Raw genomic sequence first — 72,089 nt, 5'->3', positions numbered from 1 at the left:
TTTTTTTTTTTTTGCCTTGAAAGTGATGGAAATTATTTCCAGGTAAGCTGGTGGCCCGAGACAGGATAGACGTTTTATTGGACCCCAGCACTCCGTTCCTCGAGCTCTCCCAGCTTGCTGGCTATGACATGTACGGCAGCGAGGAGGTGCCAGCAGGCGGCATCATCACTGGCATTGGCAGGGTCAGAGGGTGAGGTGGCAGCGAGGCAAATCAATTAAATTAATGTTTGTGATTCAGGGCATGGCTTCAATTTTTGTTGCTAGTCTATAGCAAAATTCAAGTGCTTCCAGAAATTGTTCAGGATGCTATATTTTCATTTTTGTAAAAGAAAAGCAAATTAATATATAATTATGCAAATCAATTAAATCAATGTTTGTGATTCAGGGCATGGCTTAAGTTTTTGTTGCTTATGCTAGTCTATAGAAAAATTCAAGTGCTCCCAGAAATTATTCAGGTTGGCATATTTTCATTTTTGTAAATCAAAAGCAAATTAATATCAAATTCTACAAATAAAAATTGAAATGAATGTGATTGTGTGTGATTGGCTGCTTTATTTGCCTTCTTTGATTTCTCATATACAAGCAATAAAATGTAGATAATATTAGAATCATATCTGTCAATGTATGAACTAATGGTTTCATACACGGGTTGGTATTTTGAAATTTTCTAGGATTCATAAATCTAAAGCATCGAGCTAAAGCTAGCATTTAAAAACTTCCTTTTGATAGCATTAAGTAGCGCTGTCTGGCTTGAAGGTGCATAGCTGAATGAGATGGAGTGCACGGCACTAGTACGTTTACTACAAGTACAATAACTTATTCCAGAACCGCTATCAAAGTATGATAAAGTGCAATAAATGATTTTCTTCTGCTGATATTCTCATAAAATTGAAATTCTGTGCTGTTTTTGCTGCATGGAATTCTCCTAGTTTCAATCTTACCCAATTTGGGTACCAGACAATTTATGTAAAGTACTTAGAAATGTTTATATAAAGCCCCGTAAAACCAAGGATGTAAATTACGTGCCGTTGGTCTGAATCGCATCATTTTAACATCTCTTGTGAAATGTTCCTTTATCAACTCTTAGTTTTAATTTGCAGGAAAATCTGCAAGGGATTTTTACTTACTTAGTAAATTATTTCAGAGCTTCTATGGGGATTGTTAGCTGGTCGATTATTCTTGGATGTGCCAAAGATAACTTTGGCACAAAGTTATCAAGATAACAACATCAAGATAACAAAGATCCTTTTGTTGATCTTAGGCTTGACTATCAAAATTTATAATATTAGGCTATAAATCGTACTGTGGAACTGGTAGTTAACTTTAATTGTAATTTGTTGATTGCAGAATACGCAATAATTATGATGTTTGCTCCCTGACTTCTAAAAAAAACTTTTATGGGTTTTAGGACTAACTGCTTCAGCTTCTGTTCATTTTGATTAAATATGATCCAAACAGCAATTTAGCTTTTGAATTTGCTTCACTTTCCTTTCATGAATCAAGAATTATTACATAAATGTGTTTGTCTGCGCTCGCGATTCCTCAAATTTATATATTTTTTATAGAAGCAATATTCTGAAGTTTCTACGCTAGTAATTTGAGGTTGATAGTTTAAAATTTTTTTCTTGCACTCAATCATACTTTGACTTCACTTCTGAAATTATTTCCAAAAGATTACAAATCTTTCTCATGAAGAAGTAGAGAAGTTTATGGTATTTGAAACCTGTTTGAATGCCCACCTCATTAATCTTGTATGCCTTCATAACAAGCAGGACGCCATGATGGTGTCTGGAAAAGGTTTTGTTCATTTTAAGCTACAACCCCTGGTTACTGAAGATTTGAAATCCTGGCTCGTTATCAATCAGAAAATTAGCTTGAAAAATCCTAATTTAGCTCTCATCTGCTTTGGATTGCTGATAGATTGCTTATGTTATTTTTGCTGCTGTTATGTTATGTTGTAATGTCTACCGTGCAAGTCTTGGTATGCCAATCAACTTTATTTGAATTTTCGAGGTGTTAATAGAGGTTATATTTTTATTGTGCTTATGTTATGTATCATTGCTATTTTTTACTGTTTAATTGTAGGTTATTGATTCTTGGTTCTTAATAGTTGCTAAATATTTAACTTGCCTCTTTTGATATCTTTTAAAGGGTGTAAATGCAGATAAACATCTAACTAGAATCGTGCTTTGTGCACTTAATGTATGTTCTATTCTAATAGAAAGTGAGAAGCTTAAACCCCATTTCCATCAATTTGATCCACCGTTTGGGGGCAAATAATGTGCGTGTGTGAGGCTGAAGAAGGCGTGAGTGCTTCAGTGCTCTAATGCTCATGTCTCCGTGTGTGCTGCCCGCTATTGATATTGAAAAATGTCTTGTGAATTTGAGAGAAAGCTGCCTTGCAATATGAATTTACCTGATAGCATATGGAAAAAATCATGTTTTAAATAGTAAGTTTTTATGTTCAGGACTGAGTGCGTGATCGTAGCCAACGACGCGACAGTGAAGGGCGGCAGCTACTACCCCATCACCGTCAAGAAGCACCTCAGGGCCCAGGAAATAGCATTAGAGAATAACCTGCCCTGCATTTACCTGGTGGACTCTGGCGGGGCTAATCTCCCCAGACAGGCCGAGGTGTTCCCTGACAGGGACCATTTCGGCAGGATATTCTTCAACCAAGCCACCATGTCGGCTAAGGGAATTGCTCAGGTCAATTGCCTTTATTTGAGTAATGTTTACCAATTAGCTTAGCTCATTTTTAGCGCATTTTCTCATTTATGGAAAAAATGCACTATTGTGCTCGCCATGTCCGTCTGTCTGTCTGTCTGTCTGTCCGTCCGTCCGTCTGTCTGTCTGTCTGTCTGTCTGTCTGTCTGTCCGTCCGTCCGTCTGTCTGTCTGTCTGTCTGTCTGTCCGTCCGTCCGTCTNGGTAGTGTCACAAGTGTCGTGATGGCTGTGATGACTAACGTGTCACAAGTGCCGTGATGGCTGTGGTGTTCAGATCGCTGTGGTGCTGGGGTCGTGCACGGCGGGAGGCGCGTATGTGCCCGCCATGTCGGACGAGTCCATCATCGTGCGGCGGCAGGGCACCATCTTCCTGGCGGGGCCGCCGCTCGTGGCCGCCGCCACCGGCGAGCAGATCTCGGCCGAGGACCTCGGCGGGGCAGACCTCCACTGCAGGTCTGGGCCGCCGAGTGTACAGATGTCGAGATGGTTAAATGCTTATAATGTCACTCGTTTGCTTGAATCGCAAATTCACTAAGAACTTAAAAGCAAAGAAAACTCCACAGAAATTCATAGTATCTTCAAAGAAAACGTTTCGGAGTCCAGCTCCATCGTCAGTTTGAAAATTCTAGAACACAGATAAATCAGTAATTAGTTGAGTCAACATTAAAACAAAAAACCTAAGCTGTAAAAACCTACATTTTTACAATTTCAAGCCGGTAAGAGCTAAAAGCTAAATTCAAATTAGGCCTCTTTTTAAAAATATGCAATGATTCTAAAATGCGCAAATCAGAAATACTGGAACTAGAAGCTAAAACTTTGAAGTCACTGTCAGAAACTGGAACATCGCACTGCTCGGCGTGAGCCCGCACAGCCAAATGAAGGGGGCGGCCCCCTCATGGATCTGGACTCTGAACCATTTTTTTACAGATACTATGAATTTTTGTGGAGTTTTCTTTATTTTTAAGTCGTTAGTAAGTTAAATGCTACCGTATTTTATTACATTCTACATGTTGAGGAGGTTAAATGCTATTTTATTCTATACTACATGTTGAGAAAGTTGAATGTTTTTTTTATTCTGTTCTACATCTTGAGAAAGTTAGATATTATTTTATTCTCTTCTACATGTTGCGAAAGTTAGTTATTATTTTATTCTGTACTATATGTTGAGACAGTTAAATGCTACTTTATTCTATTCCACATGTTGAGAAGGTTAAATGCTATTTTATTTTCTTCTACATCTTGAGAAATTTAGATATTATTTTATTCTCTTCTACATGTTGCGAAAGTTAGTTATTATTTTATTCTGTTCTATTTGATAAGAAAATCAAATGTCTTGCTGCAAGATATATGGTGCAATAAATGTTAGTGGAGCTTCGGCTAGCACGGCGGATTGATTGATAATTAGTTTTGTTCAGGACGTCAGGCGTGACTGACCACTACGCCGTGGACGACACGCACGCCCTGCACCTGGCGAGGCGGGTCGTGGGCACCCTCAACAGGAACACCGCCCTGCAGGTAACGCTACAGCTCCTTAGTCTTGCTAACCAGAGGCCATACTTTCAAAACTCGCTAAGTGAACGTAAGTACTTACGCCCTATTTTCTTGTCTATGATTGGTGGATTTTGCTTGAAAGGCCGTCAATGATTGGCTGATGAACTTACGATCTCTTTACTTTTTTGACGGTATAGGCCCAGGGCTCATACTTTCAAAAAAAGTTAACAGATCGTAAGTTCATCAGCTAATCATTGACGGCCTTTCAAGCAAAATCCACCAATTATAGACAAGAAAATAGAGCGTAAGTACTTACGTTCACTTTGAGTTTTGAAGGTATGGCTCCAGGCCGTAGTTTGTTGTTCTTACTGCAACTGTAGGATAACTTAGCCTTGCTTACCAGGCCGTAGTTTGCTGTTCTTACCGCAACTGTAGGATAACTTAGCCTTGCTATCCAGGCCGTAGTTTGTTGTTCTTACCGCAACTGAAGGATAACTTAGCCTTGCTTACCAGGCCGTAGTTTGCTGTATTTTCTCCAATTGTTGAACATTTTTGCTGTCACGAGCTCCTAATCTCGGAAGACAAGAAATTCCTACGCTCAGTTTTGTATAGAGCAAGTCCCGAGTACAGAAAAGAAATGACGAAATACCTCTGTTTGAAAACTGGTGCTGTGGTTCAGAATCCTAATTGCGGTATTGTCTCCTTCAATTTAAAACAAAACGGGATCTTCCATCATTAGTATGCTTTAAAAGCTAGCACAAGAAAATTTTAACAGTAAACACGCTGCATATTGATTTGCATAGCGTAAAATATCTTCATGAAAACGTTTCGTTGACGAGCTCCACCATCAGGTTAAGATATTTTCTTTAATTCAAGTACAATCAACAGTGATAATCTGAATAAACACGAAACAACGGCGTCCTCTTCTCGAAGTATGCGCTCAATAGCACGCACTTTACACAGCTCTACTGCCAACCCAACATCTCACTCATATTTCTACCAAATATTTTTCGTGGATATTCTTATTTTCGCTGCTGAGTTTTTGGACTGATTCTGGAAACGTTTACACGATATGGTGAATTTTCGTAGCATTTTCTTTGTTTTTTAAATTCTTGGAGAACGGTGGCTTTTGTATTGAATACTTGCATTCTTGAACAGTGATGAAACTCAGTTTGGATTCTAGAGTAGTGTGATTGACATCAAGTAGTTGAGCAGATCAATTAACCTTTAATCAGATTTCATTGGTTTAATGTTTAATATTTTATTGGTGTCCTGTGTGAATTAAAATGTAAAAACGACGTCGTCCACGGTGAAGCACATCAATGTATGCTGAAATTAACTTAATTATAAAATAAGTAATGATAATGGCCTGTCCTTGCTACCATCATTGAATGTCTTTTATAATTCCAGCCGCCGGTGGCTGTAGAGGAGCCGGTGCACGCAGCAGAGGAGCTCTACGGCATCATCGGGGACAACCTCAAGAAAGTCTTCGACGTGAGGGAGGTCATCGCAAGGGTCTTGGATGGCTCGCAGTTTGACGAGTTTAAAGTGAGCGAGTTATTGTTCTCTTTTTCATAATAGGATTCGAGGAGATATCAGACGAGTAAATAGTGAGCGAGTTATTGTTCTCTTTTTTATAATAGGATTCGAGGAGATATCAGACAAGTAAATCCAATCAGTGGTAGGCTTTTCAGTTTATTGTTCACCATATCAATTACATAGAAAGACATAAATTATTACTATTCAGTCCGAGTAATGTAAGTCGTTTCTCTGAGCCACTGTTGCAGAAGCGCTGGGTAAAGATCTTGTATGTTAAGATGGCATAAAACCTTGTTTATTACTTCACTAATCTACTTGTTACCTTGACCGTTGGTACTGTGCTCACACGCTGCTTGTCGTGCCAACGCGTCGTGCTAATGCTTCTTATATGCGCTTAGCAAATGTAGGGGGACTGGAATCTAATATAATACACTGATAAATACACTAATGAAATATACGGATAAAATATACTAATGAAATACACTAATGAAATACCCTAGTAAAATACACTAATAAAATATAAAAAAAAACACTCAGGAAATGTATTGGGAGAGCAATCTAATATAATACCTACACTAATAAAATACATTGATAAAATGCACTAATGAAGTTTACTGATAAAATCCCCTAGGAAAATACTCTAATAAGATATAAAATGCACGCAGCAAATGTACGGGGAGACGCTGGTGTGCGGGTTCGGGCGGCTGTTCGGTCACCGCGTGGGGGTGGTCGGCAACAACGGCGTCCTCTTCTCAGAGTCTGCACTCAAAGGCACACACTTCATCCAGCTCTGCTGCCAGCGCAACATCCCTCTCATATTCCTACAAAATATCACAGGTTCATATACTATTTTCAAACGTGTTATTATTTCATTTAGCCTTTTGATTTTTTTTTAACATTTATTATTGATGTGTCAGTCGACATTACTCGTCAAATGTTTCCCAATGTGAGATTTTTTGAGGTAATTTCTCAGTATTTAAGAGTGCAGGATTTCCAACATTAATAATGATTATGTTTTCTCATTATATTTTTGTAGCTAGATACGTAGTAGCATAAAGACCCTGCTGTGCTGTGCACCAATAGCCGTCATGGTGCTGTGCACCAATAACCGTCATGGTATTGTGCACCAATAACCGTTATGTTACTATGCACCAATAACCGTTATGTTACTATGCACCAATAACCGTTATGTTACTAAGCACCAATAACCGCGCAGGGTTCATGGTGGGGCGGGACGCGGAGGCGGGCGGCATCGCTAAGAACGGAGCCAAGATGGTGACGGCCGTGTCCTGCGCCAAGGTGCCTAAGCTGACCGTCATCATCGGAGGGTCATACGGCGCCGGCAACTACGGCATGTGTGGCCGTGCTTACGGGTCAGCCTAACTTAACCTAGCCTAACCTAACATAACCTAACCTAACCTAACATAACCTAGCTTAAACTAACCTAATCTAGCCTAATATAACCTAACCTAACCTTAAGGTTCAACATTTGATGGCGGCCGCTGCCTTTACTTGAGTCAACCGTGATGTTCGGCTCGTTACAGAATTTTTCGCTACTTTAGTTCAATCCCCGGTCACAATCCATCATTTTAGTAGCTGATGTGGAGCTATTTGGAAGTCTGGAGATGGTTAACTGGTTCAATGTTTCAAATTTTAAAAAATGTTATGAGAGAATTAAAATATGGAATTTTATTCGAGACATTTAGTGCATGATTACCATCAAAGCTACATTATTATATCGACGGCTATCTCTGACGCAACTCTGTCTCTTTCCTCGCCTGTAGATATTTCCCTCACCACGTTCATGTTCTCTCAACACCTGATATAGGACTTGCATCCACTGTATGTTAACATGTCATAAAACCTTGTTTATTATTTCATTAATCAACTTGTTACCGTAGCATTGCGTAGTAAGCGATCTCAAAGCTATAACCGAGCAAACAGTTTCCAAATCTTCTCTTCCTCCACATTTGTTGATTTTTCTAATATAAGTTATTATCTGGTTTGCACATGTTGACTGCGCCTGGTATTCATATGCCTTCCCTGCAATTGAATTTGTTCCTCGATTCAAATTTATATGTTTCGACATTATTTGTTGAATATAATTGTGCCAAGATGTAATATATTATTTCCAGTAAGTAAGCCTTATGTGAGCAGGCCGCGCTTCCTGTTCATGTGGCCGAACGCGCGCATCAGCGTGATGGGGGGCGAGCAGGCGGCGGGGGTCCTGGCGCAGATCACGCGTGACCAGCGCCTCAGGGAGGGCAAGCAGGTCACCACTTCTTACAACTGTCCTTAATGCTTGTTCTTAGTGGGTCTATTAGTAGTGATGGGTCTGCTGGCCCTGGCAGGTCTGTTGGCCCTGACAGGTCTGTTGGCTCTGGCAGGTCTGTTGGCCCTGGCAGGTCTGTTGGCCCTGGCAGGTCTGTTGGCCCTGGCAGGTCTGTTGGCCCTGGCAGGTCTGTTGGCCCTGGCAGGTCTGTTGGACCTGGCAGGTCTGTTGGACCTGGCAGGTCTATTGGCCCTGGCAGGTCTATTGGCCCTGGCAGGTCTATTGGCCCCTGGCAGGCCTATTGGTCCTGGCAGGACTGTTAGCCAAAGCACGTTTTTCGGTCTTGTTAAGGCTTCTGGCTCTGACAGGTCTCCCGACCAAGATGTACCTATTTTGTTCGGTTATCCCAATACAAGAACAATGAATGGCTTTATTAAATTTATGTTTATGCATCGCTACTCTGAGAACTAACTCCGTTATTATTTAGTATAAAGATGAGATTAATTTGGCACACTTATAAATTTGATGTGTATCTCTGTCATCCAAAGTGGTGCTGTCAATAAACGCTTGATCCTCAAATTATTAAAAAATTAATAAATATAAATTATTCATGACCTAGTTCAGACTCAGCTGATTTTGAATGAGTCAGAACCTTTTAATTTCTAATTTCTTGCTCTGTGCTCTAAGTCGATATATTTTTGGTCCAGTATCTTAGGTGTTCTGACTGAGAATTTTCAAACTCAATTTGCAGTTCAGCGCCGAAGAAGAAGCGGCGCTGAAGGCTCCCATCATCGAGCGGTTTGAGCACGAGGGCTCGCCGTACTACTCGAGCGCCCGCCTGTGGGACGACGGCGTCATCGATCCCGCGGACACGCGTCCCGTGCTGGGCATGGCGCTCTGTGCCGCCCTCAACGCCCCCCTGCCGCCCACGCGCTACGGCGTCTTCAGGATGTAATGGCGCCCTCAACGCCCCCCTGCCGCCGACGCGCTACGGCGTCTTCAGGATGTAACGGCGCCCGCAACGCCCCCCTGCCGCCCACGCGCTACGGCGTCTTCAGGATGTAACGTCGCCCTCAACGCCCCCCTGCCGCCCACGCGCTACGGCGTCTTCAGGATGTAACGGCGCCCTCAACGCCCCCCTGCCGCCCACGCGCTTCTACATCTTCAGGATGTAGAAGCCCTAATTGTAGCTCCGGAAATTTGCCGACTGGACTCGCACTTCACTGCCGCAAGCAAATAAATTTTAGTAATTTACATGCGTTGAATGTCGGAAAAAAGTTTGGCAATGCCATATGGTTATAAATTATTTTTATTTTATATTTTAAGGAATATTTATGTTCATGTTTACGTTTCTGATCATACTAAATTTTATGCTGTTCCATAGGCTAGTCAAGTGTGTTGTCTTCTATGGGGAACCTCTCTCTGCCCAAGTCGTTTTCCGTGGTTTGAATCCATCCTACTGATAGAATATCGTTCCCTTTATGTTCGTGCAAGTTGACTCTATGGATTCAATTGTTATTTTATGCATTTAATAATTAAATGGACCTGTGAAATTTTCAAATAACCACAAGGATGGCACGCCTCGCGCAGCTCTGAGACCACAGCTTGTTTGCAAGTATGGCGAGGAAGACATGACATACTTCTTAACTTGTACAATAATTGTGAATAGCTCGTGCTTCGATTTTAGTAAAGCTTCTGTGATAGAATTTAGTAGGCATGTTTGTATAATGTTGAAACTAATAAAAATGTAATTAATCATTAAAATTGAATTTTTCTGTGTAAAGTGTCTTTTATTGGAGAACGAGAAAACTAACCTGGCGTTGCCTGGCATTGTGTGAGAGGTTTACCTGGCGTTGGCCTGGTGTGAATTTACTCGTAGCTTGAATAACGGAACAATTTATGAGTGGCACTCGGAGCTGCTGTGGCCCGAGCGTTATACCCGAACTGGGCAGTCAGAGATGAAGTGATTGTAAAGTGCAGGGGATATAACATATCCCTTCACGTGGACTGATTTAAAGAGATATTAGGTTCTGAGGTAGAGGCAGGACACCAGTCTGCCTCAAAGGCAACAGCTAAACCAGCGTAAAGTTAGGGGTGGAGGTCGAATGCTGTTATGTGCGTGGCAGACGCTGCTGAATGCATTCGAGAGGTCAATGGTGGCTGTCGCCGTACTTTGAAGCCCGTCTTGATTTGAAGTGCTAGCGGGTAACGAGCTGTGGCTGTGAAGTGATGCGTTTTGAAGCCATGCTCTGACGGAGTGGCGGCGATGGATACTACTAGGTACGGAAGTAGCCGCTTTAAGATTTTATTTGCTAAAAAAGAAAAAAATAGTGTAACGTGATGGGTTTCTACGCTTCGCGATGGGAATGATTGATAATTGAATTTTTGTAAGTGACCGGGATAAAGGATGCGGATATCGTTGGAAAGGTGAGGAAGATACTGAAGACCTCGGGGGCTCATGGTGCACTGTTAGGCCTTGGGCGGAGGATGTTCAGGGTACGTCGAAGGCGAGCTTCAACTGATTAACAGAAAAATGGAGGAAGACGCTTTCCATAGGCACCCAGATCGAATGCGGCTCACGCTACGGCGGATAGTGAGCGGGGGGGGGGNGGGGGGGGGGGGGAGAACGAAAACAGAAACTGCTCGAAGAATGTGGTGGCGGTCTTGCAATAGTCAGTCATGAAAATATCCGGTCAAATGAAACGATATTAGATCTTCTGTGAACGAGGCACGAAAAGGAACAGAATCGGCGACAGGCCACATCAGGCCTGCACTTCAGCGCCGAGATCAATATGCTATGAATGTTATGATAGAGAGTGAAATTTAACTATGGCTTGGTTAGGAGTTGGTCAAAAGCGCGTTCCGGCAAGCGAGCCGAGAAAGATCCAATGCTCTGATGGGTGCATGCGTTTGTTTCATGACTTAGGTGGGTCTGCCTGGTCCCTAATGATTTTAGATTTGCCACCCACCACGGATCTTCTTCCATGGATTTTACTCGCTCAGGTTATTCAACTCAACTTCCCGGATCACCAGTCTCAAGAGGTGGATGAAGCGCTGCCGTGGGTCTTCCGTGAAATTTGTGCCAGACGCTTGCCAGGATACTGCCTCATATATACGGATGGCTCAGTAAGACCACCTCAATCTGAGGGTACTGGATTAGCTATCCCATATCTATCCCGCCTCGATTTTAGCCACTCAATCATCCCTGCAGAGTTTTATGGCATACTAAAAGCGATGAAATAAATATTGGGCAACCGCATGCTACCAGCAGTCATTTGTACAGTCTATAATTTCAACAACTCATCCTGCAACCATTCCACAAGAATTACTCACACCTCACTGCAGCTATTCACCATCATCTTCTTCAACTTCCGAGGAGAGAAATGCATTTCCAGTGGATCCCAAGTCCCTCGGGCATACAGAGCAATGAGGAAGCCGACAGAATTGCAAATCCGGCTGCGACGGCTGATGACCTACTGGCAGATATACCATTTGAATTATCTGAGCTTAACTCTATTGTACAAAAGAAATCTGGTAATTTTGGCAAGCCAAGTGGACATCAGTTCGTGGCCTACTCGCCCTGGGAAAAAGCAAATTATCAGTTCGATCATGGTCTATCCGCAAGATACAAACACGCCGATTTGTGACACTCTTTACTCGGCTTAGCCATAGCACTTATCCACTGAACAATGAAGGACCTTTACCAAATCCGTCAAGCCCCCTCACCACAGTGCCTATCGTCACGGGGCTCCTCGTGCGCGATGCCTTTGCACCAGGACCTTGTGCAATGGCCAGGAAACCTGGCATCGCTACCTCATCTCTTACAAGAAATTTGAAGAAGCCCGTGCTCTGCTGCGTCGACGAGTAAACTCGCATGAAGTCCTTGCTCTCAGTGCTGCTTTACTGTTGGGAGGTGACATCTCCAACTTCCCTGCCTGGCCTCACATCTGTAAATACGAATATTACATTGGCTGATTGGCAAAACTATTCGCTTCCCGTCTCAAGACATAATAAAGAATCAGCTTACTTCCAGAATCGTGGAACACGCCGTCAACCCGTCTAAGAACAGAACAAATAATTTTCTACCTCTAATAATTTTTTTCTCTGTCCTCGTGCAATATTGATTGATGCTGTTTAATTTTCATTTAAATTCAGAAAGTGAATTACGGGTAAATTAAAGAAAATTGTTCACGAATGTCACTTGCATGAATGACTTTCGGCCAAATTGTCTCAATCAAATGATCAACTGAATTCTTCTATTTTTTCACAATATATTTTATAAAGAAGCATGAATTTTTTCAACAAAATTAGCTTGTTATTAGAATAGGAACTATTAAATTTTAAAATTTATCTGATCACAAATTTTAGCATCGCAGAGATCTGTGAATTTTATACTTTGGCAGCAGGTGCCATAGTTATTTCCAGTCAGCCGGGGCCAAGTGTTGGAGTACGGTAGTTGTAAATTTTGAATAATATTCACGATGCTTGCCAGTCGACTAGCCGTTGTAAGAAGGAATTTAATGACATCTGCAATTAGAATGGATGATCCTGGTGGCATCCCCGGTGCTGTAAGTAATTTTGCCAATATCTTGTCTCAACACACGAAACTTTATTTAAATTGAGGTTTTATTTACGGTACTTATTATTTATTATTTTACATAGTGAGTAGGTAGTGTGTAGACTGTAGTGACCACTGTTGACTGTTCAGTCACTTCAGAAGTTCAGAGAGTCAAAGGCAGCTAGGTGCCATGCTAGCAGTTATTTTTTCATTAAATATTATGGTCAAATTTGGATCGGCCAATTGTTTTCTTTGCTGCTTGTGCCTTGTGCTACTTTATTCATTTTGTAAGTATCAATTTTGTTTCCTTCAAGCTTCAATCATGAATTCATGATAAAAATTAGTTATTAGGATACTGACATCTGACAATCATAGTGGCAAAGCAGAGAGTTTTTTTTAGACTCTGTCTCAAGTTCATTTTTGAGTCCTATAAGTAGACCAGTAAAGTATCATGGATACCAGCATTATCAATTTATCATACTTGAGAAATTGGTTAAAATCTTGAGTAAATGAGGAAATTAAAAATGAACTGATTCTAAAAAATCTCTGGTTTGTCACTATGCTGACAATCAGGGACTGTTTTGAGCATTTTTCCTTCTAACCATGAAACATTTCATAAACTATTTCGGGCTCATTTCAAAGGTCTTTGCAAGGGCTATTGTATGGCATTCTACAAAAAATTCCATATGCCAATTGTTAGGAACTTAGGTGCCACTGTTCCAGACACAAAATAAAAGCCTAAATTACCCCTGGAAATGGGTCAATAAGCCTAAGGGACACTTGGAATAAAACCTAATTTAAAAATATTTAAAGCATGCAGAGTGAATTCCTCCATTACTAACAGTACTCTGAACTTCTGAAGTCCTCCTCTTCCTTTGTAAAATGTAAATAATGTAGATGTAGAATAAATTACATTTTCTGTACTTTTCACATGTTTTTCCTTTATTGAAAATTATTTTTATTTGAAATATTACCATATAGGTACATACATTACCGTATTATTGATGTGATACCTATTACCAAATTTACCATATCCATGCCATGGTCTAGAATATGTGAATAATGTGCCAGGTGCATGGGCATTTTTGTCATTTTATCAATCTACTCCGTGCACCGTAATATGCCAGTAAAAAAATGCGCCGTGTTCCTAAGTCCTAAAGTTGTTTAAAGATAAATGCACGGCAATGCTATAACACACAAACGAATATCTGCATCAAGTTGACTAGATTTTTAACATGTCAAGTTATTGTCAACTCAGGTTCTATGAGTCGGCACAGTTATGAATATTTATTCATTATTCATAGATCACAATTCAGTTGGAAATGAATTACAAAACTGAATACGGGAGAATAGTAGAAGCTAGAAGGCAACAATCCACATGGCTTGAGATTGGTGCTTTCTAATAAAGGACTGACTTTGGCAAATAGTACAAAACTGTATGTCAATGTCAGGAATACATTACAGCAATCCCTTGATTAACGCGGTTAGTAAATCCTCGAGTTTTACCGTGTTAAGCAAAACCGCGCTAATCAAACTTAAGAATATATGGGAATAATTATAATGAATCCTCAAAAATATCAAAGGAAAGGAAAATTATGTAGTTTTATAAAAGTGAGCAGTAGATATGGCAGCGATCTTGACCAGTTGAAGGCTAACGAGTAACTAGCCCTTTACGCACTGAATTATGTTTCGAAAGTGAAAAAACAATCTGAATTACTTTTCAGATCACGCGCAGTCTTTGTGTTGTACTGGCAGTAGCGGCGCGCCTACTCCATCGAACGTTGTTCGAACGAGTTCACAACATGTGACGCTACCGTCACACTCGCGGCTAGACTCCAAACATGTAATTACTCTCGGTAGAAGCTTTTATTTTCTGTGTGACGAATTCGTCACACCAGGGCTTGAAGGGCTAGAGCACCGGCATGGCGCACTTACCGGCGAACGTTGCCGAACTCGATCATTCGAGTTATGAACGAGACAGGGCGTGGTTAAACCGACTCTGTAGTCAGCACGAGTGCCTATGGAATAGGACCTTATTTAAAGAATTATTGACTGAAATTCATAAAGTAACAACATTTGGCCAATTTTTCCAAAATTCCTAACAAAAGTAACAACATAAGATCTAATAAGCAAAAAGTAACACTTTTGTTACGATCGTAACACCTCTGGCTAGAGGCGGGAAAATGATGCGTTGTGAAAAAAAAGTCGCGCTAATCAAAACTGGCACCGCGTAGATTAAGGGTAGGTCGCAAATTTTTTTTCCGCGTTAATCAAAACCGCGGTATTCAAAACTGTGCTAATCAAGGGATTGCTGTACGTTTCCAACATCCTCCTGGCTGATGGAATGGGCTTGTGCAGTGCAAACCTATTGAATATAAAAATACAGGCACCTGAATTTTTTTAATTATCAGTTACCATTTTTTTGCAACTTTAAACATTAATTATATAAACAAACAACAAACATTAATAAAGTATGAATAGCTTCAAGAGACACATCACATGACACATGATGATGTATCAGCATTACATAAAGGCATTATGTGCAGGAAGATTTCCTGAAAACGTACATCATCCTGAGTGTGGTATCCATGGCCTTGCCATTGAGCATTGACAAAGACCTTGTCCACTGCAAGTCCAATCTCCATATGAGCAGCCGTATAGCATTTCTTCTGTATCTGTACGCTTACAACTTACTACACAGCTTGTAATTTTGCGCCATTTTAATTGGGTCATGTGAAATTGAATTCATTAATAAAAAAAATTATTGTAAAAAATATGTGGAGCATAAAGAAATTTATTAGTGACAAATATCATATTTTTTTGAGAAATAAATAATAGTTTAAATTAATTACTTTTCATTCTATGTTGTCTCATGTGCAATTCTATCTATATTGACATTATAGACATTCTTTTTTTATTTGTCTAACATTGCTGAAGCAATTATCAGTTCATCTTTATTATCAGTTCAAAAATACTTAATATTGTATGACATTCTATGCACAATTTTGTGATGACCGATGATGCATTAATTTTTTGTTAAGTGAAATTTTTTCACTTGGCAAGATAACTATAATCGAAATTCTTTGTTGTTAATTGTTTGTTTCATTAACTAGAGCATTTGCTAACCAAGGTTCTACTGTAGATGCGTTTTTAGGGGTGTTCCATTATTACCCTGGGAGGGGCCCTTTATGGGCCTTTACCAAATCAGTCAAGCCCCCTCACCACTGTGCCTTTCATCATGGGGCTCATTGTGCATGATGCCTTTGCATGGGGGCCTCGTGCAAAGGCCAGAAATTGTGTTGTGCATAAATGGCAGCAATTTTTTGGGGGGGGAATGAGCTATACAAATTCTGTCAAACATGTTTATAAACCTGTGTGCGACTTTTATATTTGTAACATTTTTTATTATGGTGAATATTTTTTTTGCTGCAGATCTTAGCAGAGATACTCTTCCAAAATTTTACTTATCACATTTTTTCAGGGATTTTTTGAGGTACTAGTAAATGTACAATTTCTTAACTTGCTTTATGCTACATAGATAGGAAAAATGTTTAGCTTTATGCCACTATTTCTTGTTCTGTCATATTTTAATTAGTTCAGTTGCTTCAACATTTCTACAAAATGTGGGACAACTCCCAATTTACCCTGCCCATCCCTTATTATCCTGTTTGACAGTACTCATCTTTGACTGGATTAATGGGGACATTTCTTACAAAAATTCAAAGGACATTTAGTCTTCTTGTTGGAGGAACAAGAAATTCCTTCCCTAACCTTCATAATTGTATGTATAGTCAGATGGGGTAAGACAGGACCGAAATCACTAACAAGCCTGTAGCATCAATACCAAGAATAACAAAAAACCCTAAACCTATCACAAGGTGTATATATGCAATGGGCTTCTAAGCTACAACTCAGACGTTTTGCATCTAACATAGTTTTCTGTACAGATTAAAAAAAGTGAGCTGGTCCTATCTTACCCCATTGGGGTAAGATGGGACCAGGCATGGGGTAAGACAGGACCAACTGGCAATTCTTATGTTACAAGGTTTTTAATAAAAGTACAAATCTGATATTCAATATTATCAATCTAGAAACACACTATTTGATTAAACAACCACTTGTTACTGTTTTGTGTTGCGGGAAGTCAACTCTAATATCAGTCACATTGGAGTTTTTGTCACAAGAAAACTTTGTTAAGCATAATAAAAGTGGGTTGGCTTTGGTTCATTGTAGAGCACTGCTAAATGCTACATGTATATTCCATTAGTGTCATTGTCTGAAAATTAATCAAATTGGTAATAAAACCAGTGGATAATAACTTGAGAGTCAGACGTCATGTGTTTTCTTGCTAACTGCATTTGTGGTGCACTTCTTCAAACATAGCCCATGCCCTCTCACAAAGTTATGATAATAATTGTTTTTTATGTATTACACAATGATTTTTCCCCCCAATCACTCTTGCACATAGTTCTGCAGCTCACTAATGGGAAGAGACATCCCTATTTTCTCCATCCCCTTGATACAATTTTCAATAGTAAGCTAAATTTCTCTAATTAAAAAAGCTAACAAGTTAGAATGGTTATTTTAAGCAAAAGATAAAAATTTTCACCAAAATACTCCATGTTTACTTATGCTCAATAATATATTCATTTAAAAGCTATTTTTGATAAACTATGGGGTAAGAGAGGACCATTTGTGAGGTAAGATAGGACCACTTGTGGGTTAAAACAGGATCATGTAGTGGTCCCGTCTTACCCCATGTCCGGTCCTTTTTTACCCCATTTTAGAATAGATGTCAGGCAGTGATGGTAGCAGGTAGGAATGCCNAGGTGTAACTGTCTCTTATACACATCTAGATGTGTATAAGAGACAGGTTAGAATGCACGCCATGGGCCGGTCCTTTCTTACCCCATGAAGGCTGCGATCCTGTCTTACCCCATTTGACTATATTATGCCAAAATGTATCACTTGATCACTTCATATATAGGTGGGGTTATCTATTTGTCATAACATAACTCAAACTAATTTGGATATTTCCGAGTAAAAAAAATTATGAACTGAAATGAATATGAATGTTTTAAAGTAAAGTCATTATTTTCCCAGTGATCTAAATTTCATTGACTAATTTCATAACAAATAATGGTCTGCTGCAGGTTCTCATTGGCTGATCTGTAGATTTATTTAGGTAGATATTCCAGATAATCTCCCAATATTTTTTTGATCATTTCTCTAGTAATAGACTCCAGTTTTCAGGAAATGTCTTGATTAAGTACCATCAAACAGGGTAATAAGAGATGGGCGGGGTAAATCAGGACAGTTGTCCCACATCTCGTAGAAATGTTGTAGCAGCTAAAGTAATCAAAATATTGCAAAACTAAAAATAGTGGTGTAAACTTCAACATTTTTACTATCTATATAGCATGAAGCAAGTTAAGAAATCATACATTTACTACCTCTAAAAAATCCCATGCTCTTATATATTTTTTTGTTATAGTAAATTCACTTGACCCAATTAATATGGCATGAAATTACAAAACATCCTGTAAGCTTACAGATACAGAATAAATGCTACATGGCTGCTGATATGAAGCTTGCAGTGGACAAGGTCATTGTTAATGCACACTGGCATGTCCATGGATACTGTAATATCAGATCAATAATATGGTAACGTATGGATATGGTGATATCATATCAATAAAGGAAAAACAAGTAAAAGAAAATGTCATTTATTCTACATCTACATCATCTACAATTTACAAAGGAACAGGAGGGCTTTTGGAGTACTGTTAGTAATGGATGAGCACACTCTGCATGCTTCAAACATTTTAAAATTTAGATTTATTTCAAGTGTCCTGGATTACCTCGTTCCCAGTGGTAATTTGGGATGCTTTCATTTTGCGTCTGGCGCTTTACAAATAGCATATGGAATTTTTTCAGTGATGCTATTTGATAGCCCTTGCAAAGTGCTTTGAAATGAGCACAAACTTGTTTATGAAATATTTCATTGTGAAAAGTTATTAACAAAAAATGCTAAAACCTAACTTTATTAGTACCCCATTTGACAGTATGTACTGTACATGTACGTAATTCTTTGATGCAACATGGCAGCTAAGTTACTGAAGTTATAAGATTTTTATTCAGTTTAGATTAGCAGCCATTATCCATTGATGAAACATCCTATCCTCTAATGTCCTCAAATGGCATATTAATGCAGGAAAGAATGATATTTGCCCTTATGTCTCACTTGCATCTTGTGTAATTCTTCAAGAATTATATTGAAGCTTCAGATCACTTGTAAGAAATACTGGCACTATTACTGTAACTGCTGCATTCTGATGAGTTTGCAATGTCCTCTTTTCATCACCAATGCATCATTTGGAGCTTGAAAATTTGGCAAAATTTGTATTGTATTTTTATTAGAAAGTTTTTGTTTGTATAGTGTTTATGTTGTCTAAGCATCTCCAAAAATGTTACTTAGATATATGCTACATTTGTGTACAGGCCCTGGGTGGGCATTAAGAACTAAAGGTGAATTACTTTACCTAAATTTGTGCAACACCTTGCTAGAAATATGAATTGAAAATACACACTTGAATTCTGCTAGACTGAATTTCTTCATGTCTTTGGTTTATGTCAAACTGATGGTGCCTATTAAACATTAACTAATGCTGTTGTTCTGTTTGCAGAACCTGCCATTCAGCATCCACAACAAGTACAAGCTGTGCGCTGGCGCCCTCGTTTTCTTTGGCTCTGGCTTCGGCCTTCCCTTCCTCTTGGTCCGTCACCAGCTCAAGAAGAAGGCGTAGTACTATTCCACTTCTCTGTATATAAGATATAATGGTGAGAATGTGTTGTATATAAGATATAATGGTGAGAATGTGTTGTGTATAAGATATAATGGTGAGAAGTTTTTGTGTATAAGATATAATGGTGAGAATGTGTTGTATATAAGATATAATGGTGAGAATATGTTGTGTATAAGATATAATGGTGAGAATATGTTCCTCGTGAAAGGAACCAAAGCTCCCAGGTGATTCTGGCTTGTATCGTACATCATTGTTCTCAATTAAATATTGTAGTCCACTGAAGTTGAAAGCTTCAGTATTTGCAAATGTTGCAATAATTGTAATCACATTGTTATTTTATCTTGACCTCCAAATGTTTACTTTTCTACATCTAGAAGCCTGTAGATAATTACAGATAAGAGTTCTTTATTTGTGCTAAACACTGCTTATGGGCTGCAAAACATGAAGCCTTTTTTTTTTACTGAAACTGTTTGAGAAGAATTGGGTGCTAGAAACTATCTTCATTTGCTTCAAATTCAAAATTGTAATCAATGATTAAGCTAGGTCATTAAATAATGATTAATTTGACATTATAATCTATGATTAATCTAGGTCACTAAATAATGATTATTTTGACACAAGATATTTAAATTTTTAGAAATACAATTGCAATCATAAATAATGCAGAGTAAATTACTCAGGTTTTCAGTGGGTATGTTTGGGGCCATCATCTCCATTATCAGCTCATCTCCATCATCAGTTCATCTCCATTATCAGTTCATCTCCATTATCAGGTCATCTTCATTATCAGCTCATCTCCATTATCAGCTCATCTCCATTATCAGTTCAAAATTCATAACTTAGAGTAAGATCACATACGACAAGAAAATTTATCAGTAAAAATGAAAACGGTAATTGATCATCTAAAGTCCGTACAATGGTAACCTAGCTATGTTTGATTAAAGCCATAAAGAACTTGAGTGATTACTCTAACAAACAAGGTTTTTATTTAGAAATATCCACGTATTACTCACTAGCGGGTTGTAATGTTTGTTGCAAATTCACTCTGATGAATGAGGCAGATGCGCAAGTCGGTTTCCAGAATGCTGCTGTACTCTGCAGTCTCTGCCTCTCTGATGTAGAAGTTGCCTAGCGTCACTATCGTGTTTCATAAACTCTTGAGTATAGCATGTTGGTAGAAACAGTCTTTATGTCTGAAGAAAGAAACTATCTTTTAGTTATCTCTCGTTGAAGAAAGAAACTATCTTTTAGTTATCTCTCGTTGAAGGAAGAAACTATCTTTTAATTATCTCTCGTTAATTCATGCAGGGTAATCTTTGGAAAGTATTCAATAATATAACATTTCAATATTGTTTATAAAAGCTTTCAGAAGCAGGGTTTCAGTATGACAAGCAGCAGTAAACAATGCTGCTATTAGACTTCTCTAACAACCGCAGAATGTCGCTTTGACTTGTATTTGTTCATTAGAGTGAACAACCTGCTTTCATAGAAAGGTTTTCATTGTTTTTTTTTTTTTTGCATAAAAATTCATATTAGGAATGCTTTGCATAGAAGGGAGAGCAATCCGAACCCGTCGGTGTTTTAATTCGCGTTTCCCATTGAATTGGAAGCAAAATTTCCTAGGAAGGAAACACAGCAGCAGAAGTTGAAACCAAGGCTACTTGTGTGTCCTTCAATCAAAGTAGGTAGCTAAAATCGTATAAGGAAATTCAGAGCACAGGTGGAGGAGCCAGCGTGCAGGAAATAAACATGCGCGTATTTCTGTACCGTACGGAAAATTGGTTCGAATAACGCCTATGATATTCATCTGCCTGAAATACTTCAGTGGCAGGTTTTTCTACGTTTTTGATTGTCAAATTTGGTTTCAAGGTCTTCATTGAACACAAGGATTTGAATTTTTAGCTGATTTTTGATTTGATCAAATCATTTGGTCTTGACATTGAACATGAGGAATGTAAACTCAAAGATGAAGCCGTGTTGTTGTAACGGAGCGTAAGATTTGAAAAACTATTATTTTCCACTAAACCTTGAAACTCTATGCAGTTAAGAACCAATTGTCATTCATGATGTAATCCAATAAAGCCAGTAGAATGCAATGAAAGTTTTAATTACTTGATCTTCTGCTCCGATGTTCCAGGCACAACATACGCGCATGCCTTTTTTATATCACGTCATTGGATATGTAAAATGCATGCCGCTTCAAGTTGTTTAGTTGCCATGAATTAAACGGCTTTCTTTTTAACCTGGAATGAATTCTTTGCTGTGAAGGTAATTTTACTTGTCATTTATTTGTTCGGCAGATGAAATTCCAGCAATGTCGGTAGCCCGGACGAGCTGCCGACCTGATGCAGTCACCTCGCGGGGGGTATCGAACTCCACACCACAAAATCTTAGTAAATGAGACCAAATAAATGCTCTGTTATTTCATCCACTCACTAAATGTGCGCTGCTGCTTGCCAGAGCGTGCGACGCGAGTCTTAACATCTGATTCTGTTACTCTTCTGCTCAAAGTTTTCTATAATTTTAGTTTGGTATGAATAAATGACGTCAGGAAGAGTTGAGGATATCAATACATGGGAAATGAATAATTTAATTTATCACTACAATCTCTCTTGAGGTAAGGGGGCTCGAAGTTTAAATTTCAGTAAGCCTTGACCGATCCCCCAACTTGACATTGGACCAGATTATTTAGGCTTCATGGTACGAAGAATATATTGTTGCCTTTAATTGACTTGGTGTGCCTCAAAGGATGAATTTAAATAAAGCTATGCCGTAAACTTGCATTACCCATACCTACTTGCACGCATTTGCAACATCTAATTCCCAAGTTATTGAACAATTGCAGTGAAGACTCGTCCACCTAATTTTCCTTTCATATTTCTAATGATTATAAACTTGAAATAGCTTCGTTTTACCTAAAATGGTGTCGAATTCCGTAGAGCTTAGATGGGCTTATTTTCCGTCGTCATGATTGAAGTGCAGCATGTCACTCTCTATGGCTCACGGTTACTAGGTAAGTGGCCTCTGATTAGATGTATTTCGGGTAAATGTTTGAAATGTATCATCAATTACTTCGGTCAAGAGTAGTGAAAGGTATTCTTGTGAAATGAGTAGTTTGCTCAACGAAGTGACTGCTTCTATATTTCAAGTTTAGCTGATGGATGTATAATTTTTATCTGTTTTTCATGATCGATTTAGTTGAACAACTTGCCAAAATTTACATTTTTGAAAGTTGATTATTTTGTATGGCCTACATTATTGGATATAAAGCGTCATATTTCTCACAAAAAATATTTTATTAGGTTTTAAGTTGGTTCTATGGAACTTTTACCGTAAAAAAATAATCAGGCTTCGGTCAGAAAAATATCATTATTCAAGTTGAATTGGGTGCGTGCTGACCTCCGGTCACGACCTTTAAATCGGTCAAACACGATGCATAAAAGCTCATATGCTAGTGTCAAAACAAATCAAACGTTCACGTCACACCCGTAAGTTAACAAAAATTTCACATAATACGTATTCACAACAATCGTAAAAGACTAAAATATTCCTTTATGCCTGTCAACATCCTGAAAAAAGTGATTTTTGATGAATTTGAAGACCGACCGCGAGTCCGACCGTAGAAGTGTCAGACACGAAATCACACGATTCTTGGTGTTCCTCTTGTATACTACTAGCACGACATTTTTTTTATAAATGATAAGGTCTTGCAGGTTAGAAATTTATTCGAAATCGAGGAATTTATAACATACCATTGCAATTGAGCTAATTTCCATAGCAGTACACCTCGCCATTGTGTGGTTAATTTTAAATGTATTTTTTTTTACAGAATTAGATTAAAAATTTATTCTGGAAGGTGAGAACCCTGCTCCTTTAAAAGATCTTTACCTCATAATAAATGATCAATAAATTCTGTCTGTATTGTTACACCAGCTATACTAAAATCGTAAAAAACAATTTCTTCAATCTGAATGAGGTGTAATGTAATTCATACGCTAGAAATTTTCATATACGTTCAAAATAAATTCCGAATGCAGATTTTATATCTTTTTGAAGACTCTGCTGTACGTTCGTATTGATCCATATATGGCAGCGTCTCTGCCCCTCCGCTCTACGCCATTTTCAAGCGTCCCGCACGTTCCTGTCAGGCTGTGATATGTGAGTTTCTTGCTAATTTGACTTTGCTTGCGTCATTAGACCTTGGGTAATATTTTTCTACCTATGTTTTTGGTTGTTAAGGAATAGCGGATACTTATTTCATAGTTATGTCCGCCATAGACTTCGTGCCTTCGAGTTAAAAGCAAATTTCTATCTCGTCCATCGTGTACTGTCTACCGTTCCAAATTTTTGCTTGTAGCGTCCCTCACGGAGCAGCCGTCATTACTACTTCATGCATTATTCATTTCTGGACTTCTCTCGACTTTCAAATTAAAAAGAATTAATTGAGAATGGCTGTTTGTAACTAAATTCCATGACCTGATACGTTTATTATAGCAGTTTGATTGATATTGTAGCTGATTTAGTAGAAGTCTGGTAGAGACGAGGGCAGGGGTGGGTGGAGGGAAAGGGTGGCGCTGCTTGGGTGCTTGTGGCGGTCTGCGCGGCGAGGTGGCAATGATGGTGTGTAGCCTCAAGGGAGGTTACTCATGACGTCACAAGTTCCAAGATTATTCTTGTCATAATTATTTGCCTTCTGTAAGCTGTTACCCTAATCGTCGAGTCGCTTGGAACAACCGTTTAAATAAATTTCGTTTGTCTAACTTTAACGTGTTCCTGACGGGAGACAACTATCTCCGACTTTGACCTTCATGTTTTATGACAAGCGCTGTAGCGGCGCGTGCCTGCATTTCTTTGTTTGCAACTAACTCTATTTCCTATTTAATAAGATGTACATAGAATGTCAAATGTGAAATTTTGCAAATTTCATTTTATAGTTCTTACTTAGTTTGATTTCTCCTAATTTTGATGAATTAGTATATTTTAAAATTGAAATTATATGGTGATGCATTGACTTATTGATTTTTGATGCCAATGGTTTGTAGTGAAACCTTCCATCTGTTGATACCTATCCAGGTAAATAAGTATTGCAATTCCATGCAATTTGATAAGTGAATAACAAACTCTGTTGAGGTTGTATATTTTTACTTTTGCTAGCTCATAAGATATGTTGTGCAAAGCTTTCTCTCCTCCTTGCTAATGATGAAATTCTTTCCTTGAAATAATCATGATTTGTATCCACAACCTAAGCATTTTTACAATTAATGAATTTCCCATCTTAAAGAGCCTGTCTATTATGAGTTGGCATTTGAAATAAAATCTTTGCTGTAAGTAGACAGCATTATTATTCATGCTTTAGATAATTTCTGGAGCTTTTCAGAATTTGTTTGGGATCAAGACAAAAATGTTTAAATGTTCACTGATTGCAGCAAATTGCAGAGCAAAAACAAGCTTTAGATTTTGTTCATATGATAGGAATGTGCTATGCTTGTTGGTATTGATAATATTCTCTTTGACAATTATATATGTCTGCTATGCATGAAATATTTGTTTCTGAACTCTTACAAGACTTGAAGTCTTGACTCAGCCAAACCAATTTTCTTCTAAATTTTATTCAAATGTTTTATTCTCTTGCCTCTTTCCAAAGCAGCTGTTCAGCTTATTAGGCTCATGATTGCAATACTGATTTCAAAGTAAAGTTGAGTTTTTGATTTTTTCGGCTATGTTATAAAGAGGAAAGCAAGGTTTGAAATTGACTGAAGAATCTAAAAAGAAATTAATTTTTCTGTTTGCTATAATTGTAGCAAAAGCTTAAAAGAAATGAATGTTCATGTTAGATAATTGAACTGAATAAATCTTTATATAGTTCTAATTAACATGAACAAATTTTGTGTGCCCGCAGCTAGTATACAAGGAGGTGGGGGAAGAGCATGGGAGCAGACCAACAGTTCTGTCTCCGGTGGAACAACTTTCACACAAATATAACTTCGGCTTTTGAATCTTTGAGAGACGATGAAGATTTTGTCGACATTACTTTGGCCTGCGAGGGCAGACAGATCAAAGCTCACAAAATGGTGCTTAGCGCTTGCAGTCCTTACTTCAGAAGTTTGTTAAGGGTGAGTATTATATTTTTTGCTCAATTTAAAACAATGAAATATGGTTAAGACTATGATTACTATCAATAGACACATTAATGTCTTGCTCTGAGGCTTGTAGCAAGAGATCAGTTCATATCTGCCAATGCAATATGCCTTGCAACAATGTTCATTTAGTACTCTTCCAAATTACATACTGTGGATTCTTTCTAGGTAGCTAATATCCATTAGAAAGCTTCAGGTTTTAATTCTAATTAAAGATTAGGCAATTTTTGCTCAGACGTATGGATTGTCCAAATTTTGTGGCTCACATGAGATCTTTTGTGTTTGGTTCTTATGAATCTTCAATTTTGGTTTCAAACTAAACATTGTAATGATAATGTTATTATAATGGCGATGGATATGTTGTTGATTTTGCCATAGTATTTTAAAGTTGAATGAAAGATAATGCTAACCATGATCTACTTGTTCAAGCTGTGTTCTTTTCTTACAGGGCAATCCCTGCCAGCACCCAATTGTGTTCCTCAAAGATGTCACGTTTGCCAACCTTAGTTCCATATTGGACTTCATGTATCACGGGGAAGTTAATGTCTCGCACAACGAGCTCGCCACCTTCTTAAAAACTGCTGAGGCTCTCAGAGTTCGAGGACTGGCAGAAGATGACAACAAGAGGGTGAGCTGCGTATTAATGGATTGTTCTTTTCAGGATTGATTGGTTTTTCTGTTGAATTATTTCGTTTTTACCTATTTAGGTACGATTATCATATACTCCACTAAAATGGATGGTAGAAGATTAGTCATTTGCAGCAGCTGGATGCAGAGACTGAATGGCTTGTTAGCGCATTTTCTCATTTATGGAAAAAATTTCCTATTGTGCTCGTCATGTCTGTCCGTCCGTCTGTCCGTAACTTGATGTTTTTGTCCACGAGAAAATTCGCGCTCTGTCACTCACTGCAGTGAGTACCGTTACATATATATTTTTGTTGTGCAGGATGGCGACAGCTGTGCAGAGCCCAGTTCTCCCCCACCCCCACGCGACCCCCCTGAGCCCTGCTCCCCCGGACGGCCTGACGAAGGCGGCGGCGGGGTCGTTGAGTTCTCAGACCCTCCTGACGTGCAGCCCTCGAAGCGGCGGCGCTCTGGCAGCATAGCGGACGATGCTTCCGGCCCTACTCAAGTCTTGCCTGATAATGTTAAGAATGAACCTGAAGAATATATTAATGATGACGAGGATATGTTAGCACAACAACAGCAGCAGCAACAACAGCAGCATTTATCTAGTGATGACATCAAGATGGATGGGTTTTCAAGTAGCGCAGAAGATGCGGGCGCGGAGTACCTAGGAGGAGGAGAGACGAGCAGAAGTAACGCAACAATGCAGCAGCTACAAGACAGCTTCAGTCCTTTTATCCCTGGCATGAGCGTGCAGAGCTCGGCAGCTTCCTCCTTCCTGTCACATCCTGCAGCCGTGAGCTCTGCTGACCATGGCAGGGGGCATCCTCCCTTCTCGCTCGAGGGGGTCCAAGGTGGGCTTTTTTTTTGTACTGACTGCTCATTATTTAAAAGCTAGCATTGCGTTTTTTCGATGGGGTCCAAGGTGGGTTTTTTTTTCTACTGACTGCTCATTATTTAAAAGCTAGCATTGCGTTTTTTCGAGGGGGTCCAAGGTGGGCTTTTTTTGTAGTGGCTGCTCATTATTTAAAAGCTAGCATTGCGTTTTTTCGATGGGGTCCAAGGTGGGCTTTTTTTTTGTACTGACTGCTCATTATTTAAAAGCCAGCATTGCGTTTTTTCGATGGGGTCCAAGGTGAGCTTTTTTTGTACTGACTGCTCATTACTTAAAAGCTAGCATTGCGTTTTTTTATTAAATCCGCGATTAATAATTACGTAATTTTTGGGGATGACCATAACCCGTTGGCTCGTGGAAAAGCTCAACATTAAAATTACAAATTTCATTTGCGCATGAAAAAATTTTATGCGCATGCAGTGGTTTGCTAGTAAAACAATTAATTTATTTGCTAGGAGCATCTTTTCATCCCTTATGCCATACATTGTTCAAGCAGTGTCTCTGTAGCTCTCCATCTCGCGCGTCAGTACTTCTTTGCTGCTCTGATCCTGCATAAGCTGTACTACATACATCAGCCTCCCGCACTTTCAAATCATTCATACATGACATTTAGTTATTGTTCCTTGGCGTGGTCTGAATACATTGATTAAGCCTTAAATCACTGATTCTGATTATGCTTTAATATTTGTCTCCAACAAACCTGCAGTCAATTCATCCTATAACTTCCTGAGCAAGTGTTGGTTCACGTCAACAATTTCACTCATGTTGGTCACAGAGATGACATTTGTTTTCTTATCTCGCCATTTGCGTCTCGTACATATTTAAATAATGAGCTCCGTACGGATTGCTTTTGATGATTTTTACGTTATTGTCAATTTACTTTTTGCTTCAGCTAACTGAGGTTGGTTTTCGCCAGTAAGATTATCTGTAATAGTCTTGTGAAATTGTGTTGTCTCCTAATTTCAATATTAAGTTAGTGAGGGCACTGCATAACGTAATTGAATGGATGTGACGACAGGCCTGCCCCCCGGTATCTCAGCTCTACCGGGCCCTTCGCTGCCCCAGTCTGGGGGCGGTGGTCAGGACAGCTCTGCCCAAGGTACGTACATCTCGTCCATCGTTACATGCGTCGTACCATCGCCACAGTCTTGTGACCACAGCACTCACTTGTACCCCTGTCAGGGTTCACAAGGTGTCAGGGCTAGGTTCCCAACAGTTCACTGTACCATATATATCATATAAATAGAATATGGAATATGTATGAATAATGACCAGAGAATGCATTATATAATAATTCATTCTCTGATCATTATTCGTACTCGTTTCAACAAGAAAATTCTGCCATCTAATACTAATGGGGAATATATACATTTCCATATGAAAATTTCCGTATTCTCCCCCGTGTAAAACTGCTCTTGCCTAAATCGTTCATGCCCCTTGAACTTGACTACTAAATTTTTGAAGGCGTTGTGGTTATAAGACTGGTGTGGTAAGGACATATTATAACATGACTCATGCCATGCATTAGCACCGTTGAGCGATGCAACTCTCGCGCCTGTCACACTCACCGCAACACGTAAACGCCGTTGCTCTGCCAGCATCTCTTATCGTACTGCCCAATTCCTAAAAATATACCTCAGTACTCACTGCAGTGAGTGACAGAGAGCGCATTTTCTCGTTGACAAAAACGTGAAGTCACGGACAGACAGACGGACGGATGAACGGACATGGCGAGCACAATAGCGCCTTTTTTTCCATAAATGAGAAAAATGCGCTAAAAATGAGAAATATCGAATGTTGAGTTTGGCAATTACTTATGTTTATTCTCAATTAAACAATTCATGTGTAGAAATGCAACTTGTATCATTTATTGCTATGGATTAATTAGATCATTCAAAATCAACTTATTCATAATTTTATTCAAAATTTCTGAAGTTGAGTATAGAATGCTGGGCAGTTGCTAAGTGCTGGCGCTGCAACGTGCGTTGGTGTGCTGTAAGGTGCGCTAGGTGCTAGTGCATCGTAAGAGTCCTGCTGTGCTGTGCAGTGCGGCTCCAGTGGTCTGGTCATACTATAGTCTAATTATTACTGCCTTTGTATCTATCGTTCTGGCCAATCTTATCATATTACGTTCAATGTATTATAGTAGGCTAAAGTATTGAATATTCTAGCGATACAAAATACCGTTGAATGAACTCGTGTTCATTTCCATTCATCAAATAACTTAATAGTTTACTGCTTGTCGTGGTGCAGTACTCGCCTCAAAATTTCTCTGTATGAAGAATTAAAATAGTGCATTGTTTGCAGAGAATCCCTGTGACATGGGGATTTTAATCTCGTTTTGGTTCTCGATTTAATGATGTAGAGCGAGAATGCTCCAGAGCGAGAATTTCTGTCGGATATTCAGTCAATTAATTCAAAATTCTATTTTGCTGATTATGATGATATATTGAAAACCTTCGAAACCATTTGCCAGCAGACAAAGTTGATTAAAATGAGTGTTTGCGTTGAAATTTCACGAGTTTTGAGCCAGAAAATGTTCGCCAGTGAACTAGAATTCAAATGATTGCATTGCGCACGACTTAAGCGCACATTAATAAGTGATCAGGAATCAGAGCGTCATGTCTCATGACGCAGTGAGTGTTAGAGGAGACTTAGACCTAAAGGAGCCGCACTGCAACGCAGCCTGTACAATGCCTACTTATAAGGACGTGTCATGAGTGATATGCCGAACACAGTACATGTACGAGCGTAGCAAGGCTCTCTGCTTCACACACTCACTACCTACGGGCTGCTCACACACTCGTTTATTTAGCCTGAATTTCCTTTTTCTCGTTAGTTCTTGATCTCTCTTGCTAACTAAAAGCTCTAGCATTCATTCTTGGACATAATTGAACCCATTTGAGAGTTTGGCCTAAAGGATCCTTTCAATTAAAGACTTAAGAGCTGCCTCTTAGTTTGTTTTTCATTCAAGTGTGAGCTGCCTCTTAGTTTGTCCCTCTTATTCAAGTGTAAACTGCCTCTTAGTATCTTTCATTCAAGTGCAAAAATCCCCTTAGGCTGTATCTCTCATTCAATAATGTACTTTGTTCGGTAAATCACAGCAATGCTGACACTGAAAGCATCGTCATTAAGATAATGCAATTGTTTTTGTTATAAGCATCTATTTATTCGGCGAGTTTGCGCCTAGTGATGATGCCGTTGCTTTCAGTGCCTTAGTAATGTTAACATTTGAATAAATATTCTTGTTGGTCATTTACGAGGAGAAGAGGTTTTGCGTTAAAGATTTCTGACTGGTTGTTAGTCTGAACTTGGTATCTTCTTAAGACCAAATGGTCTACCAGCTATATTACTTGATTTTATATTAATCGATAAATTTATCTCTTGAGTTTCTTGAACGAATGCAATCAGTTATATTACGACACAAAATCTCTTCTCTGAATGAATCCTATGAGTCGTGTGGGATGGGGATGTGCTGCGCAGTGGCAGCAGCGGTGGTGGTGGTGATGATGCATGCAGCATCAATTCTCATAAAGATGTGCTCTTGAATTACGGGAATCTTGACTTTATTCTTCGTTGCCTACTGTCCGCGTATGTTTTGCACCGCAAGCAAGTAGCCTGCGACAAGCTACGTTTCGTAGCGCCGCTCAATAGCTCGCTTTGTCGTCCGCGCGTCGTGTCTTTGATTGCGCCGCTCTCGCGATTGCTTCTGTGCAGCGCCTTTATTATTTGTTCATCTGGAAAACATTACTTGATTGCCGTCACTGAAATGTTGAATTTAAACTTTACTCAGTGCTCGCGTTTTGCTCTCATCTTTATGCTTTTGCGGAGCTAGCAGCGACTGGTTCAAGTTTAAGGTCGCCGTTCTAGGAATAGGATTGCTGTCAGAAGACGCAGTTTTCTAGTGTAAAATTTGCGCGCAGTAGCTACGTGTACAAATATTCTTCTCCGTTATTTTTGTTTAATTTATACGCATTATGAGATTTAGTTTGTTTGTATTTCAAAAATGCCACTTTGCGCATTAGTTTGGACCACTGTATTTGGTGTGATAAAGTATTTATTGGTTGAATTTCTACGGCAAGAGATGAGAAGACTGCATCTAAATCCGTAGAAAAGAAATTAATCTTGACGGATTAATTTTTGACAAGAAATCCTTATCGATCGTAGACAAGAGCTTGTAAATCGTAGACAATATTTTACCATAAATTATTTAGCCGAGCTCTTTCTGCAGATGCGCGATTTCTACTTCAATAATGCGACAAACTTGATATGATTAATTTTGCTTGATTTATTACAATATACACGTTTTAGGGCTTTTGTGTTCAACAGAAGCGTGATTCGGTCTAATGCTGACCTTTTCACGTAGTTTTGATTTTGAATTTTCTAGTAATCAACGTTTTTGGCGTTTTTTGTTCGTTTTATGGAGCGTGAAGCGCTGCAATTGGGAACCAGTAACAATGTGGACACGCGAGTGACAACCAATATCAATGTGATATCTGCTCGGAAATTTTAAACCATGTGCAGAACGTCGTCTAATCAAAAAAACTTGGGAATTGTACCTCAAGAAACTAGAAACTTCTTTGGAAATAATCTGCTTTAGTGCTCCTATGGCGAACTCGAGTCGTGCGGACCTGCCATGTATTTTCCCCTGTATCGCATCGATGATGAGATACGTTATTAATGAAAAGTGAAATAAATATCTCTGCCTTTACATTGTCAAAATATTTCCTGGCCTTTTCTGAGAAGCATTTGTGCATAGGAGTTGACTTGAGTAGTGATGGATGACCCAATTTTAGCGTTCCGAATCATTTTTATACTACAACATTCCTGATTTCTTCAAACCACTTCGTCAGGAAACAGTTTAGATAATAACTTTGAAGCAATCACTTCTGAAAGATCTCTACAAAGCAACAAATAAATCCGCTCCATTAGAGGTGACCGTTTACACCCTGACAACATAACTTGTAGCATCAACAAAAACAATCACCGTTCCTGATGAGTTTTCGAGTCCTCGAGTCTTGGGAAATAATTAGATTTCTTTCTTTTATTTCGTCTTCTCACTCGCAAAATTCTATCTTATAATTCTAAACGAATGTGTTTTTCCTACTGACGGGTGATCAGCACTGCGCTAATCGCCATGTTCACTTCCCATCGCCAATTTCATGATTAGACCTGTCAACCAAATCTCTTTTCCGAAGAAGTCACTGTAGCTTGGAATAACTCCGCTGTGGTTGCGTATTCAACAGTCCTGACTGTCGGTTGCGTCCCTCGATTCTCCGAGAAGCCTCGTACCATCTTGGGATCTTTAGTATTGGCTGTCATCTTGCGACGCTCTATTTATTGATCTCATGAGTCACATTATATAGCGCATATGTTGTTGTCACAGAGGGTTCGACTTTTATTGGCGGCAGGCGTAAAAATTGTCGAGATAATTAACACCAACTTATGAAGTGAGATGAAGATAGATTGTTTTTGAAGCTGTAATATCTTCAAAGGTTCCGTGATTCTGCATCCTCATTTATCAACGAGCGGTCGCCGAGAAGATGCTCATCTCGCATAAAACAATTATTCCAACTTCAGAGTTTTTTTGGTGCTGGACTCGCCATCTGAAAGAGTGATGAATATCCCATCTTTATATACTGGCCAATGATTTTCAGCGTCGCGTTTGTCGTACCTGAAAATGGTCTCGTCTGCAAACTAACCAGTTTTGAGCAGTATATATGAGGCAATTCAATGCAGCGGTTTCGGACACGAGTTCGGAAGAAACAAGCCTGGTTTAGGCAAGTTATTGATGTTCGAATTATTAAGGGAAGCCATTGTTATTTTCCTGTCAAATTTGCATCGCTTCAGTAGACGAACATTTGTGGTGAGCCTCGGCCACGCCGTATCGATTTTTCACATGAAAGGAAAGAAAGAAGCGCCAGAAGCCTGCCCTCCTGAGCCTCCCTCCATCGATCGCTATTGAGAAGCGTGTCCAGAACGCGCTGTCGCTACTCGGCCGCACCGCACTCCTCGGGATTATTGCTTCTGTTCATCAACGACTGAGCTGTGACTCATTATGGCATAACTTGCTTCTATGTTATTAACATCAATGATACTTCTTTCTTTTAAATATATAAGGCTCCTACTCACGCTATATCATGTTTCAAAATTGTCAACGCTATTTACTAGCCGGTACTAAGTCTTAACCGATCAGTTGTTATATTTGATCAGTTGCTGACCGTTGTGAACATCGTAAAGAACGGCTAGGCGCCTCTGCGTTTATGACTGTTTTGAATGTTACGTCCAAGCTTCGCTGGATAATATTATACTTCAATTGCTTGACTGAAGTGCCTCACTGCAGAAATTAGATGCTTATCATGAAGGTGTCTTTACGTTTTGTTCTCAGTAGTTACGACCAGCACATGTTGTGTGGGCGTTTTCGTGTAGCGAATGAATGTTACTTTCAGACGGTTTGTTTTGCATCCTGAATCAAGTTAATTGCTCTCTTTAAACATAAATGGACTGTTAGGATGGGTTCTGTCGTTTTCGGCATCATCTATTAGCTACCGAGCATTGTCAAGTGAAGTATAGGTATCGAATGTACTCCTATATATTAAATTCGCAGATTCACTGTCTCTCGAAGTTTCAGTTGCACTCCTAATTTTATCCCTGCTTCCTTAGGGTGATTCGTTTCCCGAGGAATTGTTGGTCAATATATCCCAATGAGTTATCTGAGTATCCATTCGACTTCTAACTAATTTTGTGCCAGCTGTAAATGCCGCTGACTGCAATACTTCAATATATTGGCAATGGTACTAGAATGCTTGTGCACATTTCAAAACACTTATTTGCGCTCGTCGTTGAATCTCTCGGTGTCGCTGATGAACACACTATTGCTTTTAACCGTGTCTCTACTATCGCTGCCGCTGTCACTGCCAGCCACTGTTACCTTGGTTGTGTCGCTCATGTGCGCCTCTTCCATCCGTTTCAGGAGGCATCAAAGTGCGCTTCAATCGGCCGTACAGTTGTACAGTGTGCGACTTTAGCACCTTCTGCCGAAGGACTTTCTCCAAACATCTTCTCGAGTCGCATCCTGCCATCAAAGTTTGTGATATGATAAGAAAGCGCAAGTCGCAACTGTGAACAGGAGCCTTCGTAGCGCGCTCGACCGCTCCGTGATCGAAAGGCTCACTGCCGCGCATCTTTGTTCTCGTTCGCTTTAGCTTCGCTGGATTGGGACGGCAGAAACGCGATCGATACATCACACCCTTGGCGTTATATTCTCTACTGTTCTTCGCGATGATTGCATTGTGCTACTATTTGCCAGGTTTCGTCTATTACATCCATTTGTTGCGACTAGCGCTGCTGTTGGTATATACTTTCGGCAACATGTCCAAATGTTCCAGTGACAATATCTTTAAATCTTCGTGTCTTAGGATTCTTATTCATTAATAAAGTCGTAATATCTGACAAAACTTTTCTTGATTCCTTGTAAGGATAAATAACGAGGTTAAGATGTGACAGCAAATCATTGAACGCCCAAAAATGAAATACGGAAACATTGGCGTTAGATAACGCAATCAAAATCGTGCAATAATTGTGTATATTCGTTTTGAGAAACCCACTTTAAAATAAGCGTTAGATCCGGGTTGCTTACAAGCTATGTGCACAGTAGCGTCATCTGCTGGCATGTGGAGGTATTAAACTAATCTTATTGCCTCCGTATTTGTGGTTGGAGAGCACGTGCTCGAAAAAATTCATGTGTGCCTGGTTAGGGTCTGTTCGGGATGATATTATTTACAGCGACTTTTTGATAACGTAGCGAACTGTTGAGGATGACTACAGAGTTACGTTAAATTAAGCTAGTTTTAAATGCCATTGAAGAGTTGGACTGAGTTGTGCGTGTTTGGTTGTCCGCAGGAGGAAGGCTTGAGCTTGTTGGTGCTTCTGGTGGTGCGTGCCTGTTGTCTTCTCGTTCAATGTACCTGCAGCACAATGGCTTCTCTGTATTGTGTAACACCTGCGGCAAACTCTTCTCATGCAGCAGTAGTCTGCGCACACACACTCGTGACGTTCACGGCAACTCGGGACCTTTCTTTTGTTCTTACTGCAACGCTCAGTCTAAGAGTAAATCAGGCTTGAGGATGCACATACAACGACATCATCGATTGTAGAACATCGATCGATAGTAGAACGCTCAGTCTAAGAGTAAATCAGGCTTGAGGATGCACATACAACGACATCATCGATTGTAGAACATCGATAGATTGTAGAACAGAGTTTAGCTCGCACTTCACCTTCAGGCCTCCACATAAACAGGCATGACGCCAGTGCTGTCAAGCGTGTCTCGATAACTTATGACTCGGTGCAAATTCATGCCACAAGTTCGATATCAAAGTAATCTCTCATGATAATGTTATAAATTCCTACAATCTATGATTGATTGTATTTATCTTTGCTGCCTTTTCATTGTACATTTTTGGTTGTAAATTTTTCTATAGTATTACGCCATAGATGCAACATTTCATGACATTCATCATAGTTACTAATTTTATTTCAAGAAGAATGAGTTAGGTAGTGCATATGATATATCTTATTGTTATTTGGAGATAAATTATATGTTTGTGAGTCCCGTACCGTAAATCATATAACTTGTTCTGACGGTAACAATTTATTGAACCTGCATATATTGTTCGACTATGCTCCATTCATCTTTCAATTTCAGTTTTACGACAAATTCTACATCTATGTCAATGCTGACTCGATTTTATTTTTCTTGACAATAAATTGAGATATCAATTTAATTATTTGTTTCACATACCAAATCCAAACTAAGAATGATTCTTAGTGTCATGAAATTTTCACGTCGTGTGATGCTCTCGCTCGTATTCTTCATGTGGCGACAAGTAGCGATTTTCTCGCTTAGATAGCGGATCTAAAGCCCCTAATGTAGAATTAATTTCAAACATTATTGCCTTACGACTTGAGCAATTTGTTAATAATTTGCTTTTGTTTAATGAACTTCACGTATCTTGCGTAACTTCTTTCTAATGGAACCTAGAGCAGAAAATATTGGCGTTTTTAAATGAACTGTTTGATTTGTCGAAACGACAACTAACAATAAAAATATTCATTGATTGTTGACAAGATATCATCTTGTAAATTCTTGAGGATGCGTGAACAGTACCTAAGATACTTTATGCATGTCTTCTTGAAGCACCCAGACCTTTCGGTAATTGTTAGGTATACATTCTGGGAGTTGGGGGCTGTGCATGGGAGATTTTGAGGGCTATTGGGGCGTTGTGTTGCTGCTGTTCACTCCAGTCATGTGAAGGAAGCTTAGAGCGGGAAACTGCTCGCTATGACCGTTCTATGCGAGCCTGATGACCGTTCCTAGTTGTTCCTTTTAATTGTTACACGGTGCGAAATCCATATCAACGAGTCATTGAAGATGAACACGTTGACGCTGCACTTGCCACGGAGACGTAGCGCGCAATGATCACAATGACCGGAAGCTACAGCGTGGTGAGAACAATATACTATGTACTTAGCTCGTTGGCATTGAGCGCGTGTTAATAAAACAAGAAGTGATGGCGAAAGCGTGCCATTGATGGGCTGTTGTTTACTCTTTACAGGGCGTGGTGTTGTGGGGCTACCCTGTCCCCACTGTTGGAAACTATTCTCGTGTGCAGGCAGCCTCAGGATCCACGTCAGGGATATCCACACTTGCACCGGGCCAGTCTGGTGCCCCATGTGCCAGAAGCCTGCCAAGAACAAAAATGCCTTGAGAGTACACATTCATCGCAACCACAGACGCTTGCAAAATCCTCCACACATCTCGCCCACCAATATCACTATGAAATACTTTGAAGGAACACGCACGCTCCAGCCTTGATTGGGTCAATTTCCTATCGCAGGATAACTTCTATTGTTACAATTTATTCGCTCCGCTTCTCGAATACCAATTTATTCGCTCCGCTTCTCGAACGGAAGCGCATGAGTTGCAAGCCTGGAAAAACTTCTTTGATTAAAATGTTTTTATTGCTTCACGGTTGACGAGTAGCATTCTTATTTCTGGCTGAAAAGAGCATCACAGCGTGTCTTTCCAATTCGTCTTAGCCGTGACCGATTTTTTGTGTTTGCGTTTTGATTATAACTTAGTTAATGACTTCCAACATAGTTTCTTGAATAAATAATCGGTGTAAATCAGTATTCTCTACGTCCAAGTTGCATTGGCTAAATATTTCTTGTAAGCGTAAACATGGAAGTGGGTTTTTTAGGTAGCAAAACTTGTAGTTGAATGTTGTGTTCGTGGTCGAGGCATCACATACTGGGAGTAGCTTGCTGTTAGAACGTGCAGCTCGCTGCTCAAGTTGTGTTGACGGTTCTCAACGCAGCTGAATGAAAGAACATGACGGTGTAGCGCTTTACCTAGTGTGCAATATGTAGCTGTAGAAGTATTAGAACGTACGTCTCCGGAATGTGAAACACAAGCAATGGGCTTGGTCAGACTTCTCATACCAAGAAGCAGAAGTTGATGGTGAACGGGCTGTGCGGCGCCTTAGTTACGGGCTTTAGCGTATATTCTTTAAGGTATTATAAGTGTCACAACTGGCGATTTAAATAACATGTGCAATTATATGCAATGTTCATCTTAGATCAAGTATCGTTTTTTATTTGTGTCTTTAATTACATGTCTTGATATTTATTCCATATTTCTAATGATAGTTTTATTTTATTTAATCAAATTGGGAAGCATTAAGTTGCTAACATAACCCGTTGACTGGCAATCTTGAGGAGTTTAGGGAAGACCTCTAACCCGACCCAGCGCTGCATTTATTATTATATAAGTGCTAGACACCAGTCGCTGTTCCCTGCTAGTTGCGATGCGCTAGCTCAATAGTGCAATTGCTGCATGACACAGCGAATAGTGCATTAGGATTTGAACTTATATAACCGACAAACTATCTTCAGTATAATACTGCTTGGATCAGACAGCACTGGAATAGCATTGAAACTACAGGCTCTTGGAAGCGACATCACCGTCTTGTCCAATGTTGAGCACGTACCATGTACCGTGAAAACTATTTGGAGCCATCATGGAGAATCTGGACCTACATCGTGGACACGCTTATGTAGCATAAGATATTTGATGAAGCAGTGCACTGTTGCTCCTGCTGTTGACCGCCTCTGAAAGTTTCCTGTTCTTTACAGGAAGCGGTCACCAGTTGGGTGGCTACAGTGCACCACTTCTCTGCCCATTATGCCACAAAAAGTACACTTCGTCTGGTAACTTACGAGTGCACATGAGCGACGTGCATTTCTCTCGGGGCCCCTTCCCGTGCGCGCACTGTAATAAAGTCTCGCGCACCAAGTCAGGCCTCCGCATGCATGTTCTTAGGAATCACAGGAGCCCTCGGCCGCCGTCCGTGCAGACTGTGTATCATTACAACTTCCACACTGCTCTGTTTTAACCAGGCTCGCGGTTACCGCCTAAGTGCAAGGAAACCTTCGCACGGGGGATGTTCAAGGAACAAGTGAAGGCGAGGGCCGGGTCATCCCTTGCAAATAATCGTGTGATCAGTGAGCGTGATGTCCGTGTTGGAAGCTAAGAAACAATGGCAAACAAGTGTTAAGTTTTATTTCTATGGTTTCGTCGTCTTTTATTTAATCGAATCTGCAATTTAAGAAGAAATCTGAGTATATTTGGCTGCATTTTGAGTTAGAAAAGAATTGATCTTCGGCTGATAAGCCACAGAAAAATGTGCTGCTCTGTATGACAAAAGTTCAGGAATCTCGATAGTTGAACTTGGTTCTGCATTGAAATGTCCCACGGGCTTTCTTATTTATTTACAGAATTATGAATATTTTTAGGTCACGTGTTATTTGCTGACGAAGTCGCCTAGGTAATTTGCTCCAAAACGCAGCATACGTGTGCCTGATGGCAACTGTTCACTGGGGGCTAATCTGTCATCTATTGAGTGCAATTAATTGTCATCTATTGATCCCAAATCTTCGTCCTTGATTTGGAAATTGATCATCTTTGATGTGTCGAAGTTATTGTGTTGTTGATATTTGCTCTGGTATTATCGCATTTACGAACACAGGCAAGAGTGATGGTAATTATTTTGAGTGCTACAAATTTCCCTGCCCGAGCTGCCGAGTCTGATAAGTGTTATAACTTATCGCCGAACTTATGAACAGATGTGGCCGACATGATGATATCGGACCATTCGGCTAAGCATTTTTCACCCTTTTGCGCTACTGCACAAGAGACAAATTCGATGTTCTGCAGAGTTTCCTCGTCACATTTCATTTGGAATTCCCCCGATACACCAAGTCGATCGCTCTTATTTGCGACTTGAATCTGGACTTGAATGTATAGCTCAGTTCACAGACATTATTGCAATAGAGGGTTTATTTATTGGGCTTAAGTAGGTTTGTTGCTGATGGGGGAGTAATTAGTGAAAGAGAAAAAGAATAGTCATGTTACTTTGAAACGACCAAGCAATACTTGTCAACCGGAGCTGTCCCTGCCACAATTTCACATACAAAACCTCCGTGACTGAAATTACAGCAAGCATTTCAGTTCTAGTAACTTCAACATACACAGAAATTAGGATCAGTTGACCAGGCAAAATGCGGTTTGATTTAGTTGGCGTAAAGAAATATCTTGCCTCCACTCGCTCTGCTGCTGCGTGCATTCCTCCTGCCTGTTCCTGCACCTACAAATAACTTACTTTCCTTGCTCCATCTGTGGTTCCGTCTCAATAAGCCTTCGTAATTTTTTACATTTATTCCTCGTGCTAGCCTTACCCAGCCTAGTTTTCAGACTGGGAGTTGTTTATTTTGCTAACCGTGACTGTGCGAGCAAGGAACTTTTTCTGTCCAATCCTGGGCGAGTTTTTGATACCGGCTTTCCATTGTCTCATTGCAGGTTGGCAGTCGATATGTTGGTCAGGTTTGGGGTGCAGTGATCAGAGCCTTGCGGTTACTGCGCTAAGCTCTGAAGCTTTATCCAGCGTACCAATGTCTCGAGAACGTCACGAGTGCGAAATTTGCGGCCGTTCTCTGAGTAGCTCTTATAACCTTAGAATACACAAGCGCGACCAGCACTCAGGCGGGTCTGAGTGCACGTGTGAAGTGTGTGGAGTAAGGCTCAAAAATTACAGCACACTCAGGGTACACAAGAGCAACTACCACGTGCGCTGTACCCTCTGTGGTGTCTTCGTCAAGAGCAACTCGGCCCTGCTGCGACACAAGGCCTCTTGTCTCGCTGCCTCCTAGCGACCACATGTCTTCTCCCCTCGCACTTTATCTCTCAATACAGGGTATAACAATCCTGCTACCTCACTTCTTCTTAGTTCTTCCTTACCAGGCGTGGATTGACTCGTCAATTATTTGTTTGTCCAAGTAATAACTCGTGTAATTTGTATTCGCTGGATTTGAGCTCCAACTTTCAAGTTATTTACGATTTTAAATTTAAGTTTTAACTACGCATGGTTTTTATGCTCTGCAATTCATTTGTGCGTGTCTAAATGATAGTTCTAGCAATGTACACCGGTGTTCGTTTTGTGGCACTAATCAAGGAGTTTTCTTCACATTTATGTACACTAATCCTCCAAAATTAATTGAATAAGACGTGTGTAATTCTGATCGGTATTCGTGTCAATTTTACTCTGAACTAAGTTCGAGAGATTAAGTTGAGTTACATTTCATCACTGCTAATAATATGTTTCAAATTATCATTTTAATGATCAAATTCGTAAAATGCCAAGCCTTCGCGTGGATCATAACGAAGTCGGAAAAATTCTGGATAAAGCGAATATTGTTTCAACATTAGACGATGATGACGAATCACGTGAATCTCTCGGAGGATATTCTTACTCGATGTAGCCGAGATACAGTTCAGTGATCAAGAACGCTTCCTTTAATGGTTGTGATACAAATACGAGTCACGTATTCTAAAACAAATGCAATATGCGTGCGGTTGCGCAAGCACCGTGGACAAGCCGCGCACGGTTCACCGACCTGACACGTTCGACGAGCTATTAATTCAATTTTTCTACTCAATTCCATTAACTGTTTCTGATGAGTTTTGACTGCTATCACTCGCGCAAGTTTTTAATATTGGTAATGTTAGTTTCAGTTTGTTTCATCTTTTAAGTCAAAAGATATATATAAAGAGACGCTGCAGTAATCGTGTTGACGACCTCGAGGTGTGAGAAGATGCGGCGTTCATAGTACACGTAGTCGGGCATAGATTTGTGCACACGTTTATGCAGTGTATATGCTTCACTGTGTGCTAGTAGGGTCAATATATGCTATTTAGTGCCAAAGAAAGCGGTAGTGGTATTGTAGATAATGTAGCTTCGTAGATCCTATATGATGTATTTAGTCTCAGGATATTCTAAGCAATGTACAGGGTATTTGTATGCTAGAGCAGCTGCAGTAAACAATTTTTCACATGGAGTTTTACTTCCTTTTTCCTATAACTACGAATTAAGCTATGTTCATGAACGAATTGTCTGAAAAAGCTCAATTTCCCAAAAACTTTTTTTTGCTGACATTATAAAGACTAATATGGCGGAACTGGATTGTGAGTAAAGAAATTGTGTAAAAAAAATTCCGCTTCGAGTTTTTTTTTTTTCAAGTGACGGTCCTCTTGCCATTTCAACTCGAAGACGTGAACAAATGCGTCGCATGACAACGTCATGCTAATTCATCTGATGCGGCTCAGTTTCATCATTCATGATTTCATGAAGTTGTAGAGAAAGTCCTATCAGCATTGCTCATTAGAACGAATTCACCTAAATTTTACCTTTTTGTCTTGAGTCAACCCGATTGTAAAATCTCTTAAAATTAGAAAATCGAGGCCTTCACCATCCGCATTGAGCCATCATTATTATCCATATCTCCCCTTTTTAAATGGCCGTCTCAACGCGGCCTGCTCCATGGCCGCGATGCGCCAAGTTATCATGAACTGCGTTCAGTGTTTGTGTGGTAGGTCCTATCATACCGTAATTGTTTTTGAAAATGCGTCCGCAGGAACATTTGAAGATTGGAACTAATGTTGAGAGGAGTGTGGTAGCTGGAAGTGGTGTAGAGGTACACAAGAGGGAGGGACACCAACATGGTACTGACCTGAGGCCTGTATTCTCTGTTTTTCAGGAGGCCGGTCATGCCTTGGTCCCTCCTTCCTGATGCCCTCTCCACCTCCTCCTTCCCACCTGCTCCATCACCACACGCAATCATCGCCACAGCAGCAGGAGTGTCCTCACTGTCTTAAGATGCTCAGTTCACGGCAGTCTTTGCTGCGCCACATAGATGACCGTCATGTGGTGACCCAGCCTTACCGCTGTGCCATATGTGGCTCCATGTGCAAGACCAAGAATGCCTTGCAGAAGCATCATTATACCTACCATAGGGGCATCCCTCTCAGAATCATTTGAGGCGTTCGTTCCTTAGAATTTATTAATCCAAGGCTTCCTCCTCTTTCTGTCCCCTCGTAGTCTTTGCTTATTATAGGGTAAATTTATTCACTTTGGTTTTCGAAAAGCCAAGATTTAATTATTCTTTGATTGACGTGCCAGCTAAATGCTTTCATTTCATTTTGCCATGTCTTGTTGAAATTCGATCAAAAACTTCACAGTTATTAAGTTGTGTTAATAGTTACTGATTACTATGATTCAAAAATTTTCCTCGGCAAAAACACCATTTCGTAGTCACGTGCGTAGTTGTGATTCATCTCGAATACGTTTTATCCCTGAAAATTTTCTGAATGTGATTCAATAAGAGAACTTCAAGACTCGTCTATTTGAAATATCGTAAGATTGGCATTTCAAAGCGCAACGAAGTTCGTTTCAACACTTCTCTCTCTGGGGATCTGAAACTGCAGCCACTTAAGCGCCGTTTCCCGCAGTTGATTGTCATGTTGTGCACGGTCATTTATTGCGACCAATTTTCTTACCCTGTAACCGCTAGATATTTTATCTACTGCGGGAAAACTCGTCACAAATTTAACTTTCATTCGTAACTTCTTGCTCAGTTCAGGCCGTGATAGGAGTTATGCTAGCAGAACCTGAATTTAAAATTGTGTTGCCTATGTTCTTCAGTCATCAGAGAAAATGTTGATTACGGTTTACATCCGATTGCGTCTATGTAGTGCACAACTAAGCATTTATATGGTACATGGCAGCGCCTGCATGCTTGATCATCCGTCGCCACGAGTTTGGCCGCCACGTTAGATAGAACATGACGCGTTTCCTTCTTCAGAAGCACTGGCTTCAAGACGGAACCAAACTACTGGATTGTTGTCCAGGCTGTTTAAGAGAACGGTCTGAGCAAGCGACGTGTTGGAAGCTTGAAGTAGTGCGCGCAAACGGATGCTTGAGCCACTGGCTGTGAGAATGATTTGTATCTTTGTGTGGTGTGATGCCTTGAGGTTGATTAGATCGCTGCTGATGTCAACAGCACGGCTGATCAGCATGCGAGTCCCTGTAGCGATACTAACTCCAATTACCGCCATTATATTACTAGCACTTGTCCAATTTTGCTGTATAGGTTTCTAAAATTATCTGTGATGTCCGGGCTCTCGTTTATAGTTAATTGTAAAATTGTTCACTATAAATTTATCGATAAGGAAATTAATTAAGTAATTTGTTTCGCAAAGCTATTGGACCGCCATCGATGTAAATATTGACCGGCTTTCTGTGATTGTTCTGTGTCATCTAGGATACGCGCTATGGTAAGCATAAAGCTCTCCCCTCGCTACAGTCTCCTGAGCATCGTTGTACGACATCTAAGTTAATTCACAGAAGCGTTCAATTTCGAACAGATTATTGGTAGATGTTTTTTTTTATTTTTTCTTTAACTCTTCTGCAGGCAAGAATCAATTTTATAATCCCTGAAGTGTGTTGCTCTATTGTCTCTTACTCATATTGCTAGATATTATCTTTTGAGCCTTGTTTATTTTATTGTTGGGTATAAATGGCTATATTTTAAATAGTTGAAAATAGTAGACTGGTCATTCAACAACATGATCAGGAGACTGTGGTGTGCTGAGGACTTGATAATGTGTAAGGTCACCAGATCTCGTTAATTGAGCGTTACTTGGACGACGAAGCGGTAACAGCCTGGTTACTGCATCTTATCTACCACGATAATCAATTCACTGGTTCCCGTGGTGCCGGTTGATCTGTGGTATCGCCCGCTATCTCTAATCAGGCACAGCGATTGCTCCCAATCCAGTGTCGGACCGTCGACAACGTCTCGACGCCTGACAACAATGAATACGTTTTGGTTTGTAATATTTTGTGCTGAAATGTCGTGTCAAAGAGCGGCACTGCACTTCCAACTGCATTCAAGAAATTAACAGTTGAAGAAATGTTACGATGTGTATAGAGATGGCAAATTCTATACTTTTGGGACTGCGTTTGATTTGTAAGGTCTTGTAGTCACCTTAAAGTAAAAACATGGTAATGCGAAATTATCAGATAATTTATATTCAGCATTTATAATCATGTACGATTGGCATAGAACTGTGATACCTGAAATTTACACTAATTGGCAATAAGAAATTTGATCTCGTGGATTCTAACCACGTGTTTCAAAACTTATATCGATTCGTTAAAGCATATTTTGTTATTGTTTTACCAGGAGCACGTCGTCTTGACGCGAAGTCATAAGTTTACTCTAGCTATACAGTTAAATTGTTGAGCACCTGCTGGTTGGAGGTCGTAAATTGGTTACAAACGCATTGGAAATTATCTGTGATTGACGTAAAATAAGTTAGCTTCATAAATTGATCCCCTGTGGCATTGTTTAGCTGCGCTCATTGGCTATAAGTTAACTGTCCCGTGGACAAAAAACACGATGATTGGCTAGTTCTAATGTCTTAAGAAATTTATAGTCTAAATAATCTACAAATAATCAATTAATTGGCATATCTAAAGAGTTTATTAGTGAATTGTCGCGTGGACATAAAACACACGATTGGCTAGTTTTTGAATTTAATTAATCTAATTGGCATTATTAAGCAAATTATTGTGTAAACATTACATTATATAATTAGCTCAAATTGAAATGAAAACTATTTTAGGAAATAGTTTTGTAAATTTTAAGACTGATCATTGGATTGTCTGGTAATTACGCAAGTTTCTGGACGCTTCTTGTATAAAAATCGCATTAGGCCTGGAACAATTCCGACCCGAAGAAGCGTCTAGGCTTGAATTTCAGGTTTGCTTGCCTCACCTCTGGTCAGGCTGAGGCGAGCTCGGCCAAACTCTTACGTTATTCCTTATTTAAGTCCATTTGTGTGCTCTTGAAGTCGGTGGATGATTTTGTCGAAAATATGGCTGGGTAATGGAGACCATAGCTTCCCACTGCATCTCCAAAATCATCAGTCTAATCAGTATATATGAAGTTCTCTACAAAGTGAACTCTTGTGTCATGAAATAGAAAAAAAAATTCGAATCGGGAATTCGAATTTCAACAGTCTTGATTAGTTTAGCACAGTGTATGATGTTTAGTCACGAAATTGTCTTTGCACATTATTTCATGCTATGATATGTAAGGTAATGAATTTGCCGTAGTTGTTACGTGGAGCTGCGTGATTGATGTAATCTACGATGTAGTTAGTAGTCAACTAAGAAGGCATGAGATGTTATATCGGTAACAAGAATAGCATTAAGCGACCCTCTCTCTAGCAACAAGTTATGAGGATACAAGAGGGAGCGCTTGAGTTGGACTATCCTGTGATATTTGGATAAGACTTGTGAGCTATTATGGACTGGATAATTGCGTAGGAAAAAAGTAAGGAACGAATTATTTTTGGCAAAGTATTGTGCCGTCTTGTGTTGTGCCTGCCGTGTGCTAGCACGTCCGTATTACCTTTTCTCGTAGTTGCTTCAGTTCTACACGTTCTCTTGCTTGCGCCGACTGCTTCTGCAATGCATGTGCTACCATACATACTCGAGTATGCTACACCATACATACCATACATGCGAGTATGCTACAATGCATACTCGCATATTATCAATTCATTGTGATTTGCCATCTGACTGATTCCTGCCTATTGCTGGTGTGGGATCTTATCGTACGGTCATTATACATGTGGTGTTCACTATAATACATTTCGAGTCCTACAAGCCCAGGTCTAACATTATTGTGTTACTGTTCTTAACCTGCTATATATATGACCAATTTGTAGTGCTGGAATGGATAATATTTACTGTAAATGAACAATTTGTTCTCTTGACTTCCATACGTATTCAATGTTTTGAATTTTTTTGTATCCAAAAGTCACTTTTTGAAAATAAATAAATTTGATAACGTAAGTGAGCACTGCATCAATGGTTACATTCAGATCTCTATTCTGAGGCAGACCGCCTGTGTTTACTGTGTTTAAGAGCAGATCGCCTGTGTTTACTACACAACTGTATCAATATATCACGCTTGTACCGCTCCTTTGACATTGCTTTTAGTTGGCGCTTCTTCCCGTACATGGTGTTTCAATTATTTATTGTTGAGGCTTTCATTATACTGTAAGGCGTAGCTTGTAAGAAGTTTCTGGTTTGTATTAACTAAAGGGAAATCTTGCAGAGGCTTGCTATATTGTGTATTTTTACTCGGAGATATTAATTGCAAGGGAGAATAAAAATAGTAGGATTGAAAGAGGGCCAATTAGTAATGACGTCCGACGGGCAGCGAAAGCATGAAGTAGTCGGTGTTGTTCAATGTAGTCGTAAAATAGTACAATGTAACGACACTTGACGCACTCAAAGCTTCTCTAATACTGTGCACCTCAGGCCTTCTCTTTGGGCAACAGTTTAGGCAACCTCGTATTACTCTGGATTGTGGTAAATAGTTTGCTCGTTACATCTCATCATTTATGTTTATATTGGATTGAAGGTTAGCGTGCTGCTTAGCGAAATTATAGTTTCCTTGTTGAAAGATATGAAGACGTGAGGCTTTTGTTATCAGAGCGCTCGCTCGCTTGTCATTTATGGAGTAGAAGAACGTTAATAAGTCGGTCGGAAGGTCGCTCCTATAGTAACCTTCCATAGCCCCTGGATCGGATCATTGTTTCAGCCACAGCCGCGAGTTAATTTCTGACTCAATGATGTGTTCTCATTATAGCTATATTGTTGAATATTTCATTTTCATTTTTTTAATATTTGAATTTAAATTTTATCGAGTTGTAAAAATTTACGTGGTCAGCGATATGCTAAAGATGCTAAATTTTGGAGGTCAAGCCTGAGGTGAGTTCATGGGTGTTGCAACCGCGACGCATGGCTTGCAGATACAAGTACAGGTACGTTCTCCTTGCTGCTCGCTCCGTTCTCACGTATCCCATTGTCTGCCTTCAAATAACGATACGGGCAGTGCGTATCGTGCTATATTTTAGTGACCACTCAGTAATGCAACTTGTAAGCTGTAGCGAGTCTTTTGGATTCTTTGCCTCTTAAGTGTTCTCTCATTTTTAGGTCCATAGTAATTCAGACTGTAGATGAATAGTTCGTTAGCGCCATTTACTATGAAAGCGTTTTGAGACTGTTCTCGCGACTACCTTCCAATACATCCATTTGAAAACGTCTTTCATTTTCCTCATGTGGAAAGCGACCGCTTTTCGTCAAGGCTGAAGACAACTCAGCGAGTGCTGGCCGGTTTTGCGGGTTTCTCGTTTGGTCCTATAACGAAATTTCGTTCTTTAACTAACCTATTATGAAATTAGTTGAAGAAAAATTCGTTTTAAAGAAATTTGGCCGTCTAGCAATAATGAGAGCTTGAAAACCACACTAGTTCACTGCATTGTTTACTAGTTCAAATATATTAGAGCGATAAGTTCCTTTTCTGCATTTAACGACTTCACGCAGTAACGTAATTAATCTAATGTCCGCTTGTTCCTGTCACGCGTGAAATTTCTTGCCGTTTTCGAAAATCTGCAAAAAGTTTGTAGGTATCTGTTCGGCCGATATCGAAATCGTTTTCCAAGTATTTAGTTGAGACAGAATCGTTCAAGAATCACATTGTAATTCATTGTTAAGCAATCTCGATCACATGACAAAATCGCAAGTTATGCTGGCGTTGATGGTGTAGGGTTATGGCATGGGGAGGGCTTGGCTCTCACTTGAATCTGATGGCAATTATTTTTCTATTGCAGAACGAACATACGCGAACCTTCCCACCTCCATTACACTCCACCACCAACATCGTCGTAATAGCGCTCAGGTCATGTCTCAATTGCGCAACGGTGCTGCCTATCAGTGTCCGTTCTGTTACAAAAATTACTCCACGTGGAATTCACTGAAGAAACACAAAAGCTTGTACCACCGAGAAGAGCCTTGGGACGCTCGCGCCTATCAAAGAAGACGAGACGCCATGGACTCCTACATGATTGTGTGACTGGCAACCCTCTCAATTGGTTGATATAGTCGCAACTAATCCCTAGTATTCCGTGCGTGCTCCTACATGATTGTGTGACTGGCAACCCTCTCAATTGGTTGAAATTGTCGCAACTAATCCCCAGTATTCCGTGCGTGTGTTTTCGGAAGTTGTGCCTCATTAAGTCGTGATAGTGTTGCAGTTGGTGAACATTCCTAGAGTATTGCACTGATCGATTGATGCGTCTATAATGTAGCCAATTATTCATTATACTTCATGCATGCATAGTCCCGGTGAGCATGAATTGCGCTAATGTTGCTAGACACTGACATAGGGGGAAGTTCGTTTGATTTGTGGTTGCTCATGCCTTCAGTATCTATATTGCTTGCGGCTAGTACCTAGGGCTGCTTCTATTTAACGCGCAGTATAAGATTATGTGTGATGCGAGTAGGCCTACGTTGACGTTATGCTTTATTGAGAGCTAAAATCCATCCTGTAGAATATGGTTCCGATGCTCCTAAGGCGCCCTGGAAACATGTCACCATTTGCATGGAGAATTGCCTTGGTCACCAAACGCTACATGAATTCCAGGGAGACCGCATCGTTGACTTTAAATATTTTGTCTGATTCCTGGAAAGTATCTTTTTTTATTCTACCGTATTTTTTATTTGGTAAATACCTTTCGATTTATTTCCTTTTTATCGTTTGTTGAGAATCTCAAACTCTTGATATTTCCTTCTGATAACTATTAAAAGAGTTGCATCCATCGTGTCAACTTAATCAAATTACTGCAAATATCTCTCTCTCTCTCTGTGCTGGAATATGTTTATTTTTGGTCTCTGAGACATGTGAGTTAAGACTTAGACCTTCGAGCAAAGATGCCCTCTTGAATTGCCAAGTGAGACTACTGATGTGTTGTTTGCTCGGTGCGACGTCAGAAAATAATTTTTGTAGGACTAGGTATTTTCGATGCTTGTCAAGTATGCCTACACGAGTTCTAATCGTCAAGTTAGTATTCGTGTCTACTATTACTAGGAAGGAAGTCAGCCAAGTTGCAATAAATCACTTGCAAACATCTGAATCGCATGTTGCGATCGAAAAGTGTCTCTGGAATTTCATTGTGTCTTCTCTTCATTTCAACTGTTGATATCTCCTGCCGCGTCGCTCTTCTGTCTACTTGACCCGTTTCAAATATAAGTTTTATCTATATGTCCAATTATTTAATTCCCCTTTTCCCTTCGTGTAAGTTTCATGGCTAGCAGATCCATTGACGCAAGGAGCGCATGCCGCCTGAGGGCTTACGCGTATACCGCCCGCACCGCTTGCGTATTTCGGGTCATCCATCGCTACTCAGGCCACTACCCGCCTCGCCTCGCATCACTCGCAGCACCGACTCACATAGATCTTTCTCGTGTCATCTTGCAGAACGGAGCTCTGCAAGCGCTGCCGTCCCCTCCACTCCGCTTGCCGATCGCCTGCCATTGCTCCCTGCTTCTTCTTCGTCGTCTTCGTCCGTACCTTACGAATATCCCGGGCTTGGTGACGATGTGTCTGTGTTGTCGCCATCGCACTTCGGCAGTGTCGCTGGTCTCGGTTTCTACTCTGAGAATAATTCTCGAGCGGACGTCCGGATAAAATACTCGTGTCCTTACTGCAGCAAGATGCTCAGCACAAACCACGGTCTCAGGCGCCACATAGACGATAAGCACACGGTGCACATGCATGCTTACACGTGCGAGTTGTGTGGCAAGAATTATAGGACTCCTAACAGCCTTCAGAACCATATTTATGTATACCATAAGAGGAGGGACTGTGACCAAAGACTAGCCACCTGAAGTGTCCCATGTGTTGGATATTTCATAGTAAGATTTGAATCTAAGCCTGATAATCCGTAGGTAGGTCAATCCGTTTATTCCATTACATTAATTTCCCTTTATTTACGTGCACATTTCTTTCTAGAATTAAATTTCTGGTCAGGTTGGTTCTTTTGCGGGTGCCAACTCTACGTATTTTAATTTTCATAAGTTATTTTTATATTTCAGCTCTTCGATTAGACTTACGACAAGTGCATCGAACTCTTGGTTCTGTCGTTGGTGATACGCTCGCTCGCTCGGTATTAATTTTTCAGTTGATCACACGCATTTGAAGATGTGCGTTTTCGTCTGTCGCAGTTCCAGGAAAAACTACCATCTTTCTATGTTATTTTTTAGCTTGAAGTTGTCAATCATTTTATACTATTTATAAAAAAAATTATAACGCATGCTGCATGTTCGGTCGTACGGCACACGTGTTTTAGTACCAGTGGGTTTCGAATTTATGTGAAATTTCTTTAAAGGACCGGTAAATCTTTACGGTATAATGATTTGTGAGGCTAAGTATCATTCCATTGTCAACTCATAAAAGTACCGGTATGCCTGACCCAGTATAATGTTTTAAATATTTAATAATTTTTAAAATGTTTTTCGAGTATCAATCTCGACAAGAATTATGAGTATTGACTGAGTCGCCTTATAGGTCCACAATCCAAGTAAAATTTATGTTCATTATTCGCTTGTTTATTTACCCTCACAAATGTAATATTTCTTATTACTCGTTTCTTGCGCTTTCATTTGTTCTTCCACGTTCTCGGTTATAAAGTTGGAAGAAGATATGACGGAGTTATAGTGATACTTATTTGAGCTTGCCAATTGATTTAGTTGTTGTCTCATCCTTGAATTGTAGAATTATCGTATGTATCTTTTTCGCTGATGCTGCATAAATTACTCAAGCTATTTAAACTACAGGTATAAATTGTAATTTAATAACACAAGCATTCATCGTGGTATTGGGATTAAAATTTTTCCTACGTTTTGAGAATTTCCGTTTCCGTATATGGCTGTGCTTGTACAACATTAGATTGCTTAAATGAAGAACCTCTTCTGCAAAGGAAATTGCCACGGGAGCTGACAGAAAAATAAACAATATCTTTGAAGACTCGGTTTTAATTTTGTGATTTTACCCGTTATTTTATAGTAAATCTAAATCTCGTGTTGGTTATTCGGCTGAAGATCAGAGTTCGTGCTTTAATCCCGTTACTGCCGCTTTGCAGTCCTTCCCAGACTCACTTTATTTGTTATGATCAAATCATTGGCTTTCTAGCCACGAAAGTTTGGTAGCTATTGTAACTTGTGTTCCTGTTTATGATAGTCTCGAAGAGCTGCTAAAGGCTGATCGGCTATTCCTCGTGTTGTTGCAGGAGGAGGTGACGGTGCACTCGCTCTTCTCAAAAGTGAGGTAACCACTCCTCCTCCTTCTCTTCCTCCTTCTGCAGTGCCCCGCACTATCGCACTTTCTTCCTCGTGTTCGTCGTCGCCGTTCGTGTGCCGGTGGTGCCCCAAGTCATGCAGCAGTCGCTACAACCTGCGAAAGCACGAGCGGGACATGCATCTCAACCGCGGCCGCAAGTACGAGTGCAATCTCTGTCATCGAGAGTACAGCTCCCTCAACAGCCTACAGGTGCACCGCAGCAACTCCCATCCCACCGGGGTTGTCAGGAAACGACTGCACCACCAAAACTCACCCAGATCACCCATCAAGTATGAGACTGGGTTTTATGCTCAGCAGCCTCAGCAACAGATGCAACAGCAATCAATGCAGCAACAGCAACAAATGTTTCACACAATCCCTTCGATTAAGAGTCATGACAATGCAGCCTCTTTGATTGGGCTTCCATCAGTTTCGCATTCTGATGAAGTCGCACGCTTGCTGCCTGATGGGTCGAGCGTCCCAAGCTCCATGATCATGCCAACGGCATCCGAGTCCTTGGTACAGAACTCCGCGAGCCTCATCATGTCCTCGCTCTCTTCTCCTCTTAAGATGTCTCCACCGAAAAATATTTATACCCCTTCACAGTACTCTGTCATGACCGCCTCATCTACAAAGGCTCAAGCTATGAGTCCTAGGAGTAATATTGGTAAAAACGAGTGCCCTGCCAATGCTTACTCTCGACTTCCTAACAGTAGCCACGGAGGAGGCCGCGCAGCCTCTAGTGATTTCTCTATCATGAATAATCCGCCTGCAGCTACTGCCTCGCATTCTCTGCCGCCCTTCATGCCCTCACTGTGTGCTTCGGGGGCCCTGCCCCTAGGAAGACCTGCTGGACGCACCCCCAGTAGTTCCATGTGTTCACCGCTACCATACATACCTCAGTCGCCCACTCGCGCGTCCCGGCTTACAGACACAACTTTGTTCGACCAACATTTGGCTGAAGCTGAACTGCAACGCCAGCTCCAGCAGCAACACCAGCTGGCTCAAGAGACCAGCCTTTCCGACACCTTCCCTTCGTCTCTCGCTTGATACTTGCGCTTCTGTGCCGAGTCTTGGCCCTGCCCTGATAGAAAACCTTGAGATATGCGACGCTTCGGTGTGTAAAAATTTAAAAGTCGTAGTTTAACATATAATTAAAGCGTTAGCTCTGTTATAGCAAAGTTTCATTGCAGTGTTTGTATGAAAATAAATATTTGGCGGAAAAATTGAACAACTGATTGTATGGTTAAGAACACGAACATGCAAAGCATCATGCTATCGAAATAATTCACTGGTACGACTTTATTCTGAGCATATCGCTTTTGCGTCGGTGACTCGTCAGAACGATCGTTCGGCTGCTGAATTTTTCACAGCCGTGTTGAAAATCAATTCTCATATTTTTATTTCTGAACAAGAGAATTTGTGTACAAACGTATTTACGGAAGACAGCTGACGGTCACCTATATGTTAAATGCGATAAATTCTCTGTATACAGGTTCTGTCTGATGGACGCAATGTTTTTGCAATATTTTTATTTGGGAGAGAGAATCTCATAAACGAGCATTTAATAAATGTGTGAAGTAAATTTACGTTTTAGCGCTCACTGCCGAGCATTTGCCGAACACCCTGTGAATTCCAGGGTTGAAGAAAACAAATTCTCTTTTTAGGATTTATTGTCATAACGCATTTAATGTTCTGTTTGTATCAATTTTCGCAATGGATACGATAATTAGGTTAAATCCCCTGTTCATCATCACGAGGATTTGGTCTTATAAATAACGGAGGATCTTGTAGTTATAAATAACAGGGGGATCTTGTAGTTATAAATTACACGAGGATCTTGTAGTTATAAATAACATGATGATCTTGTAGTTATAAATATCAGGGCCCGATTTGTTTTATTGAGCTGTTTGTTTGTGTAATTCGGAGTATTTTCTTTTCGATCAGTCGTTGTTTTTGTTTATTGTTATATACTGGATTTTGTTGACAAAGTTGCAATCATTTAGGATTTAGATTTGAACGGATGTCAAAAACGCTCGAAGAATTCCGTATGCGCATGATGGTCATTTAACCCGTAATGAATCGCAGTAATATTCATGCATACCTACGCAATTAATCACGATATTTTTATATTTCATTCTAGCTTTTCGAGGTCAGGTAATCGGGCTCAAAATCGTTTGTCGGTTTGAAGTTGTGCCTTGATGCACGCGGTGAGAGCGTCGGGCACGGTGAAGTAACCCAGGCAATAAGTGAGAGAGGCTTTAAACGTGCTGTGGCCTCACCATGTACTGTGTTGCAGGCGCCTCCTCCTCTGAGCGCCTCAAGAGGCTAGGCACTGGTGCATCGCCGCCTCAGAGCCGCCCACACGTCTTCCCTCTGAGTCCCTCTGAGCCTCAGCAAAGAGGCGCAACAGTTGGAGGAGGCGTCCGGCGAAGCAGCAGCGGCAGCGGAGGTCAATATCAGAGCGGCACTGATGAAGAAGCAGGAGGTATTGTGCAGCGTCGCACTGGTGACGAGGTGCAGTGCACCTACTGTGGCCGCGTGCTGTGCAACAAATACGTGCTGAAAGTGCACGTGCGAGACATGCACACTCCACGCAGTTCTCATGAGTGTCCGCACTGTCGTCGCTGCTACTCTACACTCAACTCGCTACGAGTACACATCAGTACCCTGCATAACAGACCTCCCTCACACCTCGCGTCTGCCACCCGAGCTCCTGATGTCGACATGAATAATGCGCCAATGTCCCAGCAGCAACAGCAGCCTTATTATTGCAGCAACTCCTATCGACAGCAATTCTTTTCACAACTGCAAGCCAGTTGTCCTATGGACACTCCGCTCTCGCCCAAAACTGAGTTCTGTGATCCCAATATGCGACCGTAGCCTAAATACAATAATGGTCTGCCGAAAAGCCACTGTTTTGAAATATAATTACAAAAATAAAGGAAGTAGCTTACGTTGAAAGCCCTATTCCGTGTTATATTATAGCGTTTTCAATTGAAAGGCTAATAGCCTGTTTCAGTATTTTGTATTTGTTTAATTTGTTAACGTAGCCGCAAGCAGACAACGGAAAATTAGCGTTTGATTAACATAACAAAATATGTGACGCCATCATCACGAGTGCCATCACCAATTATAGCAATAGATCAACTTATTTGTATCATTATTTTTCGCATAGAGAGGATTTTTAAGTATTACTGGGTCTGCTCATGGTTCGCTGTGTCGCAGATTATTGTTCTTTTTATTAGGACTTATTACTTTGACTAAAATGGTGCTTGCTTAGTTCTCACCGGAATTCTATCACCGGAATAATTGTAGATTTCACTGCTTGTCCTTAACTGGATATGATTCATTGATGCTGTAATTTTTTTTGTTAGTACTAAATTTTGCTTATTTTTCGTACCAGTTTTTTTTTCATATTTATATTTGTTGCACAGAGGCAAGAGCGATCTTTCATATTACTCGTAGACTCGTAAATTTCGGTTGTTTTCTCTCATTGTCTTGAGGTGGCGCTAGAGTTTTTGCGGCTTTCAACCTTCTGTGCACTGTTAGAAAAAACGGTGAAAAAACGGTCCTACTGGCATTCTAGTGGCCGGTTGCCCCGTGAAAATTAACTGTTTCGCCGTTTTTATCATATGTTTTACTGATTTCTAGTGTTAAATTAGAATAAAAACGGCGACACGGTGTTTCTTTTTACGTGCCGACCGGCCACTGAATGGCCAGTAATATACCGTTAACGGTAATTTTTCTAACAGTGTAGATAAATCCATTGACACAAGAATGATCTCACCTCCCGACGTTTGTATGAGCGATATCATGATGTTTTTTTGTGTTTTATTTCCATGACCTAAGTCCTAAGCGATTCATTTTCTTCCAAAAAAATAATCGAGTTGATTTCTGTTGTCTCATTGGATGAACGATCTCTTTAAACGTGCATTACTAGTTGTCGTTTTATCTACGAATAATGTATAAATGTTCCGTGAATTGTAAACTTAATTTACTACTAGTAAAGCATTACTGTCTTTTGTCTTTTCAAATATCCTTTATTTCCTGGCACGAAGCTTCGTGCGTTTTGAGCGTCCATTCGTCGAGTAAACACAAACAAGAAATGCTTGAGCAGAAACATTCCAACTCTCCTATTCTTTTTTCAACGTTATTGTTGTTACTTTTGAGAAATTAATTTTCTATGGAAGTAGTTGTTACACAGCACTTGAAAATGAATCTCTCAAATGTTGCGAAATTGTAATGGTCTTTATGCGTAATCGAGTTTTCGCGTATCCTGCAGATAAGTTTCATCACGAACTTGTTCAAATCAATCCTCTGCTTATGTGCCAAACGTGGGACTGGGGTACAAGTTAATCGATTGCTGTTGGCAATGAACGGAAAGCGTCACCAGCAGTCCTTGTCTGAACTTCCAATCTCCCAATACGATTGCAACAGGACAATTTCGTGCTAAGATTTGCAATCATTTACCTGCAGGAATCCGTAAAGGTTGTACTCGTATAATTCATAGTGGACCGTGCGCTCGAGTCTTGTCTGAGGTTACAGCACTTGTCCTGGAGAGGCAGCGCACGACGCTGCTCTTGTAGTATTATTCGAAGTATTAGTTACGCTTCTTTAATTCAGCTTGGTACTTCAAGCTTACATTCTTATGTACAAATATTCTCAGTAGTTACGGCATTAATTCTATTGTAGAGATGCATGGATATGAAAGCTGCTATAAGTGGACAATACTGGACCGACGCGCTATTTGTTGTGTTGCAGGTGGTCGCTGTGTCTGCCCCTACTGTAGCAAAGTGATCAGCAACAAGCACAATCTCAAGACTCACATCACTGACAAACACACTCTACAAACTGAGCGCTTCCTTTGCAAGTTGTGCGGCCGTCACTACTCGACCAAACATTCTTTGGCCACCCACACGTCCACTGTCCATCGCGGCCGATCGTCTCCTCGCGGCGCTGCCGCCCGCGCCGCACGAATGGCCGCATCCTTTGTGGGCCATCGATCGCTGGGCTTCAGTCAGTCAGACTTGAGTGGAGGCATGGGCTCCAGAAACTTGCTCGGATCTTCCTCTGGCCCGCTCTTTGATATCTTAGGAGGATGTCAGTTGCGTAGCAGCTCTGACGTAGAAGAAACTGTTACAATGCCATCTCTTCCTTTCTCTTCCTCATCTGCTCTGTCTTCGACAGTTTCGACGAGTTTGACTACTCGGACGTCCAGTTCTGGTTCTGATCTTAGTGCGCTTGGATCCTTACTTCCCTCGGCCGAAGTGGTCGACGTCTCTTCTGCCAGCAGACCGTCCCAGACCCTTCAGTCCCTTGGCACTCCCAATGCGCTGGCCGAGGTCGTGGCTAGCTTGCCCCCATGCGATGTCTTGGACTCGACCAACCATGACCAAATACAAGCCATGGCGCATTCACTGGCCCAGGTCTTCCCGACCAATCATATCTTCCCATCGCTCTCGGATTTTGATGAATGATTGATTAGTGTGTAATTTCGTTAATTGATTTCTGTCGCAATATTATTGTGAACAAACCAGAGCAATTTGAGTAGATTTAATGCATCATTTCATGTAACGAATTCGGTGTCGCTCCGAATGACATATTTCATCCATACCATTATGTTTGGCAATGTGTTATTAGCAGGCTTTGTCGGACGTAGTTTCATTGTATCAAACATTTACATGTCGCAACTATATTACTGGAAGTTTTCTTCCAGTCATGCCACATTAATTTATTGCTTTGTAGGTTAAAAATACAGGGGCGTTTCTGCCGAGTGCTCAAATTCGTTTGTTCTATTTGATGCCATGAACGCGCTGCTGTAGAGCATCATTGTGCCAAGTAGGATGATAAAATTAAATATTGCTTATGTTAGTTCACTTCAGGAACGCTGATAATGAACGGATCCATGGGGAGACAGTTTTAAAAGACATTTCTGTTGTTCTGTTTTTTCCGAAAACAAATGGAGAACCGTGTTTAGATTTATGATCTTGTTACGATGGCAGCTGTACTTTGATTTGGTTGATTGCTTGGCCTCATAACCCAATAAATATTCAAGTCTAAACTTTGTCCTGATGAAAGATTTTGTTGCTAAAGTTACGTTCTCATGTGTTGCGTCATTCCACTCAGCTGTTGAGATTTATCACGTCTTAGTTTCGTGACAGATCGCTCAGAAATGTAGTTGGCAATCATTATCATTAAAAGTGCAATCGACAATTTATGAGAATGCTTTTTATCTCTAGAGTTCTTCGTCCAATTCCAGATACGTGCTAGTGACGAGTTTTTTATGTCTATGCTTTGATGTAATCGGCGGATTGGAAAGTGCAGGGCATTTCTCGTGTTATCATTATTACGGATATGAAATGCAAAGTTTTCTTTAACAAATCGTATTAATTTTTACGACAATCCGAATAAGCCGTCGTGCGAAACACTGTATAACATTGTATAAAGATATTTGCCTGGTCTACTTCGAGTGAAGTTCTCAATCCAAGCTGGATAAAAATATACTTAGTTTGATGCATAATTATACAATCACATCATAGAATAACATAATCTGATGATGAGAAAAATTTGAAATGTGAACGATTGTGATTAGCGGACGAGCGGTTCTCGGCCGCGATGCTGTCGTTTTGAGCATTTGTTCCTCTAGCGCCTGTTGCCAAGCTGTAGTCGTCATGTGTCAATGTCAGAGAGTAAATGAGGTTTGTCGCCTCGAATGCAATACAAAAATTTTATTATCCCTCAAATTCATAATAGTTTTCTTCCATGACAATTTTACATTATATTCACGAACTTTCCTTGGTCTTGCATGCGTCAACTAACAGCAGTCATTATAACCTGCACTGCCTTCAGATTTACAGGATCAAACTTACTTTGTTCTTGAAATTGAGAGTCGAGTTGAATCAAAGACATTGTTTATTTTTGTCAATATCGATTTCTAAAGATCATCCTTTTAGGTATCAGAACACTAAAGACTAGTCGGTCATAGTTAAAAAATGTGCTCGACTGGATTTGACTTGAACGGCTTCAATGTCTCTTGTGAATTGCTTCTGTTCACAATGCTGATCAATATGTTATGCTTTACTGATTTATTCCTGCTTCATTCACCCCCGACTTTTTTTACGAGAAAACTGTCTGAATGGAAGCACTTGGGGAAAAATTCATAGCTGTCCATGCGATAGTGCTCGCAATAAACGGGAGTCTCTCATTGCAGGGTAATTTACGGGTGTCCGTCATTACAGGGTAATAAACGGGTGTCTGTCATTGCAGGGTAATAAACGGGTGTTTGTCATTGCAGGGTAATAAACGGGTGTTTGTCATTGCAGGGTAATAATCAGGGTAATAAACGGGTGTCTGTCATTGCAGGGTAATAAACGGGTGTCTGTCATTGCAGGGCAATAAACGGGTGTCTATCATTACAGGGTAATAAACGGGTGTCTATCATTACAGGGTAATAAACGGGTGTCTATCATTACAGGGTGTGTGAGTGGCGGGTCTCGATGGCAGTGCCCTATGTGTCACAAGCTCCTCAGCACGCGCTCTAACCTCAAGATCCATGTGGCAGACAAACATTCAACCCTTCAGCACGCGTTCCCATGTCCGGTATGCGGCAATATTTACAAGACGCGAAATTCACTGCATAACCATCTGAGTATCCGACACCGAGGTGTTCGTATGCCTCGACATCCCGGAGTCCCAGCTGCATCCCGTCCGCGGTATGAATCACCCCGCGTTGTGCACACGAGCGAATTCTCCCGCCCGGAGCCCCTGCACGCCATGCTGGGTCGCACGCCTGTCCAGTCCAGTTCCATGCCCCTCGAGCTCACCACATCTCGCACTCACGCTCCTCTCCCCTACATCTCCCCCTCTTCTGACCCCCCTCATCCTCCTCCTCCTCACCTTGCTTCCCCGACGACAGTCACGCATCCCAGCCGCGCCCTCATTCACCCCCGCGAGGACCTGCTTCCCCGCAGGCATCACCGGACGCCCCCGACTTCGTAGCGTAGCTACTGCCGAGCCTGCGCCTCCAGGACCCGTTCACGGGACGCATGAGTGCGGCCCGTGTGAAGTATGAGCGGCCCGAAGGAAGCATGAAAGCGGTCCGCGGGAAGTACGAGTGCAACCAGCGGGAAGTATGAAAGCGGTCCGCGGAAAGTACGAGTGCGGCCTGAAGGAAGTATGAAAGTGGTCCGCGGGCCGTATGAGTGCGACCTGAGGGAAGCATGAAAGCGGTCCGCAGGCTGTTCGAGTGCGACCCGAGGGAAGTATGAAAGCGGTTCGCGGGCAGTACGAGAGCGGCCCGAGCGAAGTATGAGTGCGGCCCGTTGAAAATATGAGTGCCCATTGCAACAGTGGAAAGTGCTGTGATTTAGGCTTAAATTTCTACCCTATTTGTTAAGAGTGTAATTCTACTTGGCGTGAGAATATTCGCTTATCACAGAGTACATCTTCTACTAGGCTTGCAGTGTATTATTATATTAATATAAAATTAGCTGTATTAGTTGCCTGTCTTGATAAACGGACAAATTATGCTTTTATGAAGTAATGTAACTCCAATAATGGTAAGAACAGCCGAAGAATATTGAGATTATTTTATTGGGATGATTTTTTAACAGTTTTACGTTCACTTTATTGCTGTTGTTCTTGTTGAGTTCTATAAGAGCTGTTTTCTATAGTCCTTTTTTGATGAAGGATTGAGCATGTTTAGTCGCTTATGTCCTGGTTCGCGGGTTCCTCCTAACCAGAATGTGGGACAATTCTTGAAGAAAAGTCGCCTTACTTCGCTGGTTTCTTGGAATCTCGAAGAGAATTTTCTATAAAATCGTCTATAAATTTCTATAGAATTTTATAAATTTTATAGAATTTTCTATAAAATCCTTGCTTCCACCGACACCGACACGACTCGCTGCAAAGCACTCTTAATTTACCACTTCAGTTCACCTTCTACAAAATTTTTATATCTCATTCAAGCTTGGCACTTATTTTCCACTGTTATTATTTTGCATGACCTATATTTTTAAACATTACGTATCGCTGATAGTTGTGGAACGTTTGTGTTCTCATATGATGAGTGTCATACTAGGTTTCCCGAGCTTGAGTTGTTATTGAATGGATTATATATGGAATGGATTATAATGGATGGATTATATTGAGATGTATTATACACATCGCATTCATTGATTGCATTCCCGGGAATAATTCAGTGAACTAGCGTTTGCAGGCCATTGATATCTCTGCCATTGACTTGTCGTTCATCACTGATCTTCATTTCGTTTACATTTACTAGACTTTCTTTCTAAGATTGGCCATATGCTTTAATATAAATATAATGATTTATGAGATAAACGTCGCAGGCCTGCAGTATATTTAATGTTGCTTAAAAATTTCTATTGTTATTATGTTAATCCAGGCGATTCTGAGTAGTCATCGCTTAGAGTTCTGACATTCAAATCATGTATTATTCTAAAATCGTATTTTAATTTTAGCGTCGCAAAGTTTTATAATTGTGCCGTATTTCTCAGACGCGGCTTGTTTGTTTACGATGGTCTCATTATGGCAATTTTGAAAACATTTACATGATAATCCAGCCCAGGGTGCGGTATAGTGATGCAGCTGAGCGCATTACCGACGCAGACGCGACATGCTTGAGGAACCATCGAGTGCAGCAGCATGACGGCGGTGGGGAGAACTAGCGTGCTAGGAGGGGAAGCCTGCAGGGTGGAGGGAGGGAGTGTGATGTCGCGGCGCCCAGACATCCGGGACGGCAGTTAACCTGCTCTGAATTACCGCGTCGTGTTGGTGATGTGGTTGCTTTTGATGGTGGTGACCTGCAGACAGTCAAAATTTGATGCTCAGTCCGTCTTATTCAGTGCTATTGTTCTAGTTTAATGTTTCAGCGTCATGCATTACTAGCCCTTAACAAGCGTGACTATCGCACGTCAATTCACAGGGCGCAGTCCGGCGTTTCTATAAGCTCCTTGCACTAACGTGATTTCGCTGTTTTTCACATCACTTCTTCAGTCGCTCAGATAACTTATTCGTATGGACGCAATTTATTCGATCGTGCACGTTCCTTGCTATACGTTTCAGTATTATTATCACCGCGTGGATTACTAAAAATTCCTGAGTTTTTTTTCTTCAATTGTCGTACGTAACCTTATTGAAATAAGTTTCCGTTGCATTATTTTTTTTTCATGTTCGCTCAAAAAACTTTCAAATAAATTCTGCCTTACTTGCAAACAAAAACTCTTCTCGGCGTCTTAAGGGCAGTACGTATAATACCAGTAGCTTGTGCCTGACAAGGAACAGGTTATTTGAACGTTGAATGCTTGCTGCCGTCGGTGAACGACCTGTGCGCTTAAAACCTTCGCACGCGAAAAATTCCACGGCACGCGAGCGCCGACAATGGTAGATCTGGCGCAGGAACAGCGAAGGCTTACTTATGTACTATTTCTTGCCAGCTGAACTGCTCACAATCTCTATAACAACGGCTTCATCTACACGATTTACTCAAATCCCAGAATTATCCTTCTCGCAGCCCATACGCCGAGTTACAAACGAACAATTTTGAGTACCACGAATTTGCCGATGGTCGTGATGTCCTGTTTCACGCCTGCTATTCCCAAAATATGCACGTACCCAAGTTGTAGGCAAAATTGTGATTGAACGACTTAGTTTATCAAGGAGGGTTGGAGGCACTTGGCTCTCTGGATACAGCTTTCAATATTAATTGTTCAGTTCCTTCAACAAGCTATAATCTGGCATGCAACTGTTCTGATGTACTTGCTGGTTAAGTGGGAATTTTTTCTGAATTTTGAACGCCTTATGTCTAGATTTCTTTTTTCTTACATCCCTCTTTAGATTTCTGTTTTTACATTTAGTTGTCGGTTACCTAGATGCAATATTCGTTTAAAGTTTAAAAATGCCGGAATTAGTTATATTTTTTATATTTTTCTTGTTGTCATACTTCTTGAAAGTACTGCGCTTTTAGTATAGGTCTTAATCTCCGAGTGCGCTCGCTGACTTCTCGATCGCAAGTGATTCTGTGCCATGAACGAAGAAATAGCGTCGTCTGCATTTTGTCTCTAGAAGCTATAATGTCGACGAATGCACACATGTCCGCGCCGCTTTTCTATCTTATTTTCGCCAATAATAATAATAATAGATCCAAGCCAAGTAGTGTGGCTTTATTGGCATTTGTTGTCAAATGCCTCTTAGAATTCAGCGCCGCATTCTGCCGGCAAATGGGATTCTACAAACCGCGTTATGCTGAAAGAAAATGCCTTTAGATGCCTCAAAAATTTTATAGTCACTTCTGCAATGCTGGCAGTAACCTTGGTAATGCAATAGCCGATCTCTGCTCTGAGAGACATTACCAATTCATTTACCATTAATTTAATTGGTTCATTTGATTGATGTATGATTTGTACATGATTTTTAAAACCTAACTAATTTATTAAAAAACGGAAAGAATTACTCGCAAGGTAAAAAACGTGGTTTTTATGATATGTAAATTGATGTGTGTTGATCGGCAGTCTTCTGAATATAATCTACATGACGAAGGGAATCTTCAGTGGTCGAACACTGAGTGCTCTGCATTTTTCTTGGGCGTGGTGAATAATTGCAAACACCGTCTGCTCCCTATAGACTATTCATTTTAACCGGATTCTGAAGAAAAACATCCGGCGGCACAAAAAGTTATGCTTTAAAAAGGGTGACTGCGATTCTTCATCTTCTGCTTAGCGAAAAACAAGAAAAAATAAATAATTCTGCTTAAAAAAAATAATTTGCATTTGAGTGCAATTCTCTACCTAGCTGGCGAAGGTGATGCTTGGCAGTCGTTAGTTCAACATACAATTTTCGTTGAATGTTGTCCGCCTCGTGTGTGGACGTTGGCTCAGGACGATCTATTCCGTACGTTGGAACTTTATTTGCCTTACCCGCAGCCACCGCATCACTTTTCAATCTGAAAGTAACATTGGTAGAAGAAAACTGGATGTGTTCTCGTGAAGCTCTTGTTTAATTTCCATTTGGTATTACTTTATTCACTGGACTGTATACCTACCTGACAACCAAGATTACGTAAGCAATCTTTTGGCGAGCTCTCAGGGCTGAGCCGCCTATTTAGAGAAGGGGTAATAAGTCGGGACTTAATGCATCATTACTTAATTATGTGTTGAAAATAAACGCTTATATAGTACATGTAAAATAGTTTACCGTGAAATTTGCATTTTATTTGACTCGGAGGGACTTGAGTTATCTTCTCACGGTACTGCAGTGATAGCGCGCTGGGCTGGCTTGGTAAACGGAACTCAATTTCAATCGAAACTGCTGAGGAAATAGCCAATAAAATTTGAAGAGTTGTTGATGCGATCTCTGGAAGCGTACCTGTTGTGTTAGTTGTTATTGTGCTTGTAATGATGCGACGAATGCGCGACGTTGCGAGGCTCATATTGCAGTGTCGCATGCATAACGTATACGTACCGTGGATAAGTTCATATTTTGGTGGTGCACGGCGTGGGTATGTGTTACATTGTTAACTTTCTATTCTAGTGATATAGGAAGTATGGATAACTAACGCTGTTAATTGGAAGTAACGTTGTTAACTTGGTATTGTAATTTTAGATGAAGTACGTTATATGGCTGTGCTGGTGGCGATATATGGCGCGCTGGTGATGGTGGCGATATATGGCTGTGCTGGTGATGGTTGCGATATATGGCTGTGCTGGTGATGGTGGCGATATATGGCTGTGCTGGTGATGCTGGCGATATATGGCGCGCTGCTGATGGTTGCGATATATGGCTGTGCTGGTGATGGTGGCGATATATGGCTGTGCTGGTGATGCTGGCGATATATGGCGCGCTGCTGATGGTTGCGATATATGGCTGTGCTGGTGATGGTGGCGATATATGGCTGTGCTGGTGATGGTGGCGATATATGGCTGTGCTGGTGATGGTGGTCGCTAAGTTCCTGTAGTGCCTAATGAAGGTAGCGCCCTAAGCTATCGTATTCTTCTTATTTTTTATAGGTAACGTAGTTATTAAAGATTCAGAAATCGAATGATCGTTTTCTCATCTAGATTGGAACTGTGATAAATTGAACGCTTCTAGAGTCTAGCTAAATTATGATTTCTATGCTAATTGAGGTTAACTCTGTTTAATATTTATATTTATTAGCTAACCCAATGTCAATCCTATTCGCAAGATCCATTAGCTCTAAGCTAACTTTACTCTTTGTTGCGTGTTGCTTAGATGAATATTTGTTTTATTCTTCATTGCACGAGACGTGTCTAATAAGGCAGGAAATAAAATTTAATACCATTTTATGTGCACGTGCCCAAAAATTGTATTATTCATTATCTATTTGAAGTAATAAGCTTGATGTATGGCTGTGTTTATTGTAGGAGATATCGACGCTTAACTCCCCATATTTGCAGTTTCTTGAAGGTTATCTTCGCTAAGCTCCAAATCAATCGTATTTAAGAATTCTTATCGCTGTGCATTGATTCACTGCAATATTGTCTTGCTTCTCTCGGGGGATTTGATTTATCACGCTTACCATTACGACAGTAATAGTAGCTCGAGGTGTGTATGCCTCCGCGTGTTCTCGTTATTTGTTAGTTATTAGTTAAAGCCATTGCTAAGGCTGTGCTTTGTAATTTTACGCTCATCTGCTTAAAACTGTGAATTACTTCCTTTCGAGGCTTCTGTGTTGAACAAGATCACTTGAACCCGTCAGAAAGTTCAAGTTGCGGATGCATTTTTCTAAGCTGGAAAGTTGTTATTAGGTTACATTTCCGTGTCGCCATGTGATTGTTACACAATATTTTGGCTTCTGCAGCGATATCTCGTGTAGCTTCTTGCATCGAGAATACCAAGTACCCGCTTCCTTGCCCTGGTTTACATTGTTGGTTTCGTATCTTTTCAACAAAGGCTCACATTCATCTTGTAAACATGCTACCTAAATTAAAATATTGCAAAAGCTGCATCTAATAAGTCTTTTCATATCCTACATGCGGTGTAATTTCATTCCCTGAGTTTTGATTGAAATTTTATTGCATTGTCTTTGTAGCCTAAATAGTCGAACATCGAGAGAATTGAAAAAAAAAAAAATTTACAGACGAAAATTAACTTCGAATACAGGCCTCTTGCTTACAGAATCGTTATGTAAGAAGGGCGGATACCTAACTCCAATGAAGAAGAAAGTTTTAAGTTCCCCAAATGTGTAGTTGTAAACTGAAATTATTTGTCAATAATAGTAATAAATGAAAACAAAAGATAGATTAATAAAGAATTGAAGAAAAAATCGAGAACGCCATGCTGCAAGAGCAAAAAAAATATTGAATAAACTTTTAAAAACTATTAAATACATGTTATTATATATTGTATACATAAAAAATATTGTACTATACATGTATAAAAATATTGTATACGCGAGACAAGCGACGGCTTTTGTTTCAGGTGCGGACTGGGGGATGTGCAGCAGCCGGGGCCGCAGGGAAGGAGGCTACCCATGTCCGCACTGCAGCAAAGTTTACACGGCTCGCTGTAACCTGAGCCGCCACATCCGTGATATGCACATCGCTGCATCTCCTAACCTTGTCGTGTGTCCAGTGTGCGGTAAAAACTGTAGAAATCGTTCTAATGCTCTCACCCACCTCTACCGCACCCATCACATCACCTCGAAACAGTTGAGGACAGAAGCGGGGGTCTTGTTTAGTGCCAATAGCTCGCTGCTGAGCTCGAACTCCTTAGAAATAGATGACCATGAACCACCGACTTTTTCCTTCGATGATGAAACAATATAGTAAACCGTTCACTATTGATATTGAAGTTAGAAATGCTTTTTAGATGCTAATCTAGTGCCAATTAGAACATAGATCACAGTTAAGATGTCGAAGCACATTAGGCTTGTTGATTTTTTTTTCTGGGAGTACGAGGAAAGCTAAGTCTACATGTTCTGTCGATGATGACCGACTTGACGGTGGACCATTAACTATAGTTTTTTTTTTGCTCGTTTACATACATTAACTTCCCAAGGTGTGGAAACCATCCGATGTCGTAGAAAGAAGGCTTTGACAAACTCCTGATTATTTATTCATATCGTACACATAGCTTATCCATGTCGTGCTTGAGAAGCAGTCGCGTTCTCTTCGACGTCAAATGAACGTTATATCTCGGACGTCAATGTTAACAATCGATGCCTAAATTTGTGTGGTATATTAAAGGATTGACGAAACACACCAAACTAGAGAAATGAGGAAGCTATTAGTAATTACGCTGGCTTGGTTCTACGAGGTAGCTATCTGATATCAAACGAGCTGCGTTGGAAATTCATCAACAAGTTCATCTGCTGACTGGAACAAATAAATTATACATGAACAAATTTTATCATTTCTCCATCAGAATGGAGTGACACACTCAACAATATCCTTGGTACGCCAGATGGAACTAGTTTAAGGGTGTACTTTTTTCTGTCGTGCCCTATTTCCTAATATTTAAATATATGACCTGAGGTTAGTTCGGTAAGTGGTAGTGATTAGGATTAATGAGGCACAGAGTAAAGATAAACGGAGTACTTATTTATGGACTGTACATGGCTTACAGTTTATAGGAATATAGATCGGAGTACGAGGTTAAAACACTTTCTATCTTAGGCTCACGACTCGCAAGGGAGCGAGTCGAACATTTACGCAGTCGTTCTTGCTTATGACCGACTTCCTGGTCTTGTCAGAGGCCATATATAGGCTCGGTACAAGGGCTAACACAAGGAAGTGTTACGAACAGATAGCAATCAAGGGGATGATTCAAATGAAATTATTGTCTAAGATCGAAACAATTGCCATCTGACTCTACATCTGAAGTTAGTGCATTTTTCACGGTCTTTGGGTATTTGCCTTGATAAATGGTAAACATGTAAATAAGTTGAAATTGTTTCTCCGACACAAGTCGGAGAAAAGTAACAAACTTGAGTATCTATGCTCAAGTTATCTATCAGCTCTAAGTTCCACAATTTAGACCGAATGACGAACAATTTGACCTTGACCATATGATATAATAAATAAATAAAATTCCGATTTGGAAATGGTAATACAGAATAAGCCTATGACTACTTTGTGTGAGCTGTATAATAAATAAAACAATTCAAGTTTGGAAATGGTAATGCAAAATAAGGCTGCAACTACTTCGTGTGAGCTGTATAATAAATAAAACAATTCAAGTTTGGAAATGGTAATGCAGAATAAGGCTACAACTACTTCGTGTGAGCTACCATTTTCTCAACTCCAGCCCACTCGTCCCTGCTGAGCGGTCTCAGCAGCGCCCCACGTCTGGGCTCTTCACCTTCCAGTCTGCGGAGAGTGTCAACTTTGTGTCGCAGGCCATCTCGCAGCCGGTCAATCGCTTTATCCATTTGTTCCTGTTCTGTAAATTGGATGGAACGTTAACAGCGTCAGTACGACAAATAATTATTTAGTTGAGAATTTCATTATCATGTCAGGATGTGAAAAATGTTTTGATATTGAAGGATGTGATAGTTTTTACGTTATCAAATTAACTTGAATGAATTAATTAATTGAATTTTGCTAGTAATTGCCATAGAATAAAGAAGAAGAACTTATTTTTTCATGACATGAAAAATAAAGCCACTCAGCGGATTTACATGTAAAAAATTGAAAATTAGGAAAGATAACAAATTATAGCAACTGGAACCTTTTTCTATTGAAGACACGAGGAATGTCTTTGGCATGCTCATGAACATGTCCCCAATGCACATCCATGCATGGCTGGAATTGACAGCAGAATGGCATAAAGGGACTGATGGAAGGCTTGATGTGCTGGCACATTCTTCAGGAGCAAGGGGCTGATGTTTAGGCACACAAGTCTTCTTGAGAGCACGAAGTGCTTCACGATTTGTGTTGCGTCTCTTGTCTAAGGTGATAATTTCCTGCTGATCGCACATCACTTCTTCTGCCACTGCCTCCAAATCTTCTAAGAGCTTGTGCAGCTGCTGCATCTCCTGAGATTCCGCCATTGTGTACTAGAATTAATGGATTCTAACCAGTTTTTTTAAACAGATATTTGCTATAAAAATGAATTTCTGTTGCAAGGAAAGATGTGTCAAAAAAGTTTAAGGTACAAAAGACATAATTTAACATCAGTAATTCATGCACAAAGTCAACTTTCATATAACGATTTCTTGATAAGGGATTCCTTAAGTTTTTCTAGCGTCATGAGTTGCTTGGGCTTCAACTTTCCTTTCTTTGATTTAGCTTCTTGCAGGGGTTCAAGTGCAGCATTTCTCACCGAGTCAAATGTGTGACTGATTCTGGCAATTTCTTTCCGCAGTCCTAACCCTTCTCGATCAACTTTACAGACAGTTTTGATTGGGAATTTTTTACCTGACTTGCTAGGGCCTAGCCCACTTTTACTGTCCCAGCCTTGACAAAGCATCATTTGATAACCTTTATTAAATGAGGGAATATAAAAGTCATGCTTGGAGAGATCCTCTCCTTTTGCAATGGACACATTAAATTGATGAGCAATTGAATTTTCATGTGAAACATGTGAATCATATTTCACTTTACAAATCTTACACCAAAATCTGCCACAAAGAACTTGCTTTGATTTTAATTTATTTGATTTCTTTTCAAACACCACTTCAATGTCAGAGTATTGTTTCTTTTTTGTAGGAACAATTACAAGATCTGCATCATCATCTGAACTAACTTCAATTAACTCATGAGAATCCAAAGTTTGGTGACAGTTTTTTATGAGATCATTGTAATATTCTTCAGTTTGCTCTCCAGTAAGAGGCAAGATGCCACTTGGCTTTTCTCTATCAGTATTTATTCTTCCAAGAGCCAGACTTTCATCAACAAAATTTATCCAACGCATTCCAGGGTGGCTTGCCATCTGAAACAGGATAGATACAGTGAATTTTATTTCATATTGAAAGGCTTGAGAAATTAGACATCAAAACTGGCATGGCTAAAATTTAATCTCCTCAGTACATTTGAAGTTTGAAATGTGATTTATTGATGCCAATAATGTTAAGTTAATAGTAATACATCAAAACTGAACATATAAAATTTGACTAAACTCATAAAATACCTAGATCACACAATTGAAAATAATTACCTAATCAATACTGCTGGATTAGGTAGAGAAATCTTATAACGAATTCAGAATTTAGATAGATATTTAATCTTGCCAGAATGCAAATGCATGTTGGGGACAAAACTAAGGCAAGTAATTGGTGCTAGTTATTTTAGCAAATTTCTAATTGTGATTTTGAGCAGTTTCATCTAGATAGTAAAATAGGTAAAAATGTAAATGAAGTTAAAAGTCAACTAATCTATTTGTTTTAATATTTAACAAGGTCATTTTTCAGCAATAAAATGTGCACAACTGTCCGAAACCTTTAATCAAGCTCAAAAGTGTGAAATTATTTGACATGTATATATTTCATACATGAACATGAACAAACCCCAGACCTTTAGCCCCAGGCTGCCTTATCTGGAACACCAAGCAGAATTTTCCAAAAATTGCTTTTAGAATATAATTTCACTGACAATTTTAAAAAATATAGGTACATACAAATGTAGTACAGTTTATCCTCATTTTCACCAAAGAAACAAATCATAAAGCAGTGAAATTGTCATTTCATAAACATTAGTAATTGGCATAATTGTTAAAAAGAAAAAGTTCATTCGTGGATTGCTTGTGAATTTGCTGCTTGGCAGGCTGCTAATAGGCTGATTAACTGTTGAGATATCAATTAACTTATGAGGCAGAAACTACAAATGAATGAGAATTAATGTACACATGCTAATCTGGAACATTGGGCAGAATTTTTCAGCAATTGCAGGTAAAAATGATTGTGTTATGGGTAATTTTATAAAATCAAGGGCCAAAACATTCCAATATTCTTACTTTCTACCAGAGAAGCAAGCTTAAAGCTATATAAAGAGTGAAATAGTAATCAAACATAAGCATTTTTGCCTCGTATACAGGTGGTTTCTGACCAATTTCCCAGTTTGATGGAAATGGATGATTAACAGTTTTACCTGCACCTTTGGATGGCCCTTATCAAATTTCTTTTGTGAAAATAAGGAAAACGGTACATTTTTGCCAACAATTTCAAACAACACTTGTGAGACAATCTTTTTAACTGCAATTTTTAGAAAATTTTGCCAATATTCTGAACTGGCTCAGACCTATACAGTATTTTGATCCATTCAATTGCTACCTTCTAGTTCTCAACTAGAATATATCTTCTACCGGTATAGAATATGTCTACCTGCATCTTTAGAGCGGCGACTACCTAACTGAAAAATTAGGCAGAAGCAACCTGTGAATCTGTCTGGTGTTGTCTTCTGTCACCACCAAATATCCACACCTGAAACCTTCAGTAGCATTACCTGTGTCACCTTCTGTGACATCATTGTAGTAAGTCTATAAAAGCTCCTTGACCTCAAGCATACCATGAGCTCATAAGGCAGTTGCAGACGAACATTTTTTAGCTGCAGGAGCAGCCCAGCCTCTATATGCATCACTTACGGTCTGACAGCTCCAACACTTGCATCCTCTTCAGGCTCTTGCAATAGAATCAATAAAGCTGCCTGATCAAGTATCATAATACCTTACTGTGTCTTATTTCAAATAATTACTAGTTAAGAGTTACCTCTCTGTCATTCCTCATTATATCATTTATACAATAATTTAAATTGAAAATTATTGAGTACTTAATTACTTCTTACTGAATGTCAATGAGAAGACATTTGAACAAATCAGATTATAGCACCAGTGAATTTAGCTTATTTTACTAGTTTCTACTTTACATGGCCTCTTCTAAATTTTTTCAGTAAAAAGATTAAAAAATTTTCCAGTGGTCTTAAAAATATTTTTTTTTTCCAGAAATTTTAGGAAACTTCAGCCTGATATTCCAAATTAGCTAACAACTAACACTCTAACAGTAGAGCTTTCCTACCACTGTTGAAATTACAAGATTGGCTAAATGAATTATATACCTATACTTCCTATCTAATTGTTGACAAATGTGCACAATCAGGCCATCGTGCAAAGCCATGAGATTTTAAATTTTGTGAAACTTGTCAGTTTGTTTTTGAGGCCATGAAACTTCCAAAATAAGCATTAAATTCCAATTCTGGCGGTAGCGCCCGGCCGCCCGCTACATTTAGAGCATGAAGCGGTAGCGGCCACTACATTTCAAAGTAGCACTGTCCACGTGTCCAGCTCTGATTGTTAGTATAGGCTGGCAGAATTTCTTCTCTTAAGCAAGTTTTGTTAAAGACCAGAGAATTAGTTTTATTTATTAGCTTCTTGTTAGTTTTTTCAATAAGTCGTACTAAATTCTTCGTAGGTG

The 72,089-nt window shown here is 40.1% G+C and overlaps 3 protein-coding genes across 7 annotated transcripts in view; 2 read left to right on the top strand and 1 right to left on the bottom strand.

Annotated features, from left to right (window-relative positions):
- Nucleotides 1–9,812, top strand: part of LOC108666188 (methylcrotonoyl-CoA carboxylase beta chain, mitochondrial) — a 12,927-nt gene extending 3,115 nt beyond the window's left edge. The window contains exons 3-11 of the mRNA XM_018153014.2: nucleotides 43–190; nucleotides 2,469–2,709; nucleotides 3,002–3,180; nucleotides 4,143–4,242; nucleotides 5,629–5,766; nucleotides 6,423–6,594; nucleotides 6,974–7,130; nucleotides 7,915–8,029; nucleotides 8,781–9,812. Of these exons, the coding sequence (XP_018008503.1) occupies nucleotides 43–190; nucleotides 2,469–2,709; nucleotides 3,002–3,180; nucleotides 4,143–4,242; nucleotides 5,629–5,766; nucleotides 6,423–6,594; nucleotides 6,974–7,130; nucleotides 7,915–8,029; nucleotides 8,781–8,984 (1,454 nt within the window). The 3' untranslated portion in view covers nucleotides 8,985–9,812. The remainder of the gene's footprint in view (nucleotides 1–42; nucleotides 191–2,468; nucleotides 2,710–3,001; nucleotides 3,181–4,142; nucleotides 4,243–5,628; nucleotides 5,767–6,422; nucleotides 6,595–6,973; nucleotides 7,131–7,914; nucleotides 8,030–8,780) is intronic.
- Nucleotides 9,813–23,467: 13,655 nt separating this feature from the next.
- Nucleotides 23,468–65,688, top strand: LOC108666185 (broad-complex core protein isoforms 1/2/3/4/5). 5 transcript variants are annotated; one of them, XM_018153009.2, is made up of 6 exons: nucleotides 23,468–23,551; nucleotides 25,293–25,506; nucleotides 25,979–26,158; nucleotides 26,477–27,011; nucleotides 28,071–28,151; nucleotides 51,654–52,820. In XM_018153009.2, the coding sequence occupies exons 2-6, from the start codon at nucleotides 25,321–25,323 to the stop codon at nucleotides 52,751–52,753; spliced, it is 2,082 nt and encodes a 693-aa protein (XP_018008498.1). In that variant the 5' UTR covers nucleotides 23,468–23,551; nucleotides 25,293–25,320; the 3' UTR covers nucleotides 52,754–52,820. The 5 variants fall into 5 exon arrangements, with proteins under 5 accessions (XP_018008498.1, XP_018008501.1, XP_018008499.1 ...); XM_018153012.2 differs by lacking the exon at nucleotides 51,654–52,820 and adding an exon at nucleotides 59,181–65,688 and having other exon boundaries at nucleotides 23,469–23,551; XM_018153010.2 differs by lacking the exon at nucleotides 51,654–52,820 and adding an exon at nucleotides 56,468–58,414 and having other exon boundaries at nucleotides 23,469–23,551.
- A 1,575-nt stretch (nucleotides 65,689–67,263) lies between these two features.
- On the bottom strand, nucleotides 67,264–68,876 carry LOC108666187 (p53 and DNA damage-regulated protein 1-like). Its single transcript, XM_018153013.2, has 2 exons — nucleotides 68,414–68,876; nucleotides 67,264–68,125 (listed from the first exon to the last, which is right to left on the bottom strand). The coding sequence occupies exons 1-2, from the start codon at nucleotides 68,733–68,735 to the stop codon at nucleotides 67,956–67,958; spliced, it is 492 nt and encodes a 163-aa protein (XP_018008502.1). The 5' UTR covers nucleotides 68,736–68,876; the 3' UTR covers nucleotides 67,264–67,955.
- Between the last annotated feature and the right edge of the window lie 3,213 nt (nucleotides 68,877–72,089).

This window comes from Hyalella azteca, unplaced genomic scaffold (assembly GCF_000764305.2).
Source record: "Hyalella azteca isolate HAZT.00-mixed unplaced genomic scaffold, Hazt_2.0.2 contig3744, whole genome shotgun sequence".
Lineage (NCBI taxonomy): Eukaryota > Metazoa > Arthropoda > Malacostraca > Amphipoda > Hyalellidae > Hyalella > Hyalella azteca.
The sequence above is the reverse complement of the archived record's forward strand: the minus strand, read 5'-3'. Positions and strand labels throughout refer to the sequence as shown.

Excerpts from the sequence above, each read along its gene's own strand:
- LOC108666185 (XM_018153009.2), top strand. The coding sequence starts at position 25,321 with ATGGGAGCAGACCAACAGTTCTGTCTCCGGTGGAACAACTTTCACACA. Across the intron at positions 26,159-26,476 it reads CAGAAGATGACAACAAGAGG|GATGGCGACAGCTGTGCAGA; the intron begins GTGAGCTGCGTA and ends TTTGTTGTGCAG. Across the intron at positions 28,152-51,653 it reads TCAGGACAGCTCTGCCCAAG|GAGGAGGTGACGGTGCACTC; the intron begins GTACGTACATCT and ends GTGTTGTTGCAG.
- LOC108666187 (XM_018153013.2), bottom strand. The coding sequence starts at position 68,735 with ATGGCGGAATCTCAGGAGATGCAGCAGCTGCACAAGCTCTTAGAAGAT. Across the intron at positions 68,126-68,413 it reads CGTGTCTTCAATAGAAAAAG|AACAGGAACAAATGGATAAA; the intron begins GTTCCAGTTGCT and ends TCCAATTTACAG.